At 42.4% G+C, this 71197-nt stretch overlaps 1 protein-coding gene and 2 long non-coding RNA genes across 3 annotated transcripts; all 3 read right to left on the minus strand.

Annotated features, from left to right (window-relative positions):
• Positions 1-17527: 17527 nt before the first annotated feature.
• On the minus strand, positions 17528-19962 carry LOC134001037 (uncharacterized). The gene is made up of 3 exons (XR_009927459.1): positions 19947-19962; positions 17831-18007; positions 17528-17545 (listed from the first exon to the last, which is right to left on the minus strand). It is a non-coding gene; the product is annotated as an uncharacterized LOC134001037 (long non-coding RNA).
• Positions 19963-32893: 12931 nt separating this feature from the next.
• On the minus strand, positions 32894-54351 carry LOC134001243 (rootletin-like). The gene is made up of 23 exons (XM_062440810.1): positions 54297-54351; positions 53957-54069; positions 53663-53865; positions 52980-53087; positions 51773-52049; positions 50845-51123; positions 50434-50763; positions 50030-50359; positions 48645-48947; positions 47132-47359; positions 45552-45668; positions 43671-43997; positions 42804-43148; positions 41820-41998; positions 41087-41303; positions 40836-40934; positions 39634-39798; positions 38818-39165; positions 38522-38658; positions 37393-37522; positions 36259-36432; positions 33873-36119; positions 32894-33115 (listed from the first exon to the last, which is right to left on the minus strand). Exons 1-23 carry the CDS (start codon positions 54349-54351, stop codon positions 32894-32896), a joined length of 6933 nt encoding a protein of 2310 aa, XP_062296794.1.
• A 1048-nt stretch (positions 54352-55399) lies between these two features.
• LOC134001036 (uncharacterized) lies at positions 55400-56458 on the minus strand. The gene is made up of 3 exons (XR_009927458.1): positions 56389-56458; positions 56136-56237; positions 55400-55444 (listed from the first exon to the last, which is right to left on the minus strand). It is a non-coding gene; the product is annotated as an uncharacterized LOC134001036 (long non-coding RNA).
• Positions 56459-71197: the final 14739 nt, after the last annotated feature.

The following is a 71197-nucleotide window of genomic DNA, read 5'->3' on the forward strand; positions in this document are numbered from 1 at the left end:
ATGGGGGCTCCAGTTACTCTCTCGGGGGTCAGCAGGGGAGCGAATACTGGGAGGAAAAACGCTTTGAATAAAGACATAATGCTGACGCGTCTCAGACTATTGACTTAATTCCTTAACATGCAGGTCATCAAACATTAAATATGAAATACAGGTTGACCAGTATACCAGTATGAGCTGAGGTGATTAATAGACAAGCATACCTACCGCAGTACTAAACTTTTAAGAGTAATCATGAAGGAATTTGTAGTTTTCATGAGTATTTTCATTGTATGAGACTTTATAATTTTCTGCCACTTAAATTTTCTGATTGTTGGAATTACCTAACAAATTCAGATCTTACATTTAACCTTTGACCCCATCTGTTTTGACTGTTCCTTCTTTCCTTCCTTCCCTCCTTCTCTCTTTCTTTCCTTCCTTTCTCTTTCCTCCCTTCCTTCTTTCCTTCCTCCATCCCCCTTTCTTCCTTCCTTCTGTCCTCCTTTCCTTCTTTCTTCCTCTGTTCCTTCCTTCCTTTCTTCCTTCCTTCTTCCTCCCTCCCTTCCTTCTTCCTTCCTTCCTTCCTCCCTCCCTCCCTCTCTCCCTCCTACCTTCCTTCCTTATTTCCTCTGTCCTTCCTTCTTTCCTTTCCTCCCTTCCTTCCTCCCTCCTTTCCTTCCTTTCTTCCTTCCCTCCTTTCCTTCCTCCCTCCCTCCCTCCCTCCTTTCCTTCCTTCTTCCTTTCCTTCCTTCTTCCTCCCTTCCTTCCTTGACTCGAGGACAACAGGAGGGTTAAACTACAACACTTGATTTGTTGATTTCTGACATAATGAGCTTCACCAGTTTGGTCAGCAGCTCTGCAGCCACACGTCGCCCTCAATGCAAATACCAGCAGCCGGCCTTCAGTGTTTGTTTAACTCTGCTCTCTATAAGTCATCTGTTTTCTGGGTTTGATGTCTGCAGTGTCCTCAGTTCAAGAGAATCCAGTCTTAATCTACAATATATTAACCTTAACCCTTAAGTATTAATAAAGGAAGTGTTGATACATTCAAAAAGAGTCAGACAGCTGGAGTCAAATAGGAATAAATAATAAAACCACTTGATGTTTGAACAAGGCAGCTCAGGGTTAATTAATGACAGATTTATTGTTTTACTTTCACTGGTCCTGATTTTGAATGAAAGTCTTTCACTCAGAGGCCGACTTAAGACAAAGGTAATGTGATAAAAGGATTAGGGTTAGGTAATAAGATGTTGACAGTTAGTGGATGTTGGTCATCTGGGGACAATCTGACCTGAGAGCCAGGAAGGAATATTATCCAACAGTTTATGTCCAGGAGTTATAAAAGTATTTTAAGTTTAGATATTACGGCAAAAAGCAAGAGAGTACAAAGATTGCTGAGTTCATAACTTTTGTTAAAGTAAAGCTAAACAATGAATTACATTAGGTAATCTGTGGATAAATCTGATTAATAACAGTCATTTAGCATTTTATGTAGATGCATCATTCATTAATGCCACTTTTCTGTTTTCAGGTGAATATCTCACATCACCAAATGTCAACTATAAAAATCAATATTGGTTATAATTCATAGTTTATGTATAATGGGTATTGAACGTAGTTGATTAAGAGAGTCCGTGGAATAAATAATCATGGACTTTTTCTTTCAATTTGCTTGGAAATGATGTGCTAACAATCAAACAAATAACAAAAAGATGACTTTGTAAATTGCCAATCAATAATAATATCAATAATTTTCCTCCTTGAAATGATGAATTAATAACTATTTTAAAATATAATTGCATTTTTTATGTTTTATTCCATTATGTTGTGTGTCAGTCGATCATATTCCATTTACGAAATCCACTTCCTTGTGGCTTTAACATTATACGTTTCAATTTTGTGATCACTTTAATTTAAATGTGACTCTTTTTAATGTAAATAAACGATGAGCACGGTGCCGCCAAAAACTTAAATTAAGTTTAACCCACAAAGCAGCGGCTGGAGCTCAGTGAAGGTGTTGGCTCCGAGCAATAAAAGCACACACACACACACACACTAAATTTATATGAGCCTTGTGTATAGAGCAGTAAATAATAACACTGTCTGCATTCAGATCATTGACGTGCAGCATGAGTGGTGACACTGAGCCGCTGGAGGAAGCAACCAGACACACAGACAGTCTGCTTGTGTAAGAGTTCACATAAGCATAGCGCTCACATGCAAATATGTCATTAACTTATCAGACAGACATACATGTGTGTCTTAGTTTTTTGCATCATACATGAAACTGAAACAAAAACCGTGTGGAGGCGAGAAACCTGAACCACTGAGATGCTAAAATATTCCTCAGCATGTCATTTCTTAACTTTGCATCTCTGGAGGAAAAAGCTCTGAAATGTGTGTTGAGCTGACGCTGCAAGAATCTGGAAATAACTCCTGAGTCATATTTTGCTTTTTAACTATATTGTGCAATTTGAAATGTCTGTAAAGTCACATGACGCAGCCGCTGACCTTTAGCTTTTCGCTGTTTGATGCACACAGATTGGGAGAAACCGGTTTAACTTCTTCTTAGTCCTTTAAAACTATTTGACTGACTGAAATAGCGTGCAGGCACAGATCCATATCTTTATTCCTGGATGGCATGTGCAGGCATGACTGACGCAATTTTTGCAAATTTGCTTGATCATCAGCGGTAGCACCCTCTGGGCTCAGCCGGGTGTAAAGCGGAGGAGCGAGTGAACACACTATTAGGTGCAGCAGGTGTGTGTGTGTGTGTGTGTGTGTGTGTTGTGTGTGTGCGTGCGCTTGATTTAATGTTCATTCTTAATTGTTTAAAAAATGTGATACAAATGAAACTGACTTGCCTTCACTCGTCAGTTCAAACCAGTGAGCGACAGGATGTTTTTTGCAGGTTTACATGAACAAATATAATAAATATTAAAACTTTGATTCATAAAATGTTCATGTTTCAAAGCACAAACTTATGTCTAATCATCAAAACTTTAGAAAACTCATCTAAATTAGCTGGGATCCACTTCTCATTGAAATGTTGTCATTTACATGCTTAAATAATAATTAGATGCAACCTAGACATGTAAAAACAATCCACCGGCTTAGTTTTAACTGGGAGTGTCCTGGTGGGGCGGATCCTACCTGGCAGGTGAGGAGTTGCTGCTCCACGCTGTCCTGCATGGTTGAACCAGCAGCTCCACTGGTTACCAGGCTCCTCTGTGCTTTCTGCAGCCACAGCTCCAGCTGGCCGACCCTCTCCAGACACACATGGAGGACTCCTTCTCCAGGGCTGACCTCAGGATGGGACCCGTCCAGGTGAGGGTCCTCTGGGGCCTGAGACACAAACACAACACACCTGTCTGAGCCTCTCTGCTGCTCCAGGGTTGCAGGTGAAAGAGAAATCAGCTGATTCTACCTGAACAAGCTGTAGCTCTAATACAGATCAAATTATGAACTCTAACTTCTCACACTTTCTTTCCACCTTCTTGCCTGCTGCCGGGTTATCTCTCTCTTTCTCTCTTTTATCTTTCACTCAGTCTCTCTTGACTCTTTCTTTTCCCTGTCTGCTCCACCCACCTGTGGCGGAAACTACTTCCTGGTGGAGCGGTGGCAGGGCTCCAGTGACAGACACTCATTATCACAGAGAGAACACAAGAGAGAGAGAGAATGACACAGAGACTGAAAAAGAAAGAGGCCTCAGGCTGCAGGGGTGGAGCCGACACGGAGGGCCGGGTGAGCTGAGTAAGCAGTGTGCAAACCCTGTTCTACTTCCTCCTCAAGCTGCTAATGTTTGGAGCTGTCAATCATCCAAATAACTCAAACTATTACAGCAGAGTTTTCTTCTGTTTCTTTCCTTTAACCCTCCTGTTGTCCTCGAAGGAAGGAAGGAAGGAAGGAAGAAAGGAAGGAAGGAAGGAAGGAAGGAAGGAAGGAAGGAAAGAAAGGAGGGAGGAAGGTATGAAGGGAGTAAGAAGGAAGGAAAAGAGGAAGGAAGGAAGGAAGGAAGGAAGGAGGGAGGAGGGAAAGGTGGGAGGGAGGAAAGAAGGAAGGAGGGAAGGAAAGAAGGGAGGAAGGAAGGAAGGTAAGAGGGAAGGAAGGAAAGAGAGAAGGAGGGAGGGAGGAAAGAAGGAAGGGAGAAAGGAAGGAAAGAAGGAAAGAAGGAAGGGAGGAAAGAAGGAAGGAGGGAAGGAAAGAAAGAGAGAAGGAGGGAGGGAGGAAAGAAGGAAGGAGGGAAGGAAAGAAGGAAAGAAGGAAGGGAGGAAGGTAGGAGGGAGGGAGGAAAGAAGGAAGGAACGAAGGAAAGAGAGAAGGAAGGAGGGAGGAAAGAAGGAAGGGAGGAAGGAAGGAAAGAGAGAAGGAGGGAGGGGGGAAAGAAGGAAGGGAGGAAGGAAGGAAAGAGAGAAGGAAGGAGGGAGGAAAGAAGGAACAGTCAAAACACAACTCACAATGCATCTTTCTTCTAAGACTGAGCGCTGTGTGTACAGTTGTAAAGACATTGCTGAAGATTTGCTGCAGCCTCAGTCGGATGTGAACACCAAGAGTCAACAAATGGATTTGAATGTGAGGATTAATCACACAACTCAATCATTCAAGAGGCTTTGTTGTGAGTAAAGAGTCTGGTATTTCATAAAAAAGCTTCCTATAATAATGAATGTATTCAGTCAGCATGCTTATTTATATGTTAAATAAACTTATTTATGTATCTTTTACTTTCAAATTACTCAAATTTTCCACTCAAATACATGTTGTGTGTGTTTGCAATACTAGATTAAGCTCTGAATATATTTTACCCCTCACTTCTGTTCCGAGGGTTAAATACTTTTTACTTTTTACAGTACAATATAGCAAAAATAACTAAATAAGTATATTAACCCTCCTGTTGTCCTCGAGTCAAGGAAGGAAGGATCGAAGGGAGGAAGAAGGAAGGAAAGGAGGGAGGAAAGAAAAGAAGGAAGGGAGGAAAGAAAAGGAAGGAAGGAAGCAGGAAGGAAGGAAGGGAGGAAAGAAAAGAAGGAAGGGAGGAAGGAAAGGAAGGGAGGAAAGAAGGGAGGAAGAATGAAGGAAAGGAGGGAGGAAGGAAGGAGGGAAGGAAAGAAGGAAGGAAGGAGGGAAGGAAAGAAGGAAGGAAAGGAGGGAGGAAGGAAGGGAGGAAGGAAAAGAAGGAAGGGAGGAAGAAAAGGAAGGAAGGACGGAGGAAAGAAGGAAGGAAGGAAGGTAGGGGGGAGGAAAGAAAGAGAGGAGGGAGGGATGAAGGGAGGAAAGAAAAGAAGGAAGGGAGGAAGGAAAGGAAGGGAGGAAGAAGGGAGGAAAGAAAGAGAGAAGGAAGGAGGGAGGAAGGACAGATGGAAGGAAGGAAGGGAGGAAAGAAAGAGAGAAGGAGGGAGGGAGGAAGGAAGCAGGAAGGAAGGAAGGGAGGAAAGAAAAGAAGGAAGGGAGGAAGGAAAGGAAGGGAGGAAAGAAGGGAGGAAGAATGAAGGAAAGGAGGGAGGAAGGAAGGAGGGAAGGAAAGAAGGAAGGAAAGGAGGGAGGAAGGAAGGGAGGAAAGAAAAGAAGGAAGGGAGGAAGAAAAGGAAGGAAGGATGGAGGAAAGAAGGAAGGAAGGAAGGTAGGGGGGAGGAAAGAAAGAGAGGAGGGAGGGATGAAGGGAGGAAAGAAAAGAAGGAAGGGAGGAAGGAAAGGAAGGGAGGAAGAAGGGAGGAAAGAAAGAGAGAAGGAAGGAGGGAAGAAAGGACAGATGGAAGGAAGGAAGGGAGGAAAGAAAGAGAGAAGGAGGGAGGGAGGAAGGACAGAAGGAAGGAAGGGAGGGAGGAAAGAAGGAACAGTCAAAACAGACAGGGTAATCAGCCATTTTAGGCCACAAATCTCACACTTGTGACACCTCCAGAGTTCATAATGTATGTAATGTAAAAGGATGCTATAAAAATGCACTAAAGGTAAATGCTACTCAAACCAATAAAGCATTCACTTGGGTTCAGAATAAACTCATCAGTGCAACCTGCACTTCAAACTATTAAATGTTTGCAAAAGTTTGTTGTTTTGTTTAAATCAATCAACAAGCAGGGGCGGAGCTAAGGATGGCTTTTGGGGCTGCAGTCCAAAATGTTTTCTTAAACCTCCTGTTGTCCTCGAATCAAGGAAGAAAGGGAGGAAGAAGGAAGGAAGGGAAGAAGGAAGGAAGGGAGGAAGAAGGAAGGAAAGGAGGAAGGAAGGGAGGAAGAGGGAAGGAAAGGAGGGAGGGAGGAAGGATGGAAGGGAGGAAGAAGGGAGGAAGGAAGGAAGGAAAGGAAAGAAGGAAGGGAGGAAGGAAAGGATGGAGGAAAGAAGGAATAAAGGAAGGTAGGAGGGAGGCAGGAAACAAGGAAGGAGGGAGGGAGGGAGGGAGAAAGGAAAAGAGGAAGGGAGGAAGGAAGGAAGGAAAGGAAAGAAGGGAGAAAGGAAAAGAGGAAGGGATGAAGGAAGGAAAGGAGGGAGGGAGGGAGGAAGGAAGGAAGGAAAGGAAAAAAGGAAGGGAGAAAGGAAAAGAGGAAGGGATGAAGGAAAGAAAGAAGGAAGGGAGGAAGTAAAGAAGGAGGGGAGGGAGGAAGGAATAAAGGAAGGTAGGAGGGGGGCAGGAAACAAGGAGGGAGGTAGGGAGAAAGGAAAAGAGGAAGGGATGAAGGAAGGAAAGGAAAGGAAAAGAGGAAGGGATGAAAGAAGGAAGGGAGGAAGGAAAGGAAAGGAAGGAAGGAGGGAAGGAAAGAAGGAGGGAGGGAGGAAAAAGAGAGGAAGGAACGAAAGAGAGAAGGAGTTAATTATTATCTAAATAATCTACTACTACTATTAATGTTTGCAGTAGTCATACAATGCAGTAAATTCTGCTAAACTCCTAAATCCACCCCCGTCATCAAGTTAACAATAATTAAACTGACTGAGAAGCAGTTTAGTCCATTTAATCCATCACCGTTATTTGTGTGCATAAAGTCCAGCATGGTTAGAAAGTTAGGAGGAGGACAGCGCTCTTATTTTTAGCATCATGCTGGAACCAGAGCAGTGAGAGTCGTTTTCTATTTATCTTTTGCTTACCAAGGCGGCTGCAGGTCGCCGGCCCTCAGTGTCGTCCTGATGCTGAGGTCTGAGCCTGGAGGCGGCGGAAGTTATCGGCTCCAAGGCCTCCGCTCGCTCAGCTGATGTCTCATGTGTAAGTGTGGCTGTTTCTAGAGGGATTCTAGAGGATCCTATCTCTTCAGATTCAGGCTGAACCGGACTCTGAAATGTCTCCACTGACCACATACCGCTGTCCACCTCGCTACTTTCTGATCTTACAGCTGTGACATCCTTCCTTTCCTCACTATGTGTACATGTGTCCTTTGTGAGTGTGCTTTGGATAGGTGGGGATGAGTCTTCAACCTGTGTGCCATGTGTATATGTTGTGTGTGTCTTCAGCCCCTCTGGCTGGCTGTCATCCCCCCTCCATACAAGCCCTCTGTCTGCCCTCATGAGCTCCTGACACAGAAAAAGAGAGACGGAGGAGTAGATCACTGTTGTGGGTTTATTTGTATTTTGTGCTCTTGTTTGGATATGTAGACAAAATGGAAAGACAAAAGTGGAACAATATACAAGTTCATGCCATGTAATGTAAGACGTCTCTAAATATCACTGCTTTCAGGTGAAATCTCCAATCAAATAAAAAGGGGGCAACATTTCAGGTGTAATTATTTTTTTATTTCTGAATTGATGTCAACAAATGGCTGCAATCATAAATGAGCCTTTGCAGACATTTGAGTCACACCATTTTGGGGACGAATCAATTTTTTAGATCAATTAATACTGAAATTTTGGAGTTATGTGGTTTTCACCTGTCAACAGCAACGTGTTAATCAGTAATCATGTCACACCAGTGCATTTTCATGGCCAACAATAATCTTAAAAAGGTCATTTTTTCTTGAGTATAAAAGCTGTATTGTGTAGAGTGAATATGCTGGTTTAAAACAAAGCAGGAATCTTTTTCTCCACACTCTCCTGCTACCAGGCAGTATCTGGGCAATTAACAATCAATCTCTGTAAACAACATACTTCAATTTATTATCATGTTCAACTTATGGAAATACAAATGGCAAATTCATATGAGCAGACATAGTTTATTTTAACATTAGCTCTGCATTTGTTATCTACTTTAAAACTCCATTTTACTATATGATACATTATAAAACATGGTTCACAAAAATCTGTCTATTAGTACATTTAAAATTGCACAGAATTAAAGCCTTTTTTTTATATATATATAAAAACATCAGAAGTAAAAGGTCCATGCAAAAGCTTATAACAGACTGTTAAAAAAAACATCCACCACACATGCTAAATACCACCAGTCTGCTTTCAGTTTTTTGGTGAAAATAGTAACATATAGTCACCTGGCCCAACACTTCTCACTTATGGCGCTTTTCCACTACACAGTTCCAGCACGACACGACTCGACTCGACTCGACTCGACTCGGTACGGTACCAGGAACGACCTTTTCCATTACAAGAAAGTACCTACTCAACATGGGCGGGGTCGTCATAGCACGGCTCCGCGAAACTGCTGTGATTTTGTTTTATACGCCAACGGAGGCAGACACCATAGATCAGTCTTGTATAGTCATTCTGTGTAGCAGGTCGTGTGTTTGGGTTACCCAGATTTGGGCCAGGGGTAAGAAAAGTACCATTAGCTATGGTACTTTTCCATTTTATTTGTAAGGAGTCATCTTTTCGTTATCTTTGTTTATTGGTTTATCAGCACCTGGCGGCCCTTTTTCTGTTGGATTTATTATTTGTCACCACGTGTTGATATAAAATATAATAAATATCACTTTATTTTACAATCCATTCCACCGGGTTGAGTGTGTGTTACTTTCCCTTTTCCCCCTACGAGCTGGGTTCGTAACAGCGACACAAAACACATAAACAATGGAGGACATGGAGGCGATGGTGTTGCTGCTGTATGAGGCTTTCTGTCTCACACAAAGCAAGAACATCGAGCCGTATGGCTGTCACTATGGTAACGCTGTTGTTGGTATTTAAAAATGCCGGGTTTGATTCTTGTGTGGGACGGCTCATGACTCTTCTGACCAATCAGTGGCCGGCAGTCTGTTGACGTCACATTAAGTATCGGCTCGGCTCGCTTGGAACCTCGGCAGAGCAGATACTAAAAAAGTACCAGGTACCAGGTAGTATCGCTAGTGGAAACGCAAAAATAACCGAGCCGTGTCGAGTCGAGTATTGCTGGAACTGTGTAGTGGAAAAGCGCCATTAGTTGCAAATAATACACTGTGTCATTATTTCACATGAGCCACATCTACACGTGTTACTGAGTAGGCAAATCCTTCATGTAAACATACAGATAGAAAAAGTAGATCTTTATCACACATTGATTTATTTTTTAATTATTTCGTCATATCCTCTATTATTGTATTAAAACAATGACACTGAAATCGTATATATGGAATTCTTGCCATGTAAATGCACTGACGTTTGACAGAGAAACATTTCTAGAAGGACTCAGAGGTTTCTAGGCTTATAGTGCTTTAATACATCGCTTGTTCTAGACTTCTAAAAGAGTGAAGAATATTGGTTTATTAGTCTAGAAAAAGTAAAAGAGGGAAGTCCAGGGTTTGAGATTCTAGGTGAAGACTTTCAATCTAGTACACATGCATCTTTGGTAGGATCTAGAAGAAGCTGATGTTATTAGGTCAGTGCCTCTATTGCTACCTGGAGAAGAACTACGGAGCTCTAGATCTGGGTGTAGAAGTAGGAGTTATAGACTTTGGTGTAGAGGAATTTGGGGAATCCAATGTTCTCCAGATTGAGCCATTAACTCTAGACTAGAACATCTTTTGGGAATTGTAATCTGGAGGAAATTGGGAAAGTTTTAGCACATGTTGTAGAAGAAATGGGTTTTCTGGATTTGGTTTTTAAAAAGTAAAGCCCCTCTAAAGCTGAATAAATTGAAGTAAAAAGCTCTAGAGTTGGTTGTTGGCTTTGAGGATTGTGGGCTAAATGTCCTCAAGTGTTTAAGCTGTCTAGAACTCTAAGATTGAATCTAAAAATAAATAAATCGGGAGCTAAATTGGTTCAATTCTAGAAGAAATTATAAATTCTGAGGTTTGGTTGTAGAAAAAAAAAAAAGCATAGAGCTATACAGACGGCTCAACATCTGGATTAAGAGGTAGGAGGTGCCAGGCCTTATTCTAGGAGCTGCTAGAGCGAGCGTTGAACTCTAGGATTAAGTCTTGAAGACATTGGGGACTTCTGTCTTTTGACCTAGAATATATTGGGAGATCTACAAGAAGCTAGAAGTTCTCAGGTTTTTGTTGAAACCTATAAAACATAAAACATAACAAAATCAAGCTCTAAGATCTGATCTAGGAGGTAAGATTTCAAGTCTTGCTCTGGAAGATCTTGAAATCTAAACCACAACTCTATAATTGGACCAAGAAGATGTTTGGAGATCTAGAATAAGTTGGGGAGGACATTGGTGTTTTTGGTTCTTGAAGAAACAAATGGGATCTAGGCTTGCTTCTGCACATGGCTTTAGAAGAAGCTGCAGTCTCATGCTTAGATTCAGAAGAAGTAAGAAGTTCTACTCATACAAGCTCTAGAGATCTAGGAGACTACACATTTCTGGTTGGACGCAGGGTCGTCTTTGGAGACGTTTACGGTCGAGGCAGTGTTTACCATGCTCAGGGTTTCTGAATAAGCTTCGGATGAACTCGCTTCTGTGGTGTCAGAGAGGCCCTCAACATCCTGAAGAAACATGAGCAGGGTTAGAGGATCAGTCAAGTCAGTCAGTTAAATACATTAATCAAGATAAAGGGGTCCACACAGTTACTGACACGCTCTGTTAAAGAATTATATTACGTAATGTTATAGACATCTTTTAGTTACGTCATCTTATACAACCTGCCATCTTCTTAAACAAATTCAATGGTTCTTATCAACAGTTTTCAATAGTTATCTTTAGTAAAGGATTCACCGAGAATATTGAAGCTAACATCAATAATGTAAATGTAAAGTTTTTCATTTTTACGCTTACGTTTTACGTCATACACACAGGCATGCTACCAACTGATAACAAAACAAATATCCACCAAAACATATAACTGAGATTAATTAACCTTTGTGTCGTCCTCCCGGGTCAAATTGACCCCGTCTGTTTTGACTGTTCCTTCTTTCCCCCCTCTCTCCCTCTCTCTTTCTTCCTTCCCTTTGTCCTTTCTTCCTCCCTCCCTCCTTCTTTCCTTCCCTCTTTCCTTCCTTTCCTTCCTCCCTCCCTCCCTCCTTCCTTCTCTCTTTCTTTCCTCCCCCCAACCTTCCTCCCTTCCTTCTTTCCTCTGTATTTCTTTCCTTCCTTCCTCTTTTCCTTTCTCCCTCCTTCCTTTTTTCCTCCCTTCCTCCTTCCTTCCTTCTTTCCTCTTTTCCTTTCTCCCTCCCTCCCTTCCTTCATTCCTCTTTCCTTTCCTTCCTTCCTCCCTTCTTTCATTTCCTCCCTTCCTCCCTTCTTCTTTCCTTTCCTTCCTTCCTTCCTTCCTTCCTTCCTTCCTTCCTTCTTTCCTTTCCTTCCTTCCTTCCTTCCTCCCTTCTTCCTTTCTTCCTTCCTTCCTTCCTTCCCTCCTTCCTTCCTCCCTCTTTTCCTTCTTCCTTCCTCCCGGGAGGACGACACGAAGGTTAAATAACTCCAGTAATGCCAGTCACAGTGTTTGATAGTGTCTCAGAGTTGAGTTTACCTTTCTGTCTTCTCTAGACTGTCCTTCAGTCTGTCCAGTAGCAGCTTCAGTCTCTTCTGGGACATTAACCACAGTTTCCTGACACCAACAAAAACAAATATTTAAAACACTCAATGCAATCAACAAAAACTGGTAAGCTTTTATGATTGAATTGCAATAATTCATCTTTATGCAGTCACACAACGTGCAAACACTGCTCGATTCTGCCCTCTAGAGGAAGAAAAGTTTCACAAAATGCAGAGACTGAAGAGATGCATTAAGGGATCAGAAATTTGTTTAGTAGAAGCAACAGGCAGCTGATATGGTGAGCATAATGGGGGCGATAATATAATAATAATGATTAACTTTATTTATATAGCATAGTGATTAACATAAAGAGAAAAAAAAGAAAACAGACCGTAAAACAAAGGCAAATAAATTGGAACATCAACATTGGAATAATAAAACACATCAACATTCATAAAAGCTTTCCAATAAAAGAGATAGCAGCAGAGGTGAGGAAGGTGAAGGAACTCAGTACCAGCGTGGAGAGCAGAATGACCCGGGTCAAAGACGGTTTCAGTCATCCAGCTGTTAGAAACTAGATAGTAGGATGAGTCATGTAGTCTCAGGTGTATTACCAGTCTAAGTAAATTAATTAACTCCTATATTATGTTCATGAAATCCAGTTTGGTTAACATTGGGTCACAGGAAACCCCAAGAGGAAAAACCAAAAATCTTTTTAAGGGACAGAGAAAGAAAAATGGATGAAAAAAGCTCTTCTGTCCTTTTTCACCCCATCGGAAAAAAACCAAGACACCCAGGAAAGTATCCCAGAGTATCACCACAAAACACCTCCCCCACCTTCTTCCATTTTCCGCTCCACACTCGCTTTTTTCTTTCTGGCTCCTTTAGTCCGGAGCACGTCTCGATGCTCCTGCTGCTGACATGGAAACACGACGGGATGTGGTGAAAGTACGTCTGGGACACTGAGCTGTGAAGCCTGGTCATTGCTGCTGCTGCTTTAGTGTCATTATTTACTTTTAAACTCGACCACAAAAAACACCCAAAAAAACAACATAGTCTCTCTCCAAAGATTTCAATGACAAAAAAACCCCAATCTGTGCCAAAAAAACTGATCCAACGGTCAAGAAACATGTAAAGTTGTGGGGCAGATTTCTTTTAATGGATTTTTTAAAGGGGACATATTATGCTTTTTCTGATTTTCTGTTGTTTATATTCTGTAATGAGGTTGAACATATGTAGAAATTTTCCCTGCCGGCTTTAATCTGATCTGAACGCTTCGTTTTCTACATTTTTTTCTGCCCTGTGGACAAGATGACATCAGCTTGTCGTTAGCCAATCAGAACAGAGTGTGCTCCTCAGGAGGCGGGCCTTAAAGAGACAGGTGCAAAAACAGCACTTTATGTTAAAACTGCCTTCATAAAGGGCCTGTATTAGATAAATAAGGAGTTTTTTTTAACTGCAAATCATGTAAACATATTCCAGTATTGCCCCCAAACAAAAATATAGATCTATAAATCTGCATATTATGTCCCCTTTAACATTTTTTTTCTTTTTCTCAAAAACTCATGACACTTGTTTACCATGACAGTTACTTTATTTTCTTGTTAACACACCTAATTTAAACTGTGATTTTTATGTTAAATGTCATGGCTGTACCATTATATCAGATGGGAATTTTTCTATATATATATTCTCATAATTCTACATAGTTTCCCTCCTAAAATATATAAAAAAAGTTAAATGGGTTTGCACAAAGCTTTCAGCTCAAAGTGCATATAATGAATTCAGTTACAGAGGTTTACATGTTGGCAAATGTTATATCTCACTGCTAATGAGATGACAGCAATAACTCAAACATTAGCTATTTGTGTTTGTGCATAACACATACCCTCAAAACATTAGGGTGATATTAAGCATGCAGAGGTAAAAAAATTATGTTTGTTAATACACACGAAACAGCATGCATGTGAGTGCTCTGGTTCAAGTTATATGATCTAGTAATGCTACACAGCACACTGCACAACACTGAAAGTGAAGTTCCACCGTTTCATGTTAAGATTCAGTTTTTATTGGCGCTGTTGTAAGTTTCCATGAGCTTCAGTAAGCAGCTTCCTTACCTGAACACTGTCAGGTTTCCATGCCAACCTCTGTTCAGGTGAGCTCTGCCCCACCGTCAGCAGCGTGGCTCCAGATCTCTTCAGTACGTCCTCTTCAACATGGACTATCCTGATCTGTCCCTGCTCTGTGTCTCCCTTCTGAGAGACAGAAAAAAATGCATTAGTCTTTGTTAAATGGATTCAATTCCTACTTTATTTACACATAATTACCACAGGGCTGCACATAATCATGGATTGACTATCAAGGATTTTAAGCCACTTAACTAATGCACTTTTTGACTACTTTGCAGTTATTGCAGAACACTTTGGATAAGACTAATAACATAGAAAGTTAACATTTGTCAAACATTAAAGCTCCAAATTGATGACTTTTTTATATTAAGATGATCAAATATATGATATACTCTCCATTATCTGTCTATATTTATCTGCTGTTCTGTTTTGTTGGCCAATGTTTACTCTTTTATCAGTTTAACCTTTATTTCACCAGGGGGCCTAAACACATCAGATCTCATTATAAAGAGAACAACATAATAGAAAAGACAGTGAAAACAAAGCAAAGACATGCGAGTAACTGCTGGCACTGAACCTGGGAACACAGACTTGCAATTTTAAAATGATTCAATCAGACGGAGAGCTGCAGTTTTTACATTTCTATTAAAGCACCCGAGGCAGCAAACATGAACACAGCCTTCTTTATAAACTCTGTGTGGGTTCTGGGGACTGAAATAACTAAAACATCCCAGGAGCGTAGGATGTATTCAGCATCATACTGAGGTGCTTTTGGCAGGACTAGCAACAGGATATGATTTATGGCGTAAAAATAAGGCTTGGTATTTGTAACCTTTAATAAAATTCATCTTATTTTAATACAAATAGAAGCCAAGTGAAAGTGGACACAGTTATTCCAAATCAAAAGAAAACTACTTCTACTTTAAACTACTTGAATATCAGTAAAAAGGCACACAATGCTCAAATATCTCCATGCAGCCTCCTCTGAAGTCAATTTAAGGACTTTTAAGGCTGAGAGTTTGTTTTCTGGACTGATAAAGCTTTGCCGTGGATCAGAGTCCGAAGCATCTGGATAAACACAGCTGGGATTTACTATGAGAGTAAAGCAGAAAATCGATGTCTGCTGCTTTTAGTCCAACTACCTGACTCGCCAACTAATTGATTGGTTGATTCACAAACTGACCTTATCCAGTTCCTGCAGCACAGCCTGAAGCTGATCCACTACATTAAAGACAGTCAGAGTCTCTTCGGCCTTCTCTGGAAGACAAAGGCCTGGTTTACATATCAGGATCTCAGCTATGGTTCTCCTCATGGACTGGATCCTCTGCTCAACCACCTGCGTACATACAAAGAACGTTCAGAAAAACAGGACATGACGATGAAAGACGATAAAAGAAAACTATTATGTTATATTTTTAGTTGACCGAACTAACCAAACTGGAAGCATTGGTCAGTTCAGAAATGTCTATTTTTGTTTTAAAGCAAACTTTCTACATTTACTACGGAAGAGGATTAGGGCCACTGTGGGGGAAAAAAGTGAGTTCTGAGAAAAAAGTCAGAATTCTGACTTTAAACTCAGAATTCTGAGAATAAAGTCAGAATTCCGAGATTAAAGTCAGAATTCCGAGAAAAAAGTCAGAATTCCGAGACTAAAATCAGAATTCTGATATTAAAGTCAGAATTCCGAGAAAAAAGTCAGAATTCTGAGAAAAAAAGTCAGAATTCTGAGATTAAAGTCAGAATTCTGAGAAAAAGTCAGAATTCCGAGAAAAAAGTCAGAATTCCGAGATTAAAGTCAGAATTCCGAGATTAAAGTCAGAATTCTGAGATTAAAGTCAGAATTTTGACTTTAAACTCAAAATTTTGAGAAAAAAGTCAGAACTCACTTTTTTCTCCCAACAGTGGCCCTAATCCTCTTCCGTAATTTACAATCACTTGATCAGTTTCACATATAATTTTAAGTCTTTTTCCAACACAGACAATCACACCATGAGAGGTTAACAAGAGATTTATCTTTTGTCACATCTCACTTTTAGACTTTCCTCTCTGGGACTCGGCAAAGTCTCTGGAGAAGATAATAAAGTCTTGATCTCTGCAACTTCACTCTCCATCCTCATGACTTCACTCTCAATGGCTTCCACCTCCTAGAAAAACAGAAAATCAATCAATATATTTGGTTATTCACAGAAAAAGATAAATGAGCAGAGGAAGGAGGACAGATGTATATTAGCAGTAAATCATGTTTGATTAAGACTGCAAAGAAAGAATTGGGAAAGAAAACATAAAAAAAGAATAATATTTCAGACTCACATCAGCAGCGTGCTCTAGCTGAGACAGAGGAGCCGTGAAGCTCTCTTGAACGGCGTTCACTTGCTGATCGGCTTCCTCCAGCTGTTCCTGGAGAGCCGTGACATCGCAAACCTGTGACATCTCCCTCAGGATCGAGCTGAAACTCAGCAGGGTGGTTCGGATCTGTGCCGAGTCATCCAACACCATCTGAAACAAAGGACGAGAGGAACGGATGATGTCACAGCAAAGCATGGACAACAGTGGGAGCTTTGTTTTCGGTTTGTGTGTGTGTGTGTGTGTGTGTGTGTGTGTGTGTGTGTGTGTTTGTTGACAGTTGAAAGCTTTAGACAACCGAAAATCTTTGCAAACTGACTACTGTCTATGTGCTTTTTATCCAAAACCTTTCACAATTTTCCTCCCATTCACAGACACACACACACACACACACACACACACACTGATCTGATGGCAGTTGAACATGAGGACAGGAGGTGACGCAAACCGAACCGCCGACCTCGCAATTAGTGGACGACCTGCTCTACTTCCTGAGCCAAAGATGACCCAGTGTTTAATTATAATGAATTCATTAAAGCTTGATTTGACAGAATTAAATGATGCACCTGTTACATTTATAGTGAATTTTTATAATGTTTGGTTTATTCTTAGGTAAGGTAGAGAAAAATGTAAACTCTTGATACTGACACCTGGGTAAGAAAAAAGGCCTTCAGATTGATTGTGTTAATTATATTATTGTTTTATATTATTTATATTATTATATTATTGTTTTATATATTTGTTTTTTAAATGGTAAATAAATGTAAAATACATTGAACTGATCTCAGAGCCTAAATATGGCATTTTTATTATATTATTGTTCTATAGAATATATTTATCTCGGAAATGTATTTCAAACATCTGATCCATAAAGAAGCATTAAAGTCTAAATTATATTATATACAGTATATATTATATTATTGTTTTTTTTAATGGTAAATACATGTTGAATACATTGAAATGATCTCACAGCCTAAATATGGCATTTTTTTATTATATTATTGCCTCATCACCTAAAAATAAATAGAGTTATTAATGTCTGAAATTTATAAGACAATCACATATTTATTGCAAAAATCTGATCCATAAAGAAGCATTTAAGTCTAAAACTGGATATACCTTGTCATTTATCACATTGAAGCACATAATTGCAGCTATAGCATACTATGGTGTAGTAGTTTAGAGAGTGAGAGGACCGACCTGCAGAGCGTGCACGTGGCTGCTCAGACATTTGGCCGTGGTGTAAGTGCAGGGAGCAGCGAGCCACGACTGAGCCTCCACCATCCAACTTTTAGAGCATTTGATCATCTCCTCATGCTCCTGAATCCACGTGTGCATCTGACCAGAGATACAAAACGATATGCAGTATAAGCATAAACCCAAATGTAGAAATCTGACACTGACATGACATAAAAGCTTTACTTGAATCCCTCTATTTAGCATTTATGAGGTTACAACTGTTGAGAAATATATTATAAAACACTTTAAAATGTCCTGATGTATGTTAGGGGTAGAGACTGTTCAACAGCTTGTATTTACAACTCATGACCCTAGAGAGAGATTTAGGAAGCTACAATAAAAAGCATGATAAAGAAGGCTGGTTGGTTCTGAAGTTTCTCGGACCTTGCTGAGGAAAGTGGTCCTCTGCTCCGCCTGTTTGGCCATGTGAGCGTAGAGCTGCTGCACCTCCACCAGTCTCTCTGTGAGCATCAGCGTCTCCTCAGGCATCTCCAAGTCCTGCACGTCCGCGTCCACCGCCGCCAGACTCGAGTGCCACATTTCCAGCTCGTCCCACACACGCTGTAGCAAGGACACGAGAGAGTGTGAGGAGCAAAAAGAAAACCCAAAACAAAACAAACTGATATACAGGTTTATATTTTGAACTTAACCTTCGTGTCGTCCTCCCGGGTCAAATTAACCCGTCTGTTTTGACTGTTCCTTCTTTCCTTCCTTCCTCCCTCCTTCTCTCTTTCTTTCTTTGCTCTCTCTTTCCTCCCTTCCTTCCTTCTTTCCTTCCCTCCTTCCTCCCGTCCTTCTTTCTTCCCTCTCTCCTTCTCTCTTTCTTTCCCCCCCCTACCTTCCTATCTTCCTTCTTTCCTCTGTTCTTCTTTCCTTCCTTCCTCCCTTCCTTTTTACCTTTCTCCCTCCCTCCCTCGTTCCTTCTTTCCTCCCTCCCTTCTACCTTCCATCCTTCCTTCTTTCTTCTGTCCTTCTTTCCTTCCTTCCTCCCTCCCTTCCTCTTTTCCTTTCTCCCTCCCTCCGTCCTTCCTTACTTTCCTTCCTCCCTCCTTCCTTCCTCCTTTCCTTCCTTCTTCCTCCCTTCCATCATTCCTTCCTCCTTTCCTTCCTCCCTCCCTTCCTCCCTTCCTTCCTTCCTTCCTTGACTCGAGGACAACAGGAGGGTTAAAATGACGCTATGAGAGTGCTGAGAGTGAACCAAAACATTGAAAGTTGCAGCCGGACAGCTAAACAATGAGCTGAAACTCAACTATAAAGCTCCATAATGCTCACTGTAGGTTCATCACTGTGAGCCACACAGTCATTTCATACATTGACATCATAAAAATATTGATTATAGCTGCTTTAACACATCACTCAGGAGTAAATTTAAGCTTTTAAACCATCATTTTTCCTTTTTTTTGGGTCCTTTTTTAAGCTTTACTGAAGTCCACAGAGGTCAAAAACAATCAGTGAGTAATTATAAGCTTACAAAATCATTTAAGGTAATAAATCTCAAACATAGACAAACTGCACAGGTAGAAAATGACTCATGATAGTCCGCATTGTCGTCTACTGAATAGGACCTGATGTGCTCTGGTGAAGACAGTGTGTCCTATTGATGTTCCTATCTGCTTGAAAAAACATCAAAACACAACAAAACAAATTCTTCCTCTTAAAGTGGATTTCTAAAAATATCAGAATGGAGTCAAATGCTTTTTCCATGGCTTCTCCAATGACTCAATACCAAAATCACTTCAACTGTATAGAAAGCTGAATATACTTGATTCTCCATTCCTTAAAGAAACAGAGGCTTTGCAGATTGGACAAAGGTTTGAAATACTGTTTAATGCTTTTTAAGACTTTTTAAGCATTATAAGGAAGGCTGAAGCTGCTCTATCCCTCATAAGCTACCTGATATTCATATCTGCTTAATCATCTTTCAGATTTTGCTTGTTGTCATTTTCACGTCACTTCCATAGACTGTATATAAGAAATGGACGTAACATCCGTGACGTCACCCATTGGTTTGTGGTCTGCTGCTCGGAAGCCAATAGTATCGGATCTGAGCAGCGCCATCTTGAAAATTTCCGGTGCATGCTGGGAAAAATAAAAACATGGATTCTACTTATATGGGCATCAGGAAGAGCATGAGGCGCCCTCCTGAACCTGTGAACCAATCAACCTGTCAATCACGACGTAGCCACGCCCTAATGCATACCCTGCTTTATCGTCACATATAAAATCAGGGAGGCCAAAATGTCCCAAATGAACATCATACTGCATTGAAGAAGGCTTTAAACTAGCGATTGAGACCATAAACACATTTTGAAAACGTTTACTGAGGTTAGAAATCAAGTGAGAAGTTGGTGAATTCTCCATTGACTTGTATAGAGACGGAAGTCCTTTTGACACCAAAACGGTCGCCCCCTGGTGGCCTTTTGATAGAATGCAGTTTTAAGTTACTTCCGCGTTGGCCTCATTTCAGAGGACCGGAACTCCCTGCCTGGTCTCTACCAACCTTCTGAGTGAACTTTGCTTCGGCCACATTGGGACTTCTCTGGTTCAGTCTGTTCTGGACTGAGCTCAGACCGGCCTGGATCTCAGACAGCTTAACGTTGAGTCTGTGGACGGGTCCGCTCCTCTGCGCCGCCTCCGCTACCTGATGGACCAATCATGTTCAAACACGTCGACAATCACAGAAAAAGAGAAGAAGAGACAGGTTTTCAGGTTCAAGTGTTAAGCATCACTACCAATATCACATAACTATTGTCCTTTATGTAAATCTAAAAATATTCTGTGTTATAAACAATTTCAGATGTGTCAACTATAAAGACGTCTACATATAATTATCTTGAGCTGTCTGTTGAAATTTAACACATTTCAACACATGGCCACAGTCCTCCTCCTGTTCAAAAATGAATCTAATATGAAGCTTCAGCTGTGCAAACGAGTCAAATCAAGTCTTCTATTTTTAGTTTTTAGTGCCAAAGTTCCTCTTTTTGTTACTATACTTCCACCACAGCTCAACAGGGAAACACTAAGAGGGAATTTGATGCTAAAAAGACTGTAAATGTGTCAGATATCACTTGATATGACTAACTCACACTGATGAAGCTCAATAGAAGCTGATCATCTACTTTTAAATGACTGTGTGGATTTTGTCCTCCATCACTTTACATTGAAAGCACATTTGAAGGAGATGTTTTAATAGACTGTTAATCACTGTTCATGTTGATTTAACCCTCCTGTTGTCCTCGAATCGAGGAAGGAAGGATGGAAGGGAGGAGGGAAGAAGGAAGGAAAGGAGAGAGGAAGGAAGGAGGGAAGGAAGGAGGGAAGGAAGGAAGGAAGGAAAGGAAAGAAGGAAGGGAGGAAGGAAAGGAAGGAAGGAAGGACAGAGGAAAGAAGGCAGGGAGGAAGGTAGGAGGGAGGGACGAAAGGAAAAGAGGAAGGGAGGAAGGAAGGAAAGAAGGACAGTGGAAAGAGGAAGGGAGGAAGGAAGGAAAGAAGGACAGAGGAAAGAAGGAAGGGAGGAAGGTAGGAAGGAGGGAGGAAAGAAAGAGAGAAGGAGGGAAGAAAGGGGGATGGAGGAAGGAAGGGAGGAACAAGAGAGCAAGGAAAGAAAGAGAGAAGGAGGGAGGAAGGAAGGACAGACGGAAGGAAAGAAGGAAGGGAGGAAGGACAGAAGGAAGGAAGAAAGAGAGAAGTAGGGAGGGAGGAAAGAAGGAAGGGAGGAAGGACAGAAGGAAGGAAGAAAGAGAGAAGTAGGGAGGGAGGAAAGAAGGAACAGTCAAAACAGACGGGGTCAATTTGACCCGGGAGGACGACAGGAAGGTTAAGACACACTTTTAAAAATTGTGAACTCGCCCTTTAACCTTAAACTAATCATGTTAAAACTAATCAACACTGTGTACCTTCACTTCTACTTGCTGCAGCGCCTGTTTGACTTCCTGTATTTGTCCCTCCATCTCGACCGGGACCAGCGTGTACATGTCAGAGTATTTCATCCTCAGGTTCTCCATGATGCCCTGCAGCAAAGCCTTCTGGTTGCACAGCTGACTATGGAGCTCCTGAAACCACAGAGAGAAGAACTGTGTGAATAAAAAGGATGCAGAAAAAGTCCAGTCTGACTTTAAGGCTTTAAGTTCTGCAGCAAGCATTGAAAATTCCTTGCAAATCACTAAATGTCATTTTTTAGGTAATTTCTCAACATTAAATTAAATTTGCTTCTCTTAACCCTCCTGTTGTCCTCGAGTCAAGGAAGGAAGGGAGGAAGAAGGAAGGGAGGATGGAAGGGAGTAAGAAGGAAGGAAAGGAGGAAGGAAGGGAGGAAGAAGGAAGGAAAGGAGGGAGGAAGGGAGGAAGAAGGAAGGAAAGGAGGGAGGAAATAAGGAAAGGAAGGGAAGAAGGAAGAAGGAAGCAAAGGAGGAAGGAAGGAGGGAAGGAAGGAGGAAAGGAGGGAAGGGAGGGAGGGAGGAAGGATGGAAGGGAGTAAGAAGGAAGGAAAGGAGGAAGGAAGGGAGGAAAGGAGGGAGGAAATAAGGAAAGGAAGGGAGGAAGGAAGGAAGAAAGAAGGAAAGGAGGGAGGAAGGACGGAGGGAAGGAAGGAGGGAAGGGAGGGAGGAAGGAAGGATGGAAGGGAGTAAGAAGGAAGGAAAGGAGGAAGGAAGGGAGGAAGAAGGAAGGAAAGGAGGGAGGAAGGAAGGAAGAAGGAAGGACAGAAGGAAGGAAGAAAGGGGGATGGAGGAAGGAAAGAAGGAAAGAAGGAAAGAGAGAGGAAAGAAAGAAAGAGAGAAGGAGGGAGGGAGGGAGGACAGACGGAAGGAAAAAAGGAAGGAAGGAAAGAAGGAACTGTCAAAACAGACGGGGTCAATTTGACCCGGGAGGACGACACAAAGGTTAAAGAAACTCTTGTCACAACTAAAAAATACTATTATATTATATAATATTATTTCCTTTGATACCAGCAACATAGATCTATCTTCTCTACGTCTCTCACTGAACTCGCCGCCTGTAAGCTCTCAGTGTTTTGTTCAGCGGTCGGCTCGCTCTCTCTCTCTCCTTCGCTCCTCTCATCAAACACAGCCTACCTCTTCAAGTCCTTTTATTCCCACAATAGTTAGAGTGAACTTTTTCACCTCAACAAGATTCTACTTTACAAACACAAAACTGTTTAAAGAAGAAAATGAGTAAAGAAAAGTTTTTTAAAAAGTGAGATAAGACAGAGAGAGGCTACCTGAGTCTGAAAACGTCCGATGCTCCGTTACAGAGGGAGGTGCATGTTGTTATCACTATGAGGAGCGAAGTGTGTGTGAGTGTGTGTGTGTGTGTGTGTGTGAGATACAAAGGAGGAGAGGAAGCGAGGGGACGAGCGGTTTCTTTTAGAGAGAGAGGGACATGAGTGTGTTTATTATATGTCTATATTAGTGAGGACCAATTTGCATTTTAGACGTTGCTATTGACGAGAAAAGAGGATGTTTTAGATAAGTCTAGATTTTTGGAAAGTGAAGACATTTTAGTTTTGGAGGGTGTGAGGACATTTGTGTTTGCATGAAGAATTTTTTTAGGAAGAAAAGGAGAGTTTTGGAAAGTTAGGATGTTTTAGGAAGTAAGGACATTTAAAAGGAACGTTTGTACGTTTGTAAAGAGAGGACATTATAAGGAAGTGTGCACAGTTTTGAAAAGTAATTTTAGCGAGAAAAGGACAAAAATGAGGAATATTTATAGAAACTGAGGACATTTTTAGGAAAGTGGAGGACATTAAATCTGGTGCTTAACCCTCAAGAGCTGTTTGAATGTTAAGACTTAGTTTTAGGTTTCAGAGGGTAGGGAATGCATCATGTCAATAAGTGTCCTCACAGATATACAAAGTAGTACAATGGTGTGTGTGTGTGTGTGTGTGTATGTGTGTGTGTGTGTGTGTGTGTCTTTGCAGTGACTTTGCCACAGAGGCCACCTGGAAGATCCACTTACAACTGGAAACAAAAGGTGTCTGGTACAAGAGGAGGGTTCGGGATGATGGGGTGGAGATGGGTGGAGATGGGGGGAGATGAGGGGGGTTGTTCAGGTCTTTCAGCTACACAAGGAAAATGTGTGTGTGTGTGTGTGTGTGTGTGTGTGTGTGATAGAGAGAGAAAAGAGAAAGCTGGAGTGGATGGGGAGATGTTGGCCTCTGCTCAGGTTTCAGGACAAAGGGCAGAGTGATTCTCTGGGTTAGTGGGTTGATTGAAGTGAACACCAACCAGCTTCTGGGACTGAAGCCAGGTCGACGGTTAGATTCAGACGTTTCATAGTTTCTCTCTATCTCAACATTCATTCAGAACTTTTAAAAAGCTTTTATCAGCAGATCTGAGAAGATTATTCCACTTTTGAAATCAGATTTTCAGCCTTTTTTAATATTCATAATGTGGTAAATTCCTGGGTTTCATAATTCAATTTCATAACGTTATTTTCAGTGTGTAGTTGATGAAATCTCAAATGACAATTGAATTTATAAATGCCGAGTACAAACGTTTCATTGTGTTTTCAGTTCAGACATTACAACTGTCCGCTGTCATTTTGAGCCAATCCAGATCCAGCATCCAATTTACACCACAAGTGTGATGTAGAAACACGAAGCCTGCAGTGCTCAAACACTGAGAATGGACTTTATAGTGAAATACGAGACAAGTTGTGTCCAGCAGTTCAAGTTTTAAACACATTTACATATTTATAGAATTTGGATTTTTAAACAAGGGAGGAAAAGCTGTCATTTTAAAGATTTTTAACAACGGGTTTGTGGAAAAAAATTTAGACTTGTCAGCAGTTGCAGATATCCTGAGCTTATTAAAGACAGAATCGTCCCACCTGTAGCTCCTCTGTGCTGCTCCTCTGCTCCATCTCTGACAGAAGACCGTCTGCAGCCTCCAACCAAACCTGGATGCCGTTCAGCTCGTCCCGAACCTTTTCCCTCTGCTCCATCTCCAGCTTGGCCACCTCCAAACCCTCCGTGCTCCTCTGCTTCAGACTTTGGAAAAAACACAAACACATGCATGCAGCAATTTAAAATATACACTACATCCTTTATTTCAGTTCGGAGAGAATCGTCTGTTACATAGAAGTTAACCTTTTACATTTTTATATATTGTAAACTGCAATTTATAGTTATATTTAATTGCATTTTGTATATTTTTCAGTCTCTCCAACAGATAATCTTTACTTTGAACTGCAGGTTTTAACAGCGTCTCACCTGTTGTACCTGCCCTGCATGGCCTGTAGCTGCTGACAGAAGGGAGTGGGCGGAGCTTCCTCCAGGTGGGCGGGGACACCCAGCAGCCTGGCGATGCGCAGCTCCAGTGCAGACAGAGCGCATTGTTCACAGTCCAGTCTGTCCTGATACTGTTCCCAGGACAGCAGCAGGTCATTAACTTCCTCAATGGAGGCTTTCAGCCCCGAGTTATCAGGAAACTCGTCCTCCACCTGCCGCAGGACAGCAGAGGCCTTCTCCACCTGAGAGGAAGGAACCGCAAAATATTCATTAAACCAGCTGCTCAGATATTTATTCGTTAAGAAACCTTTAACCCTCCTGTTGTCCTCAGGTCAAGGAAGGACAGGAAGAAGGGAGGAAGGAAGGAAGGAAGGAAGGAAGGAAGGAAGGAAGGGAGTAAGGAGGGAGGGAGGGAGTAAGGAAGGAAAGGTTAAGGAGAGAGGAAAGGAGGAAGGAAGGAAGGAGTAAGGAGGGAGGGAAGGAAGGAAGGAAAGGAGTAAGGAGGGAGGGAGGGAGGAAAAGAATAAGGAAGTAAGGAAGGAAGGATGGAAGGAAGTGAGGAAAGAAGTATGGAAGGAGGATAGAGCAAAGAAAGAGGGAAAGAGGGGAAGAATGAAGTAAAAAATTAAAAAAAGAGGGAGGAAGGAAGGAAGGAAAGAAGGAACAGTCAAAAGAGATGGGGTCAATTTGACCCGGGAGGACGACAGGAGGGTTAAATACTTACACTGTTGGAAATATCGCTCCATTCTGCAATCCTCTGTGTGCTGCAGGTCTTCAGCTCCTGGATGCAGCGACACAGTCTCGATACTTGTTTGCACGCTGCAGTCATGGCGATCTCCCTGCTACCACGACAACTCTGCTGCGGACACCACTCCATCAGCTCGTCCAGACGCCTCTGCAAGGACTCCACCTCCTCACACAGAGCCTGTATCAGAGAGCCAAGAGGGTCACATGAGGGTTAGGGTTAAAGGTTAAGGGTGATAAATACAGGTCAGTCCTGTAGAGAGGGAGTCTGATACGCACTCTGAGCTTGGCGTGTTGGTCGGTGCAGTCATCGAGACAGGTGATCTTCTGAGAGATTAACTGTAAGAGGCTCTGCTCTGCACTCTTCACACTCTGGATGATTTTTTCTTTGCATTTACTGTATTTAATGTGATGTTCTGCACACCTGAAAAAGACAATAAATGTGATATCTTAATGCACAAAAAGAAAACAACTACAACAAATCCCTAATACTTTAATGCAGGGGTGTCAAACATGCGGCCCGCGGGCCAGAACCGGCCCACCGAGGGTTGCAATCCGGCCCACTTTCCCTCTTGTGTTATTTTCCTTCCTTCCATCTGCCCTTCCTACCTTCCTTTTTTCCTTTCTTCGTTCCTTCCTTCCTTCTATCTGTCCTTCCTCCCTTTCTTCCTTTTGTTCTTCCTTCCTCCCTTCCTTTCTTCCTTCTGTTCTTCCTTCCTCCCTTCCTTCTGTCCTTCCTTCCTACCTTCCTTTTTTCCTTTCTTCGTTCCTTCCTTCCTTCCATCTGTCCTTCCTCCCTTTCTTCCTTCTGTTCTTCCTTCTTCCCTTCCTTTCTTCTTCCCTTTCTTCCTTCTGCCCTTCCTTCCATCTCTCCTTCCTTCCTACCTTCCTTTTTTCCTTTCTTCGTTCCTTCCTTTCTTTGGATCTGTCCTTCCTTCCATCTGTCCTTCCTTTTTTCCTTTCTTCCTTCTGTCCTTCCTTTCATCTGTCCTTCCTTCCTACCTTCCCCTTTTCCTTTATTCCTTCCTCCCTTTCTTCCTTCTGTCCTTCCTTTCATCTGTCCTTCCTCCCTACCTTCCTTTTTTCCTTTTTTCGTTCCTTCCCTTTTTCTGTCTGTCTTTCCTTCCTTCCCTCCATCTTTTTAATGATCCGGCCCACATGAGATCAAATAGGTCTGTATGTGGCCCTTGAATGAAAATAAGTTTGACCCCCCTGCTTTAATGTGAAGTTGAGGAATCAAGACTCTTCTGTGAGCTTAATACCTGATGAAAGACTCCAGTTGCATTTCACCCTTTGCCTTGAGCGTGGACATCCTCACCAGCAGCTGGCTCACAACATGTTTTTGGAGCATCTCTACATCTTCAGGGCAAAAGTAAGGATGCTGTGGGGCATTGCTCTGAAGCTGCTCCAAATGAGGTTGGAAGTGCTGGTCCAGTAAAGCCAAGATCTGCTGGATCTCCTCCAGCCGTTCAGAGCAGAGTCCGACTGAGCCCTGTGGCGGCAGCAGGAAGAGCTCGGTGTCCCTCAGGAACTGGACTGCTTGTTTAACAGCACAGGTGTAGCTCCTCAAAGACTCCCTGGCCTGGGAGATGTTCTCCTAAAATGTCATTAAGAGCTATTGTTAACTTGTTGTCATGTCAGCGCTGAAGTAATTACATCATCTTCCTTTGGAAACCAGGAAGTATTTTATATCCAAAGTGCAATTCATATTTTAAACACTTCCAAGAGATCAATACGCACACATTTTTCATTTGCACTTTATGTCCTTTTAATGATTTTAAAGCAAATCATTATTTTATGCTGCAACCTTATATTTAATGCTCTATTCTAGTATTTTATTTCTCTCTCTTTCTATTTTTCTGTACTTCGTTTTTATTTTATTTTTTTGTTTTTTGAGTTGCCATTGTGTATGAAATGCGTTATATAAATAAAGCTGCCTTGCCTTGCCTTGCACACAGGAACTGCTATGCAGAGTTTATGGATTCTATGGATCTTATGCTATGTCCATCTACTGTATGTCTGTTATTGGTGAGCCAAAGACAATTTTCCACCATGATGGAGAATAAAGTTCTATTTTATTTTATTCTATTCATTTTACATATACAATAAGTGTGGCAGGTTAAAGATTTGAGAGTCTGGGTAATGGCTTACTATAGTCATTACTGAGTAAAAAAAAGTATATTAAAGTATATATTTTCATGGTATAACTTGTTGTGTATAATGTGTGTGATAGTCTGAGAGCTTGTGGTGCTCATCCTCTTGAACCAGTTCTGGAGATGTTGCCACATGCTCAGATTTCAGCAATTAAATTGAAGTTGACAGAAACATTTTGATCGTTATGTTGTCTATTTGATTGAAAATTGTGGCTTTGGAGTTAGTGTGCAAGTGTTACTCTTTTCTTATTGGTGATGTTTTTAATAGCAAAGAAACAAAAAAGGGCAGAAGTTACTTTAAGGAAAGTCTTATCGCTATTTCTGAATCAGGAGCTTTCCTGCATTAAGTTTTATTAAAAGAGTGTGATCTGGCTTAATGACTTAGTGTTGAAAGCTTTGAAACCACATCTTAACACAAACTTTAGTGGACATGGTCTTGGAAATGTGTTGGACTTGAACTTAAAGCAGTCTAAATATTATACTCCTACAATGAGATGTGAGTACTGTCTAACATACTGTAAATTAACTTTGTTCTCTATGATTGGTCAAACCTCTTAAAGTCTAATTATCAATACCAAAGAAAAACAAAGAACAATATTTGCAAATGAGACAAAAACAACATTAAAAATGTCAACCTACCATTTGGGAGTCACATTCACAACACAATGCATTCTTCATCTCCATCAGATCCTGGAATTCGATTTCTTCTTCATGTCCTTTCTTTTGTTGTAGCACCTCCCACGCTCTTATCACCGACTCCACAGTTTTCTTCAAAGACATGATTTTCTTGTATTGCTTATTAATCACAGTTTCTTTTGGCTCCAACGCAGGCGGAGTCTCTAGCTCCTGCTGGATCATGAAGAGGAATTCCTCAGTGACTGTAATCTCTGAGTCCACGTCCAGGTCCTTCAGCAGACTCCACTCGATGAGGCTGAGGTTGTCGTAAAGCGTCATCTCCCAGGTGTTAAAGCTCAGCTCGTTTTCTTTAAGTCTCTGTTGCTCTGCGTTGAGCTGCGTGGGGTCGAGGTCAGCGGAGATGGTCTTGAGTCTGGAGCCAGCCTCCTCACACAGACCCATGATCAGAGGAAACTGGATGAAGAGCATCTGACAGATCTTGTACTTCTCCTCCACCTCCCTGCTGTTGTCGCCGCTCTGATGGACCTGCTCCTTAACGCTGTCCCTGAGGTCCTCCACACACTGCCTCAGGTTCAGGTACATCTGATGATCTCTGGCCTTCTTTTGCAGGGTAACCATTTTGCTGTGAATTTCAGAAATGATTGAGTACAGTTCCTGTGTCTTTTCCTGAGGACTCCAGGGTTTCAGAAGGTCAACTTTGGACTTATGTTCCAAAACCATGTGTTTGCACCGCTCCAAAGCTTGCATGGACTCTCTTGTGATGGGGTACCTGAGTTTGTTCAGATCTGCTAATATCTCCTTCAGGCTTTTTTCAACTGTGATCAGGTCTGTCTCGCTTGAATCTACAGCCTGAATGATTTCATGCAGCTCTTTTTTGTTGGCCTTTTCGTACCTGCTGATGGCTCTGATGTTCCTCTTGAGGTTACTAAGCTTGTCATACAGCTGGCAGTTCTCTGTGACACTGAGCTCTGAGACAATGTCTTTAATCTTCATTAAAAGAACCTCACAGGCAGCATCTTGCTTCTCAGCTTCATCCAATGCTTCTTGGACCTGATGAGCTCTGCTATCGAGTTCTGCAGGGCTCCTGGGCTCCCCCTCTGTGCTCCTAGAGGCCTCTTTCTGCAGATGAGCCTCAACCCAGGAATCTAGATCAGCAATCTGCTCTGACAGCTTTTCTCTGGTCTGCAGACCTGATTCTATCTCTATCACAGCTGCGGCCAGCTTCTCAGTGGTGGACTTTGAAAGTTCCTCCAGGGATTCCAGAGAGGAGCGCACCATCGGCACCTCCTCAACCTGGTCCAGCTCTGGAAAGAGCTCTGTTACCTCCTCCACCAGTGCCTCCAGCTGGCCTTCTTTTACTATAACCTCAGACTGCAGCTTCTTCAGATCTCTGAGCTGCCGGTGAACCTCCTCAGGGAGAAGAGCCACTGTCCTTTTCATGCCTTCAATATCATTCTCAGTCTGCTTCGCCCAGGCGAGGCCATCCTTCGTCACCATGATGATTTTGTCCATGATAGGATTACTGCTGTTGACAGTATGGGTGGAAACTAGTTCCTCTGTGTGGCTAAGTTGTTCCTTGACCCTCTTGAGCTCCTTGTGTATCTCCTTTATTTCCTTCTCCCATGGTGAGCTGAGGAGTAGTCCCTCTGCCTGCTGCTGCAAATGGACATATTTCCTCTGGGCACCTTTAACCTCTGAGTTTGCAACCATCAACTGCTGTGCCCTCTTGCAGCTCCACCGAGCAACAGATTTAGCTTCAAAGTCTTTGCCGATTGTTCTCAGGTGTTCCTGCAGAAGAGATATCACCAACAGAAGGCTGCTGATCTCATCACAGTGAACATTTGTGCGATGCAATGTCTTCTGCACAGCTCTTTCCAGGTCCCTCCACTCCTCCTGCAGGCTCTTCTGCTCAATCTCTGCAGTTGCTCGCTCAGACCAGCTGAGGTGGGGGCACAACTTGGTGTAGGTCATGAGCAACTTCCCCAGAACAGTCTTGTTCTCATCCATACTCTTCTTTAAGGAGCACAATCGCTCTGCGTCCTTGGAGCTGCTGTCTGCCGGGGACCTGAAAGAAAAGGGTTAGGGTTAAATGATATGATGAGGCTGAGTATACGACAATATTTACTTTATTTTTTTACATTGCCAAAGACAAACCACTAATTTCTTCAATCGGAACATTACAGATACAGATGTGCAACTGCTAGATTAAAGAGATTAAAAATAAAGATAAACAGGATTGGGATTTGATAAAACAATATTAGTAGTTGACCCGTAAATTACTGTAGATTATTTTACATAATGCAACATAATGTTTAGTCTCTTTAATCTCAACCATTAGTTCAAAAAGTAAATGGAGACCACAAGACTCCTACTCCCATGATGCACTGAGCTCCTCTCTCTCTCTCTCTCTCTCTCTATCCATCCATCTATATCCATTAACATTCATGTACTATTAATGCATTCAATAACCTAAACTTCTTCCCCGGAGTTGTCTGTGCTTTCTCGTCTCACAGGTAATCTGGGCCTGTAGACGTCCGGATGACAGATTCCAGTCCCGGACCTACTAGCTTCAATGTTGATTTTCAATGTGCTTCTCTCTCCTATCCTTCCTCTCTCTCCTCTCACTCTCCTATCCTTCGTCTCTCTCCTATCCTTCCTCTCTCTCCTATCCTTCCTCTCTCTCCTCTCCTTCCTCTCTCTCCTCTCCTTCCTCTCTCTCCTATCCTTCCTCTCTCTCCTCTCTACCCCAACCGGTCGAGGCAGATGTTCTCCCACTTTGAGCCTGGTTCTGGTTCTGAGGTTTCTTCCAGTTAAAAGGGAGTTTTTTCTTGCCATTGTCGCTAAGTACTTGCTCATGTGGGAATGTTGGGTCTCTTTAAAATTAAAACCTGAAGAGTTCGGTTTAGAACCTGCTCTATGTGTAAACTGCCTTGAGATGACTTTGTCGTGATTTGGCGCTATACAAATAAAGATTGATTGATTGATAGATGACAACTCACTTTTTCACAGCATCCAGTCCTGCTGTCAATTCCTTCAGCGCAGTCTTGGCTTCTTGCGTGAATCTGCAGTAATCAGTCACCAGCTGCAGCTGAGCCTCTTTACTCTGGATGACGGCAGCTGCATCCTGAGCAGCAGCGCTCCACTGGTCCTCCATAGACGCCAGAGCATCTGTGTTTTCAGCATCAGCTTCTCTCAGCTGGGAGAGCGACAACACCTGGGCCTGTGCTTTCTCTCGACACTCCTGTACTCAGCAAGCGCAAGTAAACACAGAACAATGATTTAAAGCGTGTGTTTTTATTGCAAATGTTATTTTTGAGTTGAGATTTTCTGATTCATATTTAAAGATTGATTTCCACAGTTACAACCATAAGGTCAAAGTTATTTTAAGCTATTCTGTGCTTATTTTCAATATATCCATAAATAGAATAAAATGGTACTGATGAGCATTAAAGATGCTTAATTCAGGAGGCACTTTGGCATTACTACCAAAGTTTTGTCAACATGCAATCCAACTACATCAGTATCTACAAATCCAGCAGCAACAATAAATGATTTTTTATGCTGTATATTATTTGGAGTCTCACCTGAGCCTCCTCCACCTGCCGGGCCATTGCCTTTGGTTTGAGCTCCACTGGGCGATTCTTGCAGCTCAGGACTTTAGAGAACAGTCTGCTAAGTTGATCATCCAGATCTTTTGTGGATGTTGTCAGAGCCTCTGGAGAATCCTCGAGTGGTTTACCCTGGAGGAAGAGTTGAGAAGAGAAGAGTCGTAAGAAACTTAATTAACCTTCGTGTTGTCCTCCCGGGTCAAATTGACCCCGTCTGTTTTGACTGTTCCTTCTTTCCTCCCTTCCTCCCTTCTGTCCTTCCTCCCTCCCTGCTTCTCTCTTTCTTTCTTTCCTCTCTCTTTCCTCCCGTCCTTCTTTCCTTCCTCCATCCCCCTTTCTTCCTTCCTTCTGTCCATCCTTCCTTTCCTTCCTCCCTTCCTTCTTTCCTCCCTCCCTCCTTCTCTTTCTTTCCTCCCCCCTACCTCCCTCCCTTCCCCTGTCCTTCTTTCCCTCCTTCCTCCCTTCCTCTTTTCCTTTCTCCCTCCCACCCTCCCTCCTTCCTGCTTTCCTCCCTCCCTCCTACCTTCCTTTCCTTCCTTCTTCCTCCCTTCCTCCTTTCTTTCCTTCTTCCTCCCTCCTTTCCTTCCGTCTTCCTTCCTCCCTCCTTTCCTTCCTTCTTCCTCCCTCCCTCCTTTCCTTTACTTCTTCCCTCCTTTCCTTCCTCCCTCCATCCCTCCTTTCCTCCCTCCCTCTTTTCTTTCCTTTTTAAGGGGTTAAGTTGTATTTTGTTTGTCCTCCTAATGTATCTAAAATTTTGACAATGAATACACAGAAACATAGTTCATAGGGTCCAATCAACAGGATTAGACTCACAACTTTTTCCAACTGTGTATTTGCTAATATTAGGGGCACAATCCTTTCATGAAACTGACCGAGTGCAATACTATTATTTAAATATGCATTGTTATCCCCATATTTACACAATATCACATCTCCCCCATCCCCTTCCCAACACCCCTATATGTAACCAAACTCCTAGTTAATATACAGTGGAGACAGGATCCAAACCAGCAACGAGTGAAATAAATGCTCATCGTGCACATCTCATATAATAGTTCTAACACAAGCCCCTCTCTAATTATAAGGCGTGACCATTTCTAATTGTGTCTGTAGTATCAGAAGTCGCTACCTCGATGAGATGACTGTTGGGTCCTGTCCCTGCGAGCATCTGTATCTCTACGAAGATGTCGGTCATCTGAGAGTCTGGTATGTCAGAAATGTCTTCCTCAGTCTGCAAACCGCTTGTCTCTGCTGCATCTTCGTTTTCCAGTGATTGCTCATCAGCACTGCACACCAGCTCCTATTGTGAACACAAATCAGCAGCATTAATACAAGAAAAAAATCTGGCTGCATATGCATATTGTGCTGTTGAACCCTGTGCAACAAATCCATCTGCTTTTAATTATAATTTATTTCCAAAAGGTGAACCAAGCTATAATGTATAAGGCAATGATATGAGTTAATGTTTAAGATCATGCCATTTAACCAGGCGGGGAGTTCCGGTCCTCTGAAATGAGGCCAATGCGGAAGTAACTTAAAACTGCATTCTATCAAAAGGCCACCAGGGGGCGACCATTTTGGTGTCAAAGGGACTTCCGTCTCTATACAAGTCAATGGAGAATTCACCAACTTCTCACTTGATTTTTAACCTCAGTAAACGTTTTCAAAATGTGTTTATGGTCTCAATCACTAGTTTAAAGCCTTCTTTAATGCAGTATGATGTTCATTTGGGACATTTTGGCCTCACTGATTTTATATTTGACGATAAAGCAGGGTATGCATTAGGGCTCTTGCTCCTCCTGATGCCCATATAAGTAGAACATTTGTTTTTTTATTTTTCCCAGCATGCACCTGAAATTTTCAAGATGGCGCTGCCCAGATCCGATACTATTGGCCTCTGAGCAGCAGTCCACAAACCAATGGGTGACGTCATGGATGGTACGTCCATTTCTTATATACAGTCTATGGTCTAAACAATTAGCAGCCAGCAGCAGCTAAAGTGCAGGGCTTAGTCACTACAAAAACAATAATTAAAGAAGGTTCCCCTTGTGTCTCACCTGTGATGAATCCACACCCTGAAGCCTCTCTTCTTCAGTGGCGGTCGCTGTAGCCATTGGTAGAGGAACATCTTGTAGTTTGACCACTTTTTCCTGTTCCTCTTTCTGACTCTCAGGCTCCTTTGGCTTGGCATCAGCAGTAGTCATATATTGGTTTCCAGACACTGTTTGAACTGCATCTATTCTTGACTCCTTTGGAATCGGGGTGAAGGGGATATTTGTCTGTTCAGATAAGCTTATTTCTGTAAATGTCTCTTCTTCATGTGGCTGCACTGCTACTAAACCAAACGAGGTTGGTTGAGTGGAGTCTTTTTCAGCCACATTTTCCGTCTGTAGCTGATAAGGCGTACTCTCTTGCGTCTGGGTAAATCCCATGCCAGGCATATCTAGGACCAGATATCTCTTCTGCATCTCAGTTGTGTTGCTCCATAAATTCTCGGTGTAATTTGCTCCATACTGAATGTCAGTCAGTGGTTGTGTTTGAGGCACTGTGCATGAGCGACTCCTTGTATTCTGGGCGGTGGGTTGTTCTGGGGCTTCTTTGGATCTTTCTTTAGGTTTAGACTCCAAAGTTTCAGCATGGGGAGATGGAGTACGACGAGTATCGATTGGTTGCACGAATGTGGCACTTTCCTCTACCAATCCAGGGGTCTTAACATTAATAGTGTCTCTAATCTTCTGTGGAGGGGTACCTGCTGTCTGTAAAGAAACCTCTGATGTATCTAGAATGACTGTGACCACTTTCTTTTCTGGATGCTCCTGAATAACTTCAATGCCACTAGCTTTAACAGTACTCTTCTCACATATCGGACTGATGCCTTCTACCGTAGTTTGACTGTCAGATCTTATTTTTGCAGGTGAAACTTTCCCCTTGGAAGAAAGTTTTGGGGAAGCCTTTGGACTTTTTGATTTTCTTTTGGTTGGCGAGAGCTTTCCTTCTTCCACAATAGCAGATTCTGTGACTACCTGGGCAGGTGAAGAGGGTTTCTCACTTTCAGGCTCTTTCTTAAATTCCTTAGGCTCCAAATCAGTGGCTCCACTAAGGGCAGAGACCGCCGCCTCGGGACCTTTTGACTTCCTCCTGGTCGGTATCAGCTTTGTTACTTCCGAAACAGCTTTTTCAGTTTGCTCTTTTGAATCAGAAGACTTCTGACTGTCTGGCTCTTTGAGGACCTCTGTTGACTCTTTGGTAGCAAGCTCTGGAGAAGGTTTCAAATCCTTCGACTTTCTTTTGGTTGGTGAGATTTTACCTTTTTCCACAACAGTGATTTCAGCAGTTTTTGTGACCACATCTACAGTTGAAGAAGACATCTGACTGTCAGGTTCTTGCTTTGTTTCTGTCGGCTCTTTTTTAGAAATTTCAGGAGAAGCTTTTACACTCTTTGATTTTCTTTTGGTTGGCGAGGGCTTTCTTTCTGCCACAATAACAGCTTCAGTTACTTCTGGTACTACCTGTGTAGTTGGAGAAGCTTTCCCACTGTCAGGCTCTTTCATGGTCTTTGTTGCCTCCTTGGTTGCAAGTTCGGGTGAAGTCTTCTGGCCCTTTGATGCCCTTTTGGGTGGTGAAAGTTTACCTTTTTGTTCAATAGTAATTTCAGTCGATCCTGTAACCACATCTGGACTTGAAGACTCCACATCAGTAGCTGTATCATGGATAACAACTGGCTTTGACGGTGTTGAAACGCCATTATTCTTTGACTTTCTTCTGGTTGGTACGAGCTTTGTTTCTTTCGTAACAACACTTTTATTTTCATCGTTGAAACTAAGACCTTCAACTTCCTCTTTTGTCTGTGGTGCCTCGGTGTCAGCAGGTTTAGGAGGAAGTTCTGTACTCTTTGACTTTCTCTTGGGTGGTTGAATCTTACTTTGTTCCACAACAGCAGTTTCAGGTTGCCGTTGTCCAAATTCTGGGTAGTCATAACTTTGTGTTGCAATAGATTCTTGAGCTGGACGCGGCTCAATTTCGATTTGTTCAGCACCGGTACTTTTTATATCTTCTGTCCCTGCAGGCTTTAATGTTTTAGCCTCAGCTTGCACGGAGTCCGCCGAAACTGCTGATTCATCCTCAAACGAACTATATTGGTCTGTTATGGGAATGTTTTGCTGTGGTTGACATTTCTTCTCAGGTGAGCGCTTGTTTTTTCGTGGAGGTGCCACCACAGATGTCTTCACCTCCTCTAGATTGCCACGAACGACATCGGAGGACTGAATGTCAGGGAGTTTTTGTTTCCCCCTTTCATCAAGTTCCTTTAATAGAAGGATAAAACTTTTAGTACAGAGGTGTAATAGCAATTTCTTAACTGTTCCTTAAAACAACATGCAATATTTAATATACTGCATAAGATATGTGATGCATTAATTTCCAAATACATTTAATAAAAAATACCTTTAAGTGGTTGCTGAGAGAAGTCTTCTGCATGTCTGCTTCTCTGAGAGTTTCTGAACCATCTTTCACCAGTTTGTCAAACAGGTGCGGTGTCACACAGTCTGTTAGAAACTGCTGGTGAGAAAGCGCCTCCTGCAGGACAGCCTGCAACTTTTCACCTTCGTCTATTGTCACCTGACACCACGAGGAAAGAGACGTTGATGTGAGATGTTTTTGTAGTGACAAAATATTACGTGCAAATGGATCACACATTGCCAAATTAGCATAAAAAACCCACTGAATTGCTCCACAGTGTTAAAAATGTTACAGCACAAATCCCTAAACTCAAATCCGCAAATCTTCTTTCAGTGGAGAACTTCTGTTGGATTCTTTTTTTTCAATTACTGAATATTTCTGACAGCTTAATTAGTTTAGGATGGCATTAACCCTCCTGTTGTCCTCTGGTCGAGGAAGGAAGGAAGGAAGGAAGGAAAGGAGGAAGGAAGGAAGGAAGAAGGAAGGGAGGAAGAAGGAAGGAAAGGAGGGAAGAAGGGAGGGTGGAAGGGAGGAAAGGAGGGAAGGAAGGAAGGAAGGAAAGGAGGGAGGGAAGAAGGAAGGGAGGAAGGTAGGAGGGAGGGAGGAAAGAAGGAAGGAAGATAAGAGGGAGAAAGGAAAAGAGAAAGGGAGGAAGGAAGGAAAGAAGGACAGAGGGAAGAAGGAAGGGAGGAAGATATGGGGCAGGAAAGAAAGAGAAGGAGGGAGGGAGGGAGGAAGGAAAGAAGGAAGGAAGGAAGGAGGGAATGAAAGAAGGAGGGAGGGAGGAAGGAAGGACAGAAAGAAGGAAGAAAGGGGGATGGAGGAAGGAAAGGAGGAAGGAAGGACAGAAGGAAGGGAGGGAGGAAAGAAGGAACAGTCAAAACAGACAGGGTCAATTTGACCCGGGAAGACGACAGGAGGGTTAAAAATGTGTGCATGGAGAGACTGAATGACACTCTTCATATATCCAACATCTCTCACCAAGATGCCCCTGAAGTCAACACTTAACGTAACAGAAGAAGAAAAGCTATACAGGATGAAAAAGGTAAGAGAAAGCCTTCTTAAAACCAAAACTTATTTACACTGAACATAAATTAAAGTACATTAAAAGACAGAAACCTGCACAGAAGAAATGGACTCTGATGGCTTGCTCTTGTTCCACTGCTGCAGGGCTTGCAGAGAGTCCGTCAGACAGCTGACTGTGTTTGTAGAGCAGGTACTCTGACGCTCACTCAGCCTGGACTTCAGACTGTAAACATAAACATATAATAAATACATTTATTGTAAACACATCAGCACATGAACTAATAATAGAAATATTCATATTGCTTAGATCATGAAACTATAGGCATCAGATAAGATGTATTATTCTTTAGATGTTTTAACCCTCCTGTCGTCCTCCCGGGTCAAATTGACCCCGTCTGTTTTGACTGTTCCTTCTTTCCTCCCTTCCCTCCTTCCGTCTGTCCTTCCTTCCTCCCTCCTTCTATCTTTCTTTCCTTCCTCTCTCTTTCCTTTCTTCCTTCCTTCCTTCCTTCTTTCCTTCCTCCATCCCCTTTATTCCTTCCTTCTGTCCTTCCTCCCTCCCTCCTTCTTTCCTTCCATCCTTCCTTCCTCCCTTCCTTCTTTCCTCCATCCCTCCATCTCTTTCTTTCCTTCCCATTACCTTCCTTCTTTCCTCTGTCCTTCTTTCCTTCCTTCCTCCCTTCCTTCCTACCTCCCTCCCTCCTTCCTTCCTCCCTCCTTTCCTTCCTTCTTCCTCCCTTCCTTCCTTCCTTCCTCCCTCCCTCCTTTCCTTCCTTCCTTTCTCCTTTCCTTCCTTTCTCCCTCCCTTCCTCCTTTCCTTCCTTCCTTCCTCCCTCCCTCCCTCCCTCCCTCCCTCCCTCCCTCCCCTCCCTCCCTCCTTTCCTTCCTTCTTCCTCCCTTCCTTCCTCCCTGGAAGCTAAATTGAAATAGAGGAATGCCAGCTGAGAATTTGTCATGTTAAATCTGCTCAAGGGGGTTATGTTACAGGTTAAAAAGCTCTAATGGTGAAGTGGGCAGATGTAGCTGCATGCATGTGTGTGTATCAGGTTTATATTGGACAATATCGGGAATATAATGGGAATCAAATAAATAAGATTGTTAAAAATAGTCCATCTGTCTTATCAGAGTTCAATTTAATCACCTGTTTTTTTGCTTTCTTCATTATTTATTTATGACAGCTCTATTGCCACAATGAGGGCATATCATCATTCCTCCATGTTACCTGTCATGTTGCTGGCATAAAGAATCCACCACACTGATTATTTCTGTTGGCAGCTCGTTGGCGGCTGGTGCAGACTTCACTTCCTTGTGCAGCTCATGAACTTTCACACCCAAACCTTCCAGAGACTTCTCACAGTTCTTAAACAGACGGGAGCAAGAACATCACATAATTAACTTAGTGATATTTGCACAGTCTCATCTGTTAGCTACCAACTCTATTATTCACCCCCAAGTAGTTATTTCAGTGGTGCAGTTACATCAGATTGTGTGCTTGGATAAATAAAGCAGTATAATAACCTGAAGGCTGTGCCAGTGCTGCTGCAGCTGAGTGATGTTGTTCTGATGTTCGCTGTAACTGAGCGCCTGATCCAGAGAGCGGAGCTCCCACTGCAGGGCTGCAGCTCTCTCCTTCAGTCCCTCGGCCCTCTTGGCCAACTGCTTGTCCAGCTCCTCCAGTTGGGCCTCGCAGGCCGTCAGACGCTCCCTCACCTCTTTCTCTGAGGTGTCACAGAGATCATGCAGGTGGCTGACTTCCAGGGTCAGAGCATCCTGACCTCCGGGGGTGCAGAGGCTCAGCAAACTGTCTCTGGCTGCGTCCAGATCCTTCATCTCCCTCTGCTCCCTGTCCACTGTTTGAAGTAAAGCCTGGCACCAGCAGGGAGGAGGAGGAGAACCAGATTAATACAATGCAGAGTCAGCAGTGTTTTACATCATTAGAGAGAGCTGCCGGCTCAATCAAAGACTTGGAAGCATTAGTTAGCCTCAGATATGTCCATGATAAGAGGAATTAACAGGTGCATTATGGACTGTTTAGGACAAAGAGGAAATGAGAACAAAATATTTACATCTTTATTTCACACCACTTCTCTACTCTTTATCATTTAATAACATGTTTTTTTAATTTTTCAGGTTGTCAAAGTAGTCTATATTATGTCTCACTCAAGTATAGTACAACTTTTTCAGCATGTTAGGAATATTTTTGTTGAGTGCTCAAAAAATGTAAACATTCATGTCTGTAAACTAGATTTTCCTCAGTTTGATGCAATGCAACAAAAATGTTCACAGAGATAAAACTAATGCTACTGGCTGTGTTTGTGTTTTTTATCATCTGACCTTCAGAGTGTTGACAGCACTGTGCAGACCCTGTCTATCTGATGGAGGAGCTCCCAGGCCTTTAACCTGCTCCCTCAACCAGTCCTGTGCTGCTTCATGCTGCTCCACCAGCTGGGTGAACAGCCTCTCCGTCAGGATGCCGTCCTCCAGGTTAGGAATCGCCTCCTGGTGACAGAAGTAGATACTTTTACACATAGAGATAATTTTTGAAGGGAAACAGAGGAGAGTTGGTCATGCTGAATAATACTGTGTTAGCTTTTATATGGAAGACAAGAGCTGCATGATTGTATGTAACATTACAGTGTGCAGCATTTATTAATAAACGGGTCCACCAATAATAGAGTGTAAAAGATGTAAGACACCTTTTCTATGCTGACTGACACATTGTGAAGTTAACTGAGTCTTATTTAGACATATTTACATCTACACACTGGGCCATTTTTTCGTGGAGGCCCAATGACTAGAAGAGGCAGCGCTGTAACTGTTTGGTATCTTCCTAACTTTGAAACTCTCTGTGTGGTATTTTAGTGACAAGCACAGAGTGCTCAGTGCTCAGGTGGGAGGAGAGGTAGAAAGTTCATGTAACCCTCCTGTTGTCCTCGAGTCAAGGAAGGAAGGAAGGAAGGAAAGGAGTAAGGAGGGAGGGAGGGAGGAAAAGAGGAAGGAAGTAAGGAGAGAAGGAAGGGAGGAAGGAAGGAAGGAAGGAAGCGAGGAAAGAAGGAAGGGAGGAAAGAAGGAAGGAAGGAATGAGGAAGGAAGGGAGGAAAGAAGGAAGGAAGGAAGGGAGGAAAGAAGGAAGGGAGGGAGGAAGGAAGGAAGAGAGGGAGGAAAGGAGGAAGGGAGGAAAGAAGGAACGAAGGAAGAAGGAAGGAAAGTAGGGAGGAAGGAAGGAAGAAGGAAGGAAAGTAGGAAGGAAAGGTAGGAAGGACGGAGGAAAGAAGAAACAGTCAAAACAGACGGGGTCAATTTTACCCGGGATAACGACAGGAGGGTTAAATGAAGTAGTGAAAAAGCCAGTTGTTGTATCTTGGTTGAAAATGTGTTCCTGGATGTTGTGCTAAAAACAGAAATCTCATCTGTTTCTGCTTTTTATATGATTTACAAAAATGTTTGCAATTTTTTTAGGCAAAACAAGTGAATTATAAAGCATAAACAGCATCATTTTATCAGTGTATCTCGTCCATAGAGAGTGATGAACTCACAGTTAAGTCTTTGAGCAGAGCAGGGATCGACTCCTCCGTAGTTCTCCAGGAGGGATCGGACCAGCTGGGGTCCTGTGTGATCTCAAACAGCTGTGTAGCCTGAAGGAGGACAGGTGGAATACAGTGGAGATGTTTTACTATAATAACATTTTCCTCGTTCAGTTTTATTCACACATTCTTGGCTTTATTCAAACTGTACAAAAAATGCAGGATATCAGATAGTTGATCATCGTGTCCAGTTCAGGCTCTACCTGTTTGTGGAGGTCTGACAGGACGGGGGCCAGCGCTGTGCACCGGTCCAGCAGGGTCCGGGCTTGTTCCATGGCTTGCCTCCGCTCCCCGAGACCCGGCCAGGAGAAAACATGCGGCAGGTTGGACGTCTGCTTCTGGAGCTCAGCCAGACGGGCCTCAGCATGGCTGCGCTGGCTGCGACACGACACCAGACGCTCCAAGACCCCCTCCAACTGCCTGATAGATACCAGAAGATACAATGTTAGAAATTAGGTCTGTGATAATGTCTAGTATCTGTAAGTTCCTGTAAAGAGCTTTTTAAAGTTGCATGTGGGTTTACCAGTTACTAGAATCATGGAAATCCAAACTTTTGAGGGAGAAAGATAATTGATTTATGCTCTTCAGTGTTTTTCAGCGCAAGAATGTAGCTGCCATTAATGCTTCCGTATCTTAATGCACTGCTACACTGGCTTTTCATTCATGGTAAGTGCTGCTGGGTATAGCTGAGATCTAAAACCTGGCTCCATGTTGGTAAAATCTCCTAATTTTTATGGTCACAATGAACAAAACATTCAGGTAGTCTTGTAGCTAAAAAACTAAAATATTATCTATCAGGAAAACTTCTTCTGGTGTCATTCTTTATGGTTTGATTTATTAATATTACAAATATTATACTTTAAATAGCTGTTAAACCTAAATACTGTGATTTAAGGACACTAATAGCGAGCTTCAGGGTCCCAGCCTCCTATATACCTGCGTGTGTCGTCAGCAGCCTGCAGGATCGTCCTCCACTGCTCCTCCGTGTCTTTAACCGTCTCCTGAACCTCTCGCCTCCTGTCCTCCTCCAGCTCCTTGTGGTCACACAGACTCTGCGCTCGTCTCTTCAGCTCCAACATTTCAGTCTCACCCTTCGACTTAGAGCTCAAGATGGCCTGAGGACGAAACCATACACAGCTTTTTAAATATTTATACATGTTTATTGCTTTAAAAATCAGGGCTTATGTATCTGTAATGGTGAAAGGCAAAAAGGTCTTTCTTTCTCAAATATAATTAACCTTTGTGTCGTCCTCCCGGGTTAAATAGACCCTGTCTGTTTTGACTGTTCCTTCTTTCCTCCCTTCCTTCCTTCCGTCTGTCTTTCCTCCCTCCCTCCTTCTCTCTTTCTTTCCTCCCTTCCTTCTTTCCTTCCTTCCCTCCCTCCCTTCCTTTTTTCCTCCCTCCTTCTCTCTTTCCTCCACACTACCTTCCTCCCTTCCTTCCTTCTTTCCCCTGTCCTTCTTTCCTCCCTTCCCCCTCCCACCTTCCCTTCTCCCTCCCACCCTCCCTTCTTTCCTCCCTCCCTTCTTTCCTTCCTTCTTCCCTCCCTCCTTTCCTTCTGTCTTCCTTCCTCCCTCCTTTCCTTCATTCCTCCTTTCCTTCATTCTTCCTCCTTTCCTTCCTTTTCCTTCTTTCCTCCCTCCTTTCCTCCCTTCCTACCTCCTTTCCTTCCTATTTCCTTCCTTCCTCCCTCCTTTCCTTCCTCCTTCCCTCCCTTCATTCCTTCCTTCCTTCCTTCCTCCCTCCTTTCTTTCCTTCTTCCTCCCTTCCTTCCTTGACTCGAGGACAACAGGAGGGTTATTGACACTATTTTACTTCATAACGTGCAACATCATAACATTTCACTATTGTACCAAGCTGTATTTCAAAGCAGTGACCAATGAATCATTTTAGAATAAAAGCTCTTCTTCTATGTTTTACCTGTGATGTGTTCAGTCTGTCCTCTATCTGAGTCTGGCTGCCATGAGTGCCACTCTCCTTGGACTTGGCCTGTTTCTGCAGCACTTCCACCCAGCTTTTGGTGCTCCTTACTTGGCCATGGAAGGCTTCCAGCTCCCTGGAGAGCAAGTATTGGACTTCAGCTTTTTTCAGAACGTTCTCAGCTCTCTGCAGGATCGTCCTCCACTGCTCCTCTGAGTCGTTTATCGTCCGCTCAGCTTCCCGTCTCGTGCTCTCTACCAGGTCGTCTCGCTCACACATAGTCTGGTATTGTCTTCTCAGGTTGCTCAACTGTGAGTCTCCCTCGGGTTTGGAGCTCAGGATGGTCTGAGGGGAAAACAAAAATAGAAGTTATCGCTTTGTTTTTATTTATTATGAAGTTACACAGCATTTCACTATCAAAAAAATCCATTATAAAAAGAATATTGTCCAAGTTGATGTCTTCAAATAGTTTGCTTTCTCACATCAGTAGCTCTCAAAAATCCAAAATGATGAATTTACTATCACATATGACAAAGAGGAACATTAAATCCTCCTAATTCAGGAGCCGCAAATAGAAAATGTTTGATTTTCATTGTTTGTAAAAATGACTTTAAAGATTATTCAATTATTAAAATACTTGCAGATTTTCTGTAAATCAACTAACAGATAAATTAACTAAATTATTTCAGCTGTAAAGAGATTGAGAAAATAAAATATGACTGTGGAAGAGTAAAAATAAGAGAGAATGTAAGATTTTATACTTAAACACTTGATCTTGTCTGTCAAATTAAACTCAATGTTCAAGCTCAGGTGTGTATGTGTTACGATATTTTAACATTAAATCAACCCTTTAATGTTCAAACTGACCTGTGCAGAGTTTATTATCTGTTCATGATCCGCCTGGTTCTCCAGTGAGACGATGCGTTGCTGCCTCTCTTCCAGCCAGGATCTGCTCTTCTCTTTCAGGACTTCATAGACCATCACCTGAGTATCCAGAGCACAGCGCTTCTCCGCCTGATCCAGAGCCTTTTTAGCATCCTGCAGGACTCTCATCCACTTGTCCTCAGCGTCGTTGGCGGTCTGCTGCAGCTCTTGTTTCTTTTGTTCTTCGAGGTCCTGAGAGCACAAACTCTGGCCTCGGCTCTTCAGCTGCTGGAGCTTAGAGTCTCCCTCCGTCTTGCAGCTCGTGATGGCCTGGAGACAAAATAATGATAAGTCACATACAAGCTCCTGCAGGTGTGTATTATTGTTTGGCTGGGGCACAAACCTACATGCTCAGGTCAGTATAACATATGACTGACTAAAAAACACTAACCCATTAGTCCACAAGTGATGCATTATTTAAATATCCAGCACACACACATCTACATTACTATACATTTGAAGCTGTATTTGTGTCCACCTGATAAATTAAAGCCTAAAATCCACTCTTCTTTTAGCACTGGTTTGGTCTCCACCAGCAAAATATTTGGGTTATTAGCTGATAAATGCTCCAATATGTTCACCAGCTGTCTTTAACTTTGCCAACACTAAGTACATTTAATGAGCTAAACCAGGCTAATACTGTGAGGATTTAGCTGTAACTTCTATGAAAACAATGACAGGAAGCATCACTTCTTCGTTTTCTCTTGTTTACTGAACATCTGCACATGAAAAAACATACAGCATTGCTTTGTTTGCATCATTACTTCCATTGTTTTCTTCTGTGAGTGTGACTATTTTCTTCTTCTTCTAAAAAAAAAAAACTTCTTCTCCTTACTGTTTTTTACTGAGTGCAAACACACATGACTGCCACCTTGTGGACATAATGAGCAACCACTTTTAAACATTCAAACAAACTATTATCTGTTATATATTAAATTATATGTGTATGCTTTTAACTGTAACAATACTTCATCCTTTGTAGGTCACACCAAGAAAGCATTAAAGTATTAAAGTACTATTTAAAGAATATCTCTGAGGCCTTAACAACATAAAATATGTAATTGTTTCTTCATTGACCCTAAATCTGATGTTTTACAGACCTACAGACCTCATTCAGATCTCATTTGTTCAAAACATGTTAGAGATTTATTCTGTTCATGTACAAGATAAAAAAATGAAACTCAACTTCAAAAATGTCTCCAGCAGGATCTCTGATGTCAGCAGTGATTTGTGTTATTCTTCCTTTATACACTAAAGCACAACCTGTATCTATAGCAACCATAGAACAACCTGTATCTATAGCAACCATAGAACAACCTGTATCTATAGCAACCATAGAACAACCTGTATCTATAGCAACCATAGAACAACCTGTATCTATAGCAAGCATAGAACAACCTGTATCTATAGCAACCATAGAACAACCTGTATCTATAGCAAGCATAGAACAACCTGTATCTATAGCAACCATAGAACAACCTGTATCTATAGCAACCATAGAACAACCTGTATCTATAGCAACCAAAACACAATCTGATGGTCTGTATGTGCATTACATACCTCATACAAGTGGTAATGATTGCCCAAAAAAGTTAAATGGGTTCAATAGATTTAGTTTTTGACCAGATATCATTAGTAGTTGAGCAGATCTACAAAGGGTTAAATGCATTCCTGTGTCTATGAACTAAAGATACAACAAATACAGCTCTTACTGAAAGCTGGATTGGTGACCAAATCATTAGAAGCTTTTTTTACCAAAGCTTCTTCTTCTACCAAATGATGTCATTCCTCGCTAAAACACGACCACCTGATCTGTAGGCTCACCTGTGCTGTGTGCAGTCTCTCCTCAGCTTTGGTTTGATTGCTCAGTGACTCCAGTCGTCCTTCCAGGTCCGTGAGCCAGTGGCCGGTGTCTTGGTAACAGGTGTCAAATTCTCTCAGCTAAAAAAAAGAAAAAGAAAACCACATAATTAGTTGGTTAAAAATGGGTCAATGAAAACCAAGTGAGGGGCTTTTCTGATTTGCTCATGTTCATGTGTCACTTTAAGAGGAATTCAGTTGTTTTTTAAGACACTGACATGATCAACATGTGATTTACAAATCAAACAAGCTATTTATTTTTTTATTAACCCTCCTGTCGTCCTCCCAGGTCAAATTGACCTCATCTCTTTTGACTGTTCCTTCTTTCCTTCCTTCCTCTCTCTTTAATTTTTCCTTTGTTTTTCCCCTCCTTCCTGCCTCCTTCCTTCCTTTCTTCCTTCCTTCCTCCTTTCCTTCCTGCCTTCCTTCTCTCCTTTTCTTCCTCCCTCCCTCCTTACTCCTTTCCTTCCTTCCTTCCTTCCTCCTTTCTTTCCTCCCTCCCTCCTTACTCCTTCCTTCCTTCCTTCCATCCTTCCTTCTTTCCTCTCTCCCTCCTTACTCCTTTCCTTCCTTCCTTCCTTCCTTCCTTCCTTCCTTCCTTCCTTCCTTCCTTCCTTCCTCCTTAATCCTTCCCTTCCTCCCTTACTTCTCTCCTTCCTTCCTCCTTTTCCTCTTCCCTCCCTCCTTACTCCTTTCCTTCCTTCCTGCCTTCCTTCCTTCCTCCTTTCCTTCCTCCCTTGCTTCTCTCCTTACTTCCTTCCTCTTTTCCTTCCTTCCTCTTTTCCTCCCTCCCTCCTTTCCTTCCTTCCTTCCTCCTTTCCTTCCTCCCTCCTTTCCTTCCTTCCTTCCTTCCTTCCTTCCTCCCTCCCTCCTTACTCCTTTCCTTTCCTTCCTTCCTTCATCCTGTCCTTCCTTGACCTGAGGACAACAGGAGGGTTAATTATATTACAAGTTGCCTTAACTCACTCTTTATCATTGCAGGTATTATCACAATATTTACACATTAGTACATTTTTCTATCTCCCTTCCATTGCTCTCCCTATTTAATACTACTAGCGCTTTGTTGTTGTTGTTGTTTTTTACAGCATCTGTTCTTATTGCGTTCACTGAAGCACTGAAGCAAAGCTGCAATGATGAGCTGATGGACAAAATTAAATATATTAAACTATTCTGACAATCAAATAATCTATTCATTATGATTTTTAAATCAAAATAAACAAACATTTGCTGATTCCATCTTCTGAAATGTGAGGATTTCTTTTCCCCCTGTGATGGCATGCTGAGTCTGTGGAAAATATTAACAGGCATTTTACACTATTTCACATTTTAGAGACAAAATGAGGAATTGATTCATTTAAAAAAAACAAAAAAAAACAGCAGATTAGTCAAAGAAAATAATCAAGTTGCAGCCCACAATTTTGTTCCTTTATACGCTGAGTATAAAGTTGCAAGTGAGCCATCTGATTGGGTAAAGGACAAGCCCGCCACAAGTCATGAAGCATAACAACTGTAAAATAAACACCGTTAACACCAACTTCTCTCACCTCCAGCTGAATCCTCTCCGTCTCCTCGCTGATCTGAGCTTGTGCCGCAGCCTCCGCCTCTTTAGCAGCGTGCAGCACAGACCTCCACTCCTCCTCCGTGTCTCTGACCGTCTTCTGAACTTGAAGTTTTCTGCTCTCCTCCACTTCCTGCCGGTCACACAGACTCTGACCTCGCCGCCTCAGGTTGTTCACCTTACAGTCGCCGTCGGGTTTGGAGCTCAAGACGGACTGGTGACAAAGATGGGAGAGTTTAATGATCCAGAACTTTTAATATAATCAATTAAAATGCATTTATAAAGCACATGTTAATGAAAGCTGATTGCAATTCAAAGTTTTTAACAAGTAACTGGCAAATGCACAAACATATTAATGTATATATATTTATTTATAGGGATTAGGAGTGTGAAAATAAAATAAATACATAAAAAATATTTTTAAATCCAGGTTAAAAACACTTCTCTTCTCCTGTGCTTATGATTGAGCCCTTTTAAAGCACTTTAAATTTTAATCCTTCATTTGCACTCGATGTTCTTTTAATAATTTTAAAGCAAATCATTATTTTATGCTCTATTTCAGTCTACCTTTTTATTTTCTGTCTCTCTCTATGTTTCTGTACTTTGTTTTCTTTTTATTATATTTGGGTTTTCTTGTTTTTAAATTGTATGTTTTAATGTTTCCAATTTTTTACTGTTTAAACAAGACATCTTGACCATCACGTCCAGCATGTTATTGCAATAAAACAGGATCTTTTTGCCAATCATATTTGAACATGTTGGGCATTTTAGCGCTTGTAAAAGGGACTTTATACCAAATATTTTGACCATCACATCTGGCATTTCATCACAATTAAATGGGACATTATTACCAGACAGTTTTAACATCATGTTGGATATTTTAGTGCTGTTAAACAGGACATTTTTACCATCGCATCAGGCATTTAAGTGCCGTGAAATGGGACATTTTTACCAGACATTCTGACTATCATGTCCATCATTTTATTGCAATTAAATGATGGACATTTTACCACATTTTACTGGGGAGTGTGTCTATGTTCCCTCAACCCTATGTTACCTCAGTTTAGTCTTTTTAATATTTTATTTTAAAGTAAAGCACATTATGCAACTTTGCCTTGCCCTGCCTTAAAGATATTAATAGATTTTGGGGGAAATTAGGTGATAAAACCTCATTTAAAATAATGAATTGAATAAGACAAGTAACAAGGAATGTAATGATTTGGAGGAAAGTGAGGCTGTAATGATCCTACAAGGAAAAAAAACAAATAGTTTGATTGAATAAAAAAGGGAAAAACACATCAGCTATTCTTATATCTAAATATCTAGTGAAGCCAGATATGTTAAGTTTGTCCCGAGCAGCATTTAATATATACTTTGTTTAGTTACATCTTGCATTTCAGAGCACTATTGATCCCCAAAGTTCCCAACATCACTTTAATCTAACTATGTCATATATCTTATTAAAGCCAACTTATCAATCACAATGAATTCAAACAGACCTCAGCGGTGTGACACCTCTCTTCAGGTGGTGTCTGACTGCCAACAGACATCAGATGATGTTGATGCTCTCTGATCCACGACCGAGTGTTTTGACTCTGATCCTCGAAGTCGTCTGAAAGACTTCGGAGCTCCGCCTGCTCGGCCGCCCGCAGGACTGTTTTCCACTGCTGCTCCGTGTCTTTTATCAGCTGATCCACCTCAGCTTTCCTGTTCTCTTCCTCCAGCTGCTCGTACAGACGTTCTGCTCGTCTCTTCAGGTCGAGCACCTTGGATTCTCCCTCGTGTTTGGAGGTAATTACAGCCTGAAGGTGAAGACACGGAAATGACAATGAAGGCACTTAACCCTCCTGTTGTCCTCGAGTCAAGGAAGGAAGAGAGGAAGAAGGAAGGAAGTGAGGGAGGAAGGAAGGATGGAAGGGAGGAAGAAGGAAGGAAGTGAGGGAGGAAGGAAGGATGGAAGGTAGGAAGAAGGAAGGAAAGGAGGAAGGAAGGGAGGAAGAAGGAAGGAAAAGAGGGAGGAAGGAAGGAAGGGAGGAAGAAGGAAGGAAAAGAGGGACGAAGGAAGGAAGGGAGGAAGAAGGAAGGAAAGGACGGAGGGAGGAAGGAGGGAAGGAATGAAGGAAAGGAGGGAGGAAGCAAGGGAGGAAAGGACAGAAGGAAGGAAGGATGGAGGAAAGAAGGAAGGAAGGTAGGAGGGAGGGAGGAAAGAAGGAAGGAGGGAAGGAGGGAAAAAGGAAAAGAGGAAGGGAGGAAGGAATGAAAGAAGGAAAGGAAGGAAGGAAGGAGGGAAGGAAAGAAGGAGGGAGTGAGGGAGGAAGGAAGGAAGGAAGGAAGGAAGGAAGGAAGGAAGGAAGAAAGGGGGATGGAGGAAGGAAAGAAGGAAGGGAGGAAAGAGAGAGGAAGGGAAGAAAGAGAGAAGGAGAGAGGGAGGAAGGACAGACGGAAGGAAGGAAGGTAGGAAAGAAGGAACAGTCAAAACAGACGGGGTCAATTTGACCCGGGAGGATGACACAAAGGTTAAAGGACTTAAAGGTAAGCTGGTTAAATACAGTTTAAGGTCAAAAGTTGCCGTTGATTTTACTCCAACGATAAAGTTTTAACAAGTGACTTGTTAAAACTAGCGGATCATTAGTTTATAAAACATGATGTAGGACACTTTGTTTAACCCTCCTGTTGTCCTCGAGTCAAGGAAGGAAGGAAGGAAGGGAGGAAGGGAGGAAGGAAGGAAGGGAGGAAGAAGGAAGGAAGGAAGGAAGGAAGGAAGAAAGGAGGGAGGAAAGAAAGAGAGAAGGAGGGAGGGAGGGAGAAAGGAAAAGAGGAAGGGAGGAAGGAAGGAAGGAATCTAAGAAAGAGAGAAGTCTTTCCTAACTTTTAACAAACTCACCTGTGCGATCTGTAATCTCTCCTCAAACGGGACATGACCACCAAGAGACGACAGCTTCTGCTTCCTCTCTCTGATCCAGGACTGGCTGCTTTCATTCTGCCTCTTAAAAGCAGCAAACTCCTCTTCAGTGGTGGCTTCAGTCTCCGCCTTGTTGAGAGCTTCCTCTGCAGCCTTCATCACCGTCCTCCACTGCTCCTCTGTGTGTCTCACTGCTTCCTGAACCTCCGCTCTACGCTGCTCATCCAGGTCCTGGTTGTCACACAGACTCTGGCATCGTCCCTTCAGGTCCTGGAGCTTTGACTCTCCGTCAGACTTGGAGCTCAGAGTAGCCTAAAAGAAAAGAAATACCCCTTTAGGTTTGCTTTGATCCTGATTCTCTACAACACAACCTTCAAATAACTCACCTGTGCAATCTGCAGCTTTTCTTCAGCTTGAATGTGACCACCAAGAGTCTGCAGGTTCTGATCCTGGTCTCTAATCCAGGACTGGACGCTTTCATTCAGGGTTTTGAAAGCATCCAGGTCTTTGTCTAAAAGCGCTTGTGTCTCCGCCTTGTTTAGAGCCTCCTTGGCGGCATTTATCACCGTCTTCCACTGCTCCTCTGTGTGTCTCACTGCTTCCTGAACCTCCGCTCTACGCTGCTCATCCAGGTCCTGGTTGTCACACAGACTCTGGCATTGTCTCTTCAGGTCCTGGAGCTTTGACTCTCCGTCAGATTTGGAGCTCAGAGTAGCCTAAAAGAGAAGAAATCCTTTAAGTTTGCTTTGATCCTGATTCTCTACAACACAACTAAACACAACCTTCAACTAACTCACTTGGTTCTGATCTTGGTCTCTAATCCAGGATTGGACACTTTCATTCAGGGATTTGAAGGCATCCAGGTCTTTGTCTAAAAGCTCTCGTGTCTCCGCCTTGTTGAGAGCTTCCTCTGCAGCCTTCATCACCGTCTTCCACTGCTCCTCTGTATCTCTGACTGACTGTTTAACTTCCTGTTTCCTGTTCTCCTCCAGACCTTCCTGCTCACACAGACTCTCACTTTGTCTTATCAGGTCATTCAGTTTAGAGTCAACCTCGGGTTTGGAGCTCAGGACGGCCTGGTGTAAAAAAGAAGGGGATAAATATGAAAGCATTTGTAAGGAAACGTCTTATATGAATTGACATGAAATTTTGGTCAGATATTTACAGCCTCCAGAGGATAAAGTCTAATAATTGTGGTGATACTCTGATTTTTCATTTCATGCCAGCAGCAGGTTAGTTTTTATTCTTTCTTGTCCAAAACTTATGACTGAATTTTGATCATTGATTTGAGATTGAGGCTGAGAGTATTTAAACAGGCTAGAGAGAGAGAGATTACTAGATTACTAGAGATGAGAACCTTTTACTATATTGTATTTTGATATGTTTGTTGATATTTACATATTATATATCTATTTTCAGTCATTCTTCGTTACTGCTCTGGCAATATAGATTTCTGATCGGTCATGCCAATAAAACTTGAATTTGAATTTAATTAATAATTTGACTGGCTAGGTTGAATTTATCTCATTAATTTGTTTCCTCCTTATTCAGAATAGCTTATAAATGTGTACATTTTAATTCATAAAGAAATCTATAAAGCTGCATTATGGAATAAAGAAAAGCACATACAGATGCAAGAAATAGTACGAAAGCTGTAGAAGTTATTACTTTTTAATATCTTCATATTCATGTCAAACAGATCCGGTTTAAACTCTTGTCACTGACCTGTGCTCTGTGTTTCTTCTCCTCTGGTTGGAAGTCTCTATCAGTGGAGGTGAGGGGTTGCAGGAGGTCTTTGAACCAGGTCCTGGTGCTCTCAGCCTGGGTATTAAACTTCTCTAACTCCTCCGTGACGCCCTGGGCCTCCGCCTGCTTCTGCAGCTTGGCCTCCAGGTTTCGGTGGCGCTGTATCAGGTTGTCTCCGTCCTTCAGGAGACCGTCAGCTCTGACGCCTTGTCTGCGTACTGCTGCTAACAGCTCGCTGAGGGTCTCCACTCTCTGACTGGGAGGTGGAAAGAGACACAAAAAATAGCATATGAAGTTTTGGTTTGTTGAGTTATAAGCTTTATTTTCTAGGTTTTTTTGAGTTTATTCATTGAAGTTTAACCCTCCTGTTGTCCTTGAGTCAAGGAAGGAAGGAAGGAAGGAAGGAAAGAAGGAAGGATGGAAGGGAGGAAAAAGGAAGGAAAGGAGGGAGGAAGGAAGGAAGGGAACGAAGGAAGGAGAGAGGAAGGAAAGGAAGGAAGGAAGGTAGGAGGGAGGGAGGGAGGAAAGAAGGAACGAGGGAGGGAGGGAGAAAGGAAGGAACGAGGGAGGGAGGGAGAAAGGAAGGGAGGAAGGTAGGGGGGAGGAAAGAAAGAGAGAAGGAGGGATGGAGGAAAGAAAGAAGGGAGGAAGGAAAGGAAGGAAGGAGGGAAGGAAGGAAGGAAGGAAGGAAGGAAGGAAGGAAGGAAGGAAGGAAGGAAGGAAGGAAAGAATGACAGAGGAAAGAAGGAAGGGAGGAAGGTAGGGGGGAAAGAGAGGAACGAAAGAAAGAGAGAAGGAGGGAGAAAGGACAGATGGAAGGAAGGAAGGGAGGAAAGAAGGAACAGTCAAAACAAACGGGGTCAGTTTGACCCGGGAGGACAACACAAAGGTTAAATATAGTTTTGTTTGCCTTTTTTTGTTGTATTTTTGTTGAAATATATGTATATTTATGGATTCTATTGTCACCTAGTAAAAACATTAAACTTGCTGTACTGTGTAGTATATAACTCAATATTTCATACTTCATATATTAGACATCAAACAATATTATCTCCAATTTCATACTTTCCCACAAAAAAAGCTACTAAAATGTGTTTTAATCTTCACCTCTAATCAACACTACTATGCTTTTAAAAGGTTTTATCTGCTTTTTAATAATCTTGGTTGCATGAATGTTAGAGCTCACCTCTCATCCTGAAGGTTTTTCAGGAGATTTTTGACTTTGTCTGATTCCACGGACAGTTTCTCTTTGCTCTGCAGCCACTCGCAGAAGTTATCGTGCTGCTTCTGTAAACTAAAAAAAAAACAAATGACATAAAGAAACAGGGTCAGTGGTTACAATCACAGTCATCATTTATAATAATAATAAATAATACATTATTTTTTCGATAGGGACAATGCACATTGATGAACATCGATATTTAAACATCTCTGTAAACATGCCGGATTATAGCAAAGCTGCTAATTTGCATCCATAGTCCCTAGTAAATAAATAAAAAGAATACAAATAGAAGAGACAACAAATAAATGGATAAAATATAAATAGAAGAAACAACACAAACAGCACAATACAATACACAATCAAACGGATACCATATCCAGACAGGATATAACAATATAATAAAAAGTAATGTTCAGTTAGTCTCAAGTCCAGTTAGTGGTCGCACTTTTGATTAAATTTAAGTCATTGTTTTAGTTGTCCTTTAAACGAAGAGTATGTGGGGCATTCCCTTATTGTTGAGGGAAGACTATTTCACTCCAAAGTGTGAGTTTCCTAGACAAAAAGTCCAGATTTTTATACCTTTTACATGTTTTTATGGATAAATGGATATTTATTTGCACTGTTGAGGGAATAAAAGCAGCATTTACCTGTTCAAGTCATTGATGAGCGACTCCATCTGTGTCTGCCTGTTGTGGCAGTGCGTTTTGAACGTGGCCACCTCCTCCTGCTGCTCCTTCAGCCAGTCGGTGAGATCAGAGAGATCCTGAGGAGGAATCTGCTGGCTGCCTCTCTCCAGCTGACCTCCCAGCTGGTCCAAACGTCTCTCTGCATCCTTAGATTTGATGAAACTCTGACGCACAGGAGAGAAACTGTGAGGATCTATCCAGCTTATATAAACTATATAAACAGTATCTACCCTCGCCAATCATCCATCCACTTACAATGAGTCTTTGCAGCAACATTTCCACATATGTTCTGCTCTCAGGGTTCTCAAAACACTCGTTGACGGACAGCTGCAAGTCCTGGAACCATTCCTCAAATGACTGCTTTTCATCTAGGGAAAAATAATTATCATATAATCACAGTTTATTATAATATACGATTACAAAGCACGCAGCAGGAATAGAATATATCAAAAATGTAGGCTAAACTTCCATATTTTATTATAGAAATGATTGCCATTGAGAAAATAAACACAATAATTGGTTAAAAATCACAGTAGACAATAATGAAACTTCATTATATATCATCACTTCTCTCCACAATACTTCAACCACGGACCTTTGATGACTTTCAGCAGGCCCTTGTCCCGCTCCTCTCTCTTCAGGTGGATCATTTCCTTGGTGCGGGCGATGGCTTCCCTCAGTCTGCTGCAGTCCACCGACAGCGCCTCCAGCACCTGAGGACTGGCCACACTGGAAACCAAACCCACTTCCTTCAACACGGCCTCAGCCTGCTCCTCCTGAGCCTCCAGATCATCGCACAGATCCTGGAGAGGATGAGAGATACAAACGTGAGATCCAAGAGAATATTGGGAAAGTCTCCAAACACATATAAGGAAGGAATAAGGAAGGAATGGAGGAAGAAGGAAGGAAAGGAGGGAGGGAGGAAGGAAGGAAGGAGGGAAGGAAATGAAATAAGGAAGGGAGTAAGGAAGGAAAGGAAGGAAGGATGGAAGAAAGAAGGAAGGAGGGAAGGAGGGAGGGAGGAAAGAAGGAGGGAGGGAGGAAGGAAGGACAGAAGGAGGGAAGAAAGGGGTATGGAGGAAGGAAAGAAGGAATGGAGGAAAGAGAGAGGAAGTAAAGAAAGAGAGAAGAAGGAAGGGAGGAAAGAAGGACAGGGGAAAGAAGGAAGGGAGGAAGGTACGAAAGAGAGAAGGAAAGAAGGAGGGAGGGAGGAAGGAAGGACAGAAGGAGGGAAGAAAGGGGTATGGAGGAAGGAAAGAAGGAAGGAAGGAACGAGAGAGGAAGGAAAGAAAGAGAGAAAAAGGAAGGGAGGAAAGAAGGAACAGTCAAAACAGACGGGGTCAATTTGACCCGCGAGGATGACACGAAGGTTAAAGCTTTATAACAGCTGACAAATTGAATCCTAAATGTCTAAAAGGGAAGAAATCAAAGTGAGTATTTATGACATTCCTGCAAAAATGTCCCACAGTAATGTAGAGAACGTGACTTCAAGATATAGAAACTTAAAATAGGGAAATATAAAGCATTAAAACAGCTGTGTACCTGTATCTGGGTTTCCACCTTTGGTCCTAAAGCGTCGACCTTACTGAGAGAGCTTTGAATGTTCTCTACAGCTGACTGACACTCCTCCATCTTCTCGGCCAGATGCTTCTTCACAGCTACCAGCTCCTCGAAGACGTCGGTGCAGTCGGTAAACAGCTCCTCCACCTGCTCCATCCTCTTCCTCAGCTGGGTTTCCATCACCTGGAAGACAAGAAGAGAAGAGTAGAGTAAAAAAGAACTGCTGTAAGAAAGACAAAGGCACTGTAAAAGAGTGTGCTTGTGTCACTGCTATGAGTTTATGTTCATAGTAATAAAAGCAGAAGGGATAAAAACATAGACTGTAAATAAAATGGACATAACATCCGTGACGTCACCCATTGGTTTGTGGACTGCTGCTCGGAAGCCAATAGTTTCAGATCTGAGCAGCGCCATCTTGAAAATTTCCGGTGCATGCCGGGAAAGATAAAAAACAGGGATTCTACTTATATGGGCATCAGGAGGAGCATGAGGCGCCCTCCTGAACCTGTGAACCAATCAACCTGTCAATCACGACGTAGCCACGCCCTAATGCATACCCTGCTTTATCGTCAAATATAAAATCAGGGAGGCCAAAATGTCCCAAATGAACATCATACTGCATTGAAGAAGGCTTTAAACTAGCGATTGAGACCATAAACACATTTTGAAAACGTTTACTGAGGTTAGAAATCTAGTGAGAAGTTGGTGAATTCTCCATTGACTTGTATAGAGACGGAAGTCCTTTTGACACCAAAACGGTCGCCCCCTGGTGGCCTTTTGATAGAATGCAGTTTCAAGTTACTTCCGCATTGGCATCATTTCAGAGGACCGGAACTCCCTTCCTGGATAAAAATCAGTTGATATTTCTGCTCACCTGCAGCTCCAGTGGAGGCTCCTGAGTCTGCAGCATTTCCTGGATCTCTACAGACTTCTTGTGGAAATGCTCGACGTTCTCCTCGTTGGCGTGAATCTCATCCTACATAATAAAACAGAACTTAGTAAAAACTCTAGAGATGTTTAAAATTAAAGATTAGGGAAATAAAGTTGATTTTCCATCACTATCACATATAAACACACTGTCGGGTGCAGCTGAGAACATCCTGTGAGGCTTTTATGGGGACTCTTACCCTCATGGCAAGCACTTGTTGCTCGTTATTGAAGGGGTGGCTCTCTGCAAACAGGGCCAGTTTGGCTCCTGCCCAGCTGTCCACCTCTCCCCCGACTATCAGCTGCTTCTCCCACAGCTCCAGCGCCACCCGGAGGTTATCCATGTACGCGTCTGTCTTCTCAGTTACCTGCAAGAGCAACAACACGTCAGTTCAGTTTGGAAATAATAAAGATGTGATCTCCCTTTTTTCCCCATCTTCTGGATCTACTAGATTTATTCTAAACTTTTTTGACAGCTTTTAGTTTTATCTTTAATATTTCTCAGAGGCAAAGCTGATAAGTCGGCTGGGGATAACAATTATCTCTGTGGGTACAGCCAAGCATTTTTTTAGGGATGCCACGCAAGCTTTTATAGAGTTATTACAGTTTTAGTGTCACTTTTATATTAAAATGTTAGTATTGCTGCTGCTGGATTCACAAATGTATTTAACTGCAATGCAAACAAACCAAATTCACTGACCTCAGCACATTTCATAGCAGACAGAATCACAAATGTTTCCCTTAAGAGAATTTGGTCTAGTAGTATTAGGTAATTTCTTAAAGGATATGGTGTTATGGACGATTTTCTATATTTTTATATTCTATCAGAGGTTGTGATATGTAGCACAACAAGCCAATGAAGCTATATAAGTGAATCTGCCTTCCTGCACAGGTTCAATGTTGTCTGCCTTACACAGAACTACTCTCTGGAGACTGAAAATGTGATCGCTGTTTTTAGTCTTTGGGTGTTCTATGTAAAGCTTCAATCATGCCATATTATCTAACCCTCAAAGCCTGTTTGCTGCCATTCATATCTCAGTTGTGTGGCAACTTTTAAATCCTCCTCTCCATCTATAGATCTGGGTACATTTTGCTATAACTATAGGTTCAGCAAAACTTCTCTTAATCATTACGTTCTCCTCTCATTTCCCCACATTAGTGCTTACATCCAGCCAGCTGTCCATCAGCGTGTCGGCCTCCGCCTCAAACGGAGCCTCGCTGCAGTCTGGGAACTTCTTCAGTTGGGACTGCAGCTGCCTGCAAACCCCCCTCATCTCCTCCATACGCTCCCCGAGGCCGCCCAGCTCCTCCTTAATATCACTGACCTGCACAAATGGACACATGTGAACTCACAACACACCTGAACACACTGTGATCTTATTTTAGAATATGTCTGCCATCTACTGGTCCATTACACTCAGTGTCTATGTGTGTGTTTGTATTGCATTTGTTTAAACTATTGAAACAGCATTCAAAATCTATTTATTTCATGTTTTGAATTTATATTTATTTATGTTTTATATGCATGAATATTTTAAATGCTTTTTATTCATGAATTTAAGCTGTTTTATCAATTTATATAAAGCACAACACTTTACAGGGTTGCACTATAACATAAAAAACATTTATAATAAAAGTTTTTTTTTATGGTGTGTGCCCATACACACAACTTGTATTACAAGTAAATCCTGTAACAAACTGGGTGTGTCATAGGAAGCAAAGCTAAGTTTATTTATAAAGCACCTTTCACAGACAACCGTCACTGAGTGCTTCACAATCAAAATAAATAAAATAAAACCAGACACCAGATATAATATACAAAGGGTGGTTAAATCAAGTTAAAACATGAAATAACTACCTAAATACCTGTCTAAACCTGCCTGTGCTTTTAAAACTAGTCCAGAGTATCCAAGGACCCTAAGCTTATTGGGAAATGATTCATTATCTCTGGAGCTGCCAACAGAAGCAAATGTTGAATTTAGAAGGAATTATTTTTGTAGACAGTGTAAAAGTAATTTTGTGGACTCACCTTGGTTATAATCCTCTGCAGGTTGTCTTTGCCCATGTAGGAGGCCTGATCGCTGATGGTCTGCTCTGCTCTCTGCATGGTGTTGCTCAGGTGACTTCGGCAGCTCTGGAACTTCTTCAGCTGCTCCACCAGGTCGCTGCACTGCTGCTTCCTGCAGGACGAGGAAGATAACAGAAGAGACTTTAGTTGTAGACACATAATATCACTATTTTTAGTAAAAATATTTTGATTGAGTCTGACCTACCTGTCAGTCAAAGCTCTTTCAGTCTCCTCATACTGAGTTTCCAGCTCCTGAAGGGGGTTTTCTCCTCCTTCTTGCCCCTCTTGAAGATCACGGAGGCTCTGTAGCTCTGAGTTCTGAGCCTGCAGCTGAGTCTCCAAATCTGACAGGACACGAAGCCTGAAAAACACAAGATTATTATTAAGAGATCGTTTTTGGAATGTGCATTTTTCTCCTTTACAGAGATGTCTTAAGATACTTCACAGATTGATATTCTAGGTGATATCTTGTGTGTGCATGCAGTAGAACAACTCTGGTTCACAGTATGACCTTTAACAAAACACACATTAATGGAAAAGATGGAATCAAAAACACAAATAGCTAGGGAGAACAGTACACACTTAAAAAAAGTGAAATAAAACCTTAAACCTGCATAATCCATTTAAACAATTATATTAAAAGCATATCTGATGGTCAACACACACCTCTGTTGCACAGCAGGCATGGTGGGCTCCTTCAGGCCTCGAGTTTCGATGGTATCCTGCAGCCTCGTCAGCTCCCCCAGCAGCGTCCTCTTCCTCAGGCCCTGGGACTTACTCTGTGTATCCTTCTTGATGCTCTGCTGCTGGCCTGCAAGCCCAGTGTCAGCCTCCTCCAGCTTCCTCAGCAGGGCGCTCACCATGTCCAGGCAGGACGCTGGAACGCCGTCCCTGGTGACTGTCAGTCTGGCCCCCTGCAGGAGCAGATCCAGCTGAGGCGCTTTGTCTTTCAGACTGTCGATGCTCTGCCTGATCAGACCCAGCTTGGAGCGGCACTCCTGCAGTACCACGGTATCACTGCAGGGAGCGCCCTGGACTCCAGAGACATCTTCATCCACAGTGCGGAGTGACATGAGGAAGCGGTCGAGGGCACGGGCGGCTGCCTCGCTCTTGCGGACCTGCTGGCGGAGCTGATCCAGGCTGGTTTTGTGGTTCTTGACCTCACGGGACAGAGGGAAACAGTCTCTGGGGTCCAGGTTGCTGGATTCAGGGTCCAGACGGGACAGCTGGTCCAGTTCATTTTGGATGTTGTCATCAAGTTCCTGTGGCAAAAGAAGTTAAAATAACACACATGATTTATTTAACTGTTTTTATGGCAACGCTGCTTAAGATAGAAACTCAATGTTGGAGTCTGTTTATTCACTACAGTCAATGAACTCCATTTTTTTGGTTTGTGCTTTTTCCTCACGACTGCACTGTTTCACCTCACACTGCACAGAGTGAATCTGTCCATTTGCATCAACTCACAACACTACATAAGCTTTGTATGCAGTCGCACTTCAGATTCAGTCTGAACACACCTTTAATTTTTCACACAAATTGCAAATAATCAAATAAATCAATCAGATCAAACCCTAAAAGAACAAGTAAAAATTCATTCTTTAGCTATGAATGGTGGTAATTTTTATATGAATACTTATAATTGATATTTATACATGTATTTTGTCATCAGTGCATTTCAATCATCCCATTTGGAGACCAGAATGGTGTTTAGATGGATAATACAGGCTGCACTCCTCTCAACACCTTAAATCTGTACCTCAGGGAAGAGTCCATCAATATCTATGAATGGAGAGGTAATTTTTGTGCTACAGACTTGACTAAATTAAACATAAAAGAATGATACTCATGGCTGCCAGCAGACCTTTATATCTTTCAGGATGTTGGTATTGGACAGTGTGAAGGCGGTGATGTCTTTCGGTTGCCTCAAGTATCGGTCCAGACGATCGGTGAAGTCCACCATGTGGTTCTCGGTGAAGTCGATCTGTCTGAGGGCGGCGGCCAGCGAGCTGCCCCTCCTCTGAAGGTCAGACTGTTGGCTGCGCCACTGCTCCTGCAGCTCCGTCCTCTCCTGCTCCAAACCATTGTTCCCGTTCAACTGGGAACACTGGGAGCACTGGTTTGCATACTCCGACCACAGAGACTCGATTTCTTGCCTCAAAAACTGAAAAAGAAGGAATTCAACTCAAAACTACTGGCTAATCATGGGGAATTGCTTGCTTATTAAACATCCATTCCAATATGTAGATAATATTTAAATCCCTAAAACACACAAACTCATACTTTACCTGTATTTCCTGGAGTCGTGTGTGGAGACCTTTAAGAGTGACGGAGTCCGAGGGAACATCTTTGATGCTCTGTATATTTTTGGCCAGCTGGGCTTGCAGAGTCCTCTTACAATTCTCATATCTGGAGATGTTATAAGTTAAAATGAACAGAGGCATTGTAAATATGATGTCCAAACAGGACAATGTGTGTCATGTTAGATCATTCAGACTGCTTTAAATTCAGGTTACCTTTCTAAAGCTTCCTTTTTGTTGACTTCTTCCTCTACAGACGCCTGCTTTTCAACTTCCTTCCTCTCCACAGTGACTGTCTTCACTGTCACTTGTGACACCTGAAAAAGTAATAGTATGTTATCTGCATGGCGTTGATCAGTGATCAGCTGGAATCATGGAAATTGGTTATTGGTTATTAGAAGTTCCCGCATGGTCTACAAAATGTATCTGGATAAAAGCAGGTTTAAATAAATTCTAGTGTCTAGTTTTATCTAAACAGTACATGGTATCAGGTATCAGTGGTAATGAGTCATACCTCAACTGAGATCTGAGGTTTGTCACTTGGTCCTGCCGGCTCCTTTTGTGCAGTCAGATCTTCACTGAAGGTGGGAACAGGAACAGGAACAGGAACAGGAACAGGAACAGCAATCCTGTGAAAAAGAAACAGTTATAATGATTTTAACATTTTATCTGACCTGCTGCATAAGATAACATCTGTCTATTAACAGTCACAAGAGATTCAGATTCAGAAACTTTACTGTCTGTCGTGATAGAAAATCATCTTAAAAACTGAATATGAGCATAAATAACGTAGACAGAACATAATAGATGGTATAGGTATGGGTTTGCCAAGGGGGCTTTATAGCGGCGGCATGATGGTAGGAATCAAAATATTTCAGAGTTTGAAGGACTTCATGCCCCACAATTCAACTGAAATGGCAAATTATTATATATTATATTATATTCCTGAACATTTTCTGTTAAATTAATGGCAGTGTAGAGGTTAAATTGCCAATCTTCCAAAGCTTAACCAGTGATTTAGCAGCCAGCAGAGTGAGAAACTGTAATTTAATGACTTGTCTGCAATTTTAAAACTCAGAAATGGAAAAAATGACTTGCCAAGACTAATAATCACACCTTTTTGGGCCCTGAGTGCTCACTGCATGCTGTTTTTTCTCTCTCTTAATCATATCTCACCTCGAATCAGGGAGCGGTGCATCTTGGTCTCCACTGAACTGACGCTGGATGGCAGCAAGCCTCTTCTCACACTCCCTCAGCTGAGTCTGGGCCAGTCGGTGAGCATCCTCGGGGCTCAGCGTGTCACACAGCTCTTTCAGGGCCTCCAGGTGCTGCTCTGCCTGGGCGAGGCTGCCATCCGCTGAGAAGCAAGCCTGGTGGATGTTGACATAATAAAAAACAGTGAGCAGACCTTAATAATTACTTTTGCAATTAGAGGATTAGTACTATAAACTTACCCACCTGTTTATTTGACTGTAATATTAATCTAATTCATTTCTAATTTTTGTGCATACTACAACATGCAATCTATCCCCGGATGGTAGCAGCAACAGGTGTACAGCACAAATAATAAAAGAATGCTGTTTTTATCTTTTTCTAAAAATGTAATGACATCTATAATATGTTGTTTATATTGTACAACACCGGAAATATGTTATTCTTTCGGTTGTGATTGGTTGTTTGTCTGTTAAACTACTGTGAAGGCAATAAATGGTCTTTTAGGGTGAAAAGACACTACAATAAAAACAGCAGTCTCTTAGACAAGCAACCAGAATAAAGTATGGCATTTACCATGGCCCAGTCTCAGAGTCTCCTTAGAGGCATACAAAGAAGGAGGAGGGAAAAAGTTAGTTAAGCAGAGCAGATAACTTAGCTTCTCTATCTATCCACCAAAACATGCCTGCCAAAAAGTTAAGCTGTACTGATTCAGCTACCTGGGCTTGCTTTCTTAATCGGCGTCTTAAATGCTTCTCACACTGCAGGGCAGCTGTGTTAAAGAGTTTCTTTGTTATGTCAAACCGTGATTGTTGCAACAAGCGTGAGATCTCAGCCTTGACGGTCTGGGTGATAAAATAAAATGGGTTAAGAAAAACCACATGACATGTTAGAACATAGAATTCAATAAAAAGTTTATGACATTAATGCAACACGGGGCATGCTTTGGGCAAAAAATGTTGCAACAGTAACACATTTGTGGTTTAAAGACATGCACAGGCCATTATCTTGCAGAGAGGATCCTCAAATAACACAATAAAGCCTCATTAGAATTAACTGCTACTGTTACTGCTCCACTTTCAATTGCAATCGAAAACATAATTAAAAACAAACTCCCATTTATAAAGTGAGTTACCTCCCACTGTGACCTCACAGACTGGGTGAAGAACTCCATGTCACTGAGTTGTGAAGGGGTACAGAAGGCCTCCATGCCTTTGGCTGCTCTCAGGAACTCCTCCAGCATCTCTGGGTCCAGGATCCTAAGAGACTCCTGAAGGGGAGGGGAAATTGGAAATTGGTTGATTTCAGTTACAAACAACTGAATAACTAATAATTACATCACAGCACAGTTTCTGAACCTATTGCCAGGAATATGCAATGTTTACCTCCTGTGTGCAATGGGATTTATCTTCCAAAAACCGACAAACAACCATGTGGTTTTAACCATTACATAAACTGGCAATGGATGAAAATACTACCTGAGGTTAGTACGATTGATATTACAGAAGTGATTATCAATAATTATGTTTACCTCTTTCACTGATGTTTGCTCGGCTGATATACGTTTGTCTTTGAAGACATTGACGGCCTCCAGGATGTGCTCCTGCAGGCAGTGCTTGGCCTCTTCAAAGCCATTCCTGGCCAAAGCTTGGGCCTTGGCGTAAGCCTCTGTGTAGGCCTGTGGAGGAGCCTGAGCCAGGGCCAGAGGTTTGATGCAGAGGTCTGGGGAGTCAGCTTGGGATTGAGGCGACACATTGACCTGGGAAAGGAGAAATGTTTGGGGCTGTTGAGGTCTGGGTTGTGGAGGAGACTGAGGTTGAGGTGTTGACTGTGGAGGTGGCTGGGTCTGGATCCTGGCTTGTGGGGGTGATTGAGGCTTGGGTTGGGTTGTTAATTGAGCCTCAGGTTGAGCTGGTACTTGAGCTTCAGGTTGTGGTGCTGTCTGCGCCTGTGGTCTGGGTTGTGGTGGCGATTCAGCCTTGAGTTTGGTTGGTGACTGTTCCTTGGGTTGTGGTGGTAACTGGGGCTCAGGTATGGGTTGTGGAAGCTTTTCAGGTTTAGGTTGGGTTGGTGACTGAACACTAGGTTGAGTTGGTGACTTAACCTCAGTTTGTAGAACTAACTGGACCACACGTTTGGGTTGTTGTTGTTGTGATTCACCTTTTGGTTGTGTTGGTGCCTGCATCTCCAGCTGTGGTTGGAACTGGGCCTGAGGTTTGGTTTGTGGAGGTGCCTGCTGAGTCTGAAGCTTGAGCTGAGGCTGCGGAGTCTGGGCCTGCAGATTTGATTGTGCAGTTCGCTGTATCTGGATGTTTGTTTGGGACTGGACCTGCAGCTGAGGTGGAATATGGACCTGTGCAGGAAGCTGAGGATGGGCTTGATGTGGTGGTTGCATTTGGGGAGGTATTTGAGCTGGCATTTGAGGCCGAGGGTGATGCTGAGTTTGGTACTGATGCTCAACCTGTGAATATTGCTGGGGCTGGGGATATGGCTGGGGCTGGGGCTCGGGATGTGACGTTGCCCGCACCCAGGACTGTTGCTGAACTTGGACTTGTTGTTGCTGGACATGAGCCAGATTGTAAGCCATTTGAGGTGGTTGTTGCATGGGGCTCTGGGGTCTCATTTGAGTTTGTGTTTGAGCCCAAAGTTGAGTTTGTGCTTGTTGCTGCATCTGAGGCTGAGTATATGATGGCCCCATGTGAGAATATGCAGGCTGCCCCATTTGAGGTCCTCGTTGGGGGCCAGTTTGGGCCCACTGTGGTACAGCCTGAACTGTTGGGTAACCCTGGGACTGTTGAGCTTGGCCTTGGGATGGAGACTGAGCCTGGGAGTAACCCTGGGGGTAAAGTTGGGGTTGTGCCGTAGCCTGCGGATGCTGGATAGACATTGGGGATGATGGTCTGACTTGAGCCCAAGCCTGCAGCTGGCCTTGGGGAGCATGGCCTGGGTGCTGGGCTGCTGGATGAGGATGTGTGTGATACGGAGTCATAGGATGAGAATGAACCTGAGGCTGGACAACAGGTTGAGCTTGTGTTTGATGTTGAGTCAAAGGTTGGGTACGACTTAGTTGGGCCATTGGCTGGGCAAGGGTTTGAGACTGGGCTGTTGGAACTTGGGGTTTAGACATTGGTTGAGTTTGCATTAGAGGCTGTGCCATTTGTTGAACATTGGTACGAGGCTGGGGCATAGGCTGAACATGGGTTTGAGCCTGGGACATGGACTGAGCATGGATTTGAGGCTGATGATAGGCTTGGACCATTGGTTGAGGATGGGTTTGAACCTGGGCCATGGTACGAGGTTGGGTTTGAGCCACAGCTATTGGGGCCTGTGTTTGTATAGGTGGCTTAGGGGAGGATGGTCTGACAGGGCCCCATGACTGTGGATGTGTGCGAAGCTGAACGTGAGATGGCAGAGGAGGCTGAATTTGGCCCTGCATTGGAGATGAAGGTCTGACTTGAGCCCATGCCTGCGCTTGAGCTACAGCTTGACCATGGGCAAGAGCCTGGGGCTGACCCTGTGGCTGTTTCGGTACGTGAGGCCCAGCTGTTTGGGACTGAACTGGACTCTGGGGTTGTAGCTGTGGCTGTAGCTGTGGCTGTAGCTGTGGCTGTTTCGGTACCTGAGGCCCAGCTGTTTGGGACGGAATTGGACATTGGGGCTGTAGCTGTGGCTGTGGCTGCAGCTGTGGCTGGGTTGAAAACGGTGTATTCACAGGGCCATGGGGTTGTGGAGGAACTTGTTTCTGTGACTGACCCTGGCTCACTCTGGTTTGTGATGTGGTTTTCAGTGATTGCTGACTGGTTGTTGTGGTTTGGGAGACACTTGTGGACTGCACTTGCACTTGGACCGCTGCTTGAGATTTAGATTGAACCACAGTTTGAGATTGTGATTTACTTTGAGCCTTTGCTTGTGGGTGAGGCTGAGCTGTCTGGGTTGTAGCCTTAGTGTCTGAATCTGGTTGTTCCTGTTTTACAATAGGCTGTGCTTGTGTTTGTTGTTCCTGTTGCTTTTGTTGTTGTTTTGCACGTTGTTCTTGCTGCTGCTCTTGATTTTTAGTTTGCTGCTTCTTTTGCTGTTTTTGTTGCTTAGTAGCTTTGGCAGGTGACTCAGGCCGTGTAGTCTGGACCGGTTCCTGAGTGGACTCCTGACCTGGTTTTGCAGCTGGAGTTTTCTGCTCTCCTGGGCCTTGTTTCTGAAGCCAGGGCCGGTTCTTCATGGCCTTAGCCTTTCTGCTTTGAAGCTCTTGGGAGCTTAGAGGTTTCTTTGCTGCTGGTTGTTGAGTTGAAGTTTGCTTGCGGGTCTCAGTTGTCTGTTTAACTTGTGTTTCGACCTGTTTCTGTGTTACCACATGCTGTTGAGCTTGATATTGATGCATTTCTACCTGCTGTTGCTCCACCCGCTGTTGCTCCACCCGCTCTTGTTCTTGCTTCTGCTGCTGTTGTGGATGTTTTGTTTCCTGCACTACTTCTTGTGATTGCTTTTGCTTCAGTTCTTGATGTTTTAGCTCTTTCTCCATTTGTGTGTTAAGTTGTTCTTGCTGCAGTTGCTGTTGTTGCTGTATCAATACTTGCTCCGTCATCTGTGTAGTAGTCACTGTCCAGTCCTCAGTCTGGCCTTCTGGTGGCGACGTTGTCCTAGCCTGGCTCACAGCTTGTGCATAAGAATATGGTAATGGAGGAGATGTCATTTTTTCATCTCTGTATTCCTGCACTATTATCTTTGGCACAAAGATCTCATGAGATTGATGAGAAACTGCTGGTGTCTCGGGCTTCTGAGTTGGCTGTGTGGTGTCTGGCTGTCTTAGATGTTGAGGTTTGTCTTCAGCATGGATAAAGACTTTTGATGGAGGTCCTTCTGGGGGGCTTCTACTTCTGTCTCTTCTGGCTCCTATGCTGCTCAGCATGCCTACTGCTTCCTGGAATTTGAAACATACACATACAAAAAAAACAACCTTTTAATATATTGTACTACACAACAATAAATGTTGACAGATTGAGTTAAATGGAGCTTTATTTGATTCATGGAGGAGCTGTGATTGTTTTAAGCCTTTGTTTCCTGAAAATGTCTTTGAATGGAACAGATAAAAGACTGAGGATGAAAAGAAAGAGATTAACTGTTTCTACAATTATCTTCCTGTGTCCTCCATAACTTTTCTCATTTTCTATTGTCTCAAGAACAGAATATGTCAAACTCAATGGTTAGTCAGTAATAACTTGCCTGTGACTGAGCAACAGCAGCTCGCACTCGGTCCTGCATGGCGGATGCATGGAGGTATTGGATGGGAGAGTTCTTCTGATTTGTCATCACTATCACTTGAAGATCCTGCTCTTCTGTCACAACCTGACCTTCCAGCTGTAGACCACGGGAAATCAGGTCCTGCGGGAATAAATAGAGTCTAATGCCTATCAACAATTCCTCAAACAAGCATTATAGTTTTTTTATGAAGTAAGTTTGTTATTGAAGCTTATTCTGTGGATCATCTCACCCTTGCTCTTGGGTCCTGGCCCTGCTGCTGTCGCTCTGCGGCCCTCAGTAGCTGATAGAGCTCCCTGGCCTCCCTCTCCCAGTGCAGAAGTTCAGCCAAGCGACTGTCCAAGCCCGACACACTGTGCTGCAGCTCTGCACACACCTGTTCTGCTTCACACAGGGTCTGCATTACCTGGTGACAACAACAGCATGGATGGTGACAAAGAGGCAAATTTAACATGCACAATGCAGCAATTGCATACTGTATGAAAAACCATTTAAGCCTGAATTTTTTGAAAATGAATTGAGTATTATAGGCTGTTTGTGGCCTTAATATTGCCTGCCTAACAAGTGTCCTCAAGTCCATTTATAATGAGTCTGTTGAAGTATGCAGCCGCTAAAATTGTTTCCTTCCGTTTCACTTGCAGGAGTTTCTGGTGCCTCGTGTAATGTGCTTAGGAAAGACATTTATGAGAGATAATGAAAAAGTCCAAAGCTTCTTCTGACATCTTTACTGCAGACCTAAATCTTCTATCAAGCAGCCAAGAATTAGAGCTGTCACAGATGACAAGGACCTCAAAAAGACAAAAAGGCAGTCTGAAAAATAATAACTACCATTAACTACTGAAGAAAATAAGACTGACAGGAGAGAAAAAGAGTAATCATTAGAGAATCCACAGAAATGTGGGATTTAAGTTCTGCTTTAATAGTTTTATTTCACTTTGACAAGGGGAAAGGATTCATGGGTGAGGACTCTCTTCTCTTTCGATCAATAGTATATAAGGACTACTGTGAAAATGCATCTTCAAAAAGCCTTTTGTAACAGACAGATGTTGGAAAAGGTCAATTGTGTTATATTTGGATCAATATGGTAGATGTTGTATGAACAAAGAATAAAAGGAAAAGGAAAAGTCCATACTTCAGGTACAGCTTGCTTCAGTCTCTGTAATTGATCCGCTGAGCATTCTGGAGAGGGAGCCAGCGTCTCCAGATCCACTTCTCTTATCTTCCTCATTAAAAACTGAAGGGCAAAGAGCAAACAGTTAACACAAGAGAGACATATCTGGCCATTTACAGGAAATATGGTTATAAGAGTGTATAAAATGAACACTTGAGCGGCTAATAAATGCATCCTGAGATCAGATACTTCAGATTCAGAGCAGGCAGGCATTGGGTTCACATCTAATCTTTACAATGTTTAAATCAAAAGCTTTTATTAATTTAGGAGATTCTGAATCAAATGATATCTTGGACCGTGAGTCCTACCTGTAGTCGTTTCCTGTAGGTGCGTAAAGGACCCGCCATTGTCTCCAGAGGCTCTTTGAGAATAAGAGAGGCTTCTCTGATCAGAGCCTGGAGGTCCTCAGGTCTGGCCTGGGCGTCAGCACTGGGCTCATCCACCCGGTCCTGGATAAAGTAAATAAAAAGGTTAAATGACCAAAAGAACAAACACAAAAAATATAACAATGAGACAATTAACAGAGACTTTTTAAGAGGTAATAACTCACTTTTACTTGACGATAAAATCATAGTATGTGTGTTTATCAGTAGTTATTCCAGCATTTTAATGGGCACTTGTTTTCTTGATTTGGGTCAGTGATAAATAAGAGTTGGCAAGATGAGCAATTCAAAAATATCTATATATAAAAATAGTTTTAAAAGCAGCATCAGGTTTGCTAAAATGTATTTTTTTTGTATTTTTGTTGGTTTTATATCATTTGAATGACATTTGCATCATTTTTTTAACCAAAAGTAAGACTGAATGCTCCTGAAAATGTCAAATGGTGTAACCACAAAAGAATGATTAATATTACATATTTGATCACCTACAGTGTATTTAAGTGGACTTATACTAATAATTACTTTACTTAAAAATTTAAAACGTAAATGTTTCCTGATCTCCATGGTTACCATGGAGTAAATGTAATATTTAGAACAATTGTATTCCATTACCTTTATTTAATATAAAAGCTATAATGTAAGATCATGCCAAACTAGTTGATATGGTGTTTTATTGAGAATTTACTGTTTTTAAGCAAGTTGAATTATTTGGTACAAAGTTTTTATGGTTACACCACTTAGACATTTTTGCCATAATCCTCTAATATATTCTCTCAAAATGGATTAAAAGCAGAAATTTGATGCTGGGTCCACAAGAAAAGAATGTGTGCAAGTTATTTATCTATTTTAACAATTTAACTCCTCTACATTTGACTAAACCACATGGACACAAAAAACCCATCATTGACCCATTTAATCCCATAATGTACACAATACAACTGTGCATTATGCAACTCGAAAAATCAATAAAACTGCATGATAATACACTGTAACCAAAGACAATGAAGCCATGCACTTATTATTGCCTCCACACAAATAGTGCAGGTGGAGCACCTTCTTTAACTTGAAGCCACTCCCTTAATATTACAGCGTGGGAATAATGACAACAATGGGACGATCATAGCTTCAATTCCAATCGCCTGAGACCTTAAATTACCCAAACCGTGTCACCTGCACCTTTATAAAAGCATGAGAAACTAGGCCAACAACACATTATGACAACAAAGAGACTCATCCTGGAGAAGAAATAGCCCTGCAGACAGAGTTAAGTATATGAGAATGATAAAAAACTGTAGAGAAATACTCTCTAAATAAAGCTTTTATATCTTCTCTACTAGACTTAAAAGTCTCAAAGTATGTCTTGAACAATAATTACAACACTATAATTATCTGTTTTCCACTCAGCAGGTTTTCCTTGCTTGGTAAAACTTACAAACGTGTGTCTCTTGACGAACTCGGCCCACTGCAAGTTAAATCTGCGCAGCTCCTCTGACAGATTCCTGCTGATCTGAGGGTCGGTCGACTCGATCAGGAAGTTACCCATCTCGTTCAGGTGAGCCTGCCGGGAGCCCCACTCCGCAAGAGACTCGGGCGTCACCTTCATTAAAACATGAACAATAACAGTCTTAATCAAGGGAGAGAAAAATGTGATTATATGTTATTTATGTATAATGATGTGTTGTTTTTTCTGATGCATTTTAGCTGTGGTTTTAACATACATATATACAAAGTAACACAGGACTGAGTTTTTAGTTGGAGTAAACTAAATAACATTCATATATTCAAAAATGTCTAGCTTGTGAATAAACCTAGCCGATTTCATCTTTTAATTTGGCAAGAGTTCTTCCTTTTTTCAGTTAGAAAATAAACTTGTTTTTGTTGTTACTGGCCCTTTCTTCCCAGCTTCCAATCCCAAACTCCAGCCCTACTTTCCCAGCTACCTATTCAGCCTCAAGTTCCCAGCTTCCAGCACAAGGCTCAGCTCCTGGTTCCCAGTTACCTGCCCCAGCCCCAGTTTCTTAGCTACCAGTAAGCTTCTTCCCAGCTCCAATCCCAAGCTTCCACTCCTGGTGGTTCCCAGCTTCTAGCCCAAACTCCAGCCCTGCGTTCCCAGCTACCTCTTCAGCCTCAAGTTCCCAGCTTCCAGCACAAGGCTCAGCTCTTGGTTCCTAGTTACCTTTCCAAGCCCCAGTCCCAGTTTCTCAGCTACCAGTCTAAGCTTCCCCAAGCCTCTATTCCCTTTCCCCAGCCTTCAAAATAAATACTTTTATTCTTCTCCTATCCCTGCCTCCTTTCGATTGATTGTCTGTACTTGGCTTCCTCCTCACACAACATTAATAAAATAAAACAACAGCTTTCTACATAAGAGGCACCATCAATCACCACTGTATAATACTGTTAATCTATTTGTATGAGATCAAAGAAAAAGGAAAACTGTCACATGGGGAAGAGAGTAGAATCATTGCATTCATTTCCTCTCTGAACCGGACTGTTTATCGTACCTCTGGTCTGTGTCCGTGTCCGTGTGCTGCAGAGCCCAGCTCCACCCACGCCTGCATGGAGCTCAGGCAGTCGCTGTAGGAGTCCCAGGTGGACAGCACCCGTCCCATACTGCTCTTGGTT

Source organism: Scomber scombrus, chromosome 19, assembly GCF_963691925.1.
Source record: "Scomber scombrus chromosome 19, fScoSco1.1, whole genome shotgun sequence".
NCBI classification, from domain to species: domain Eukaryota; kingdom Metazoa; phylum Chordata; class Actinopteri; order Scombriformes; family Scombridae; genus Scomber; species Scomber scombrus.

Bases quoted from the DNA above. Each gene is read 5' to 3' on its own strand.
- LOC134001243 (XM_062440810.1), bottom strand. From the start codon at position 54,351: ATGATCCACCTGAAGAGAGAGGAGCGGGACAAGGGCCTGCTGAAAGTC. The intron at 52,050-52,979 runs GTGAGCTCTAAC...TCCACCTCCCAG, and splicing joins AAAAACCTTCAGGATGAGAG to TCAGAGAGTGGAGACCCTCA. The intron at 40,935-41,086 runs GTAGAGCCTGAA...GTCCTCCTTCAG, and splicing joins TGTCAGACCTCCACAAACAG to GCTACACAGCTGTTTGAGAT.